Below are 60,948 nucleotides of genomic sequence, written 5' to 3'. Positions count from 1 at the left end.
CCTTGTAAGAGTACTCAAAAAACCGTTAAATTGTGCATTCTCATTTCAAAGAAGGATTTAGTTTATGAAAATTACAAGAGCATGTAGCCATTGAAATATGGACTTTTATAGCTATTATAGTAATTAATCTTATGTGGGAGAAGTATCAGCTTTCAAGTATATTGTTCATATAAGCATGTAATTTTTTGTTGCATGTCGATTTGAGAATCAAAGAGTTAATTGATTGGACCTTCAAAGTCAGTGATAGTCTGAATTTTAGTCGTGAATGAGGATTTATAAGGAAACATCAAACATTCAATATATAATTTATAAGACACTTATTCATTGATGCTGTGAAGGATTGAGGTTTTTATTTAAAAATAAAACAAAAACATGTTTGCGCATTTAAGTTACGCAATATGCTAAATTTATTAGACTTGAATAATTATTAATCATGTTCTAATAAGTGCATCTCACTACTCAATAATGATTTAAGCGTTCATTGAGTGGCTAAGGATATATTGTATGTTTAGAGTTGTAAGTTATAAGCATGTATGTAATAAAAAGAGCGGAGAAAAATATTTTGCTACGACATAGACAGGAATTACTCCAATATTTATTCTCAATACTACTCTAAGTACAGTAAAGTCTTACACCTATAACTCCACAATAATCCTTTCCATCTTTCATATGCACACTCACTATGGATTAATTTATACTTTGATGTACTCTCCTCAATAGTTAAAGTATAATGATAACAGCTTTGGAAAAAAAATACTGGTCAGGTTCCAAAAATCTAACATCCTAACATGTAATGCGCCAGAACCATATGGGCAATCGGTCTCCCCTTTTTTAACTAAGGGTAATATTTATATAATAAAAACCGTAAGGTTGTGTGACTATGATATGCCCATTGTATTATTTCGCCCCTACTTACAAATACATTCTAACGCCGCTGCACGATAGAAAATCCTTAGGATTTACAACTCTTGAAAAATAAATTTTTCATTTACTGGCGTTTTTTGAAGTTGTCAACCTGGAAAGTGTTTTTCTATTTTCTAAAGTTGTTATCACTATTCTTAGATATCTAAGTATAAAGGTACGGTATGATATATTTCTTTGATCTCACAGTTGTTTCTCGCTAATATCATCAAACGTCATGGCAGCTAAGCTGGTCTCCTCCCAAACATTCTTCAAATAGTCAGAGTTACCCTGTCAATATCTTGTTGTTGTTTTTTTCAACATACAAACAGGACGCATTTTTTATAACTCCATATATTACATAAGCTCTTTAAAAAATATCACTTCTCTAATAAATAATTAAGAGAGTATAAACGAGCAAGAATACCTCAAAGCACATGTCAGTTCACACCCTGCATAATTAATATAAAATATTCCCTCATCAAGGTGTTGATATTTTTTTTACACTTCCTAGTAGCAAAAAGAGTATAAGTATGACAGTCCAGACAACCATAGTGTTACGTCAACAGCCAATAACCTGACTTCCATGACGCCCTTATAGTTTTTAATGTCATCGATATATGTTAATTGTTATAAGGAAATAAATAAAACCACTATTTATATCAATTGTTTTTTATATAAATGATATTTTTTTTTTTCATTTTAAAATACCCGAAACTTTTTATAAAAATAATAATTAATTATATCATTAACAAAGACTAACATAATAATAATTAATTAATAATAATAGTAAAATATCCCGCACAGTCAGCAGCATTGAATTCTATTGTGTAGTTACAAAGAATTTACAAAGGCACATCTTGACAATAAAGACCAATTATTTGATCCTTTGTGTAGCTAGGTCGAGATCGATTGGAGAGCTTGGTAAACCATGTGTCGGTGGCCGATGAAGGATTGTTGCTGTTGTTCCCATTTGAGGGATGGTGCTCTTCATTATGATGCATAAGATTGAGATCTTCTTGAATTGATTTCCTATTGCTTTTTTCTAAATCATTGGAAAATGGATGGACTTTAGTGGTGTAACAAAAATACAAGAAGTTGCATTGAATCTCATTTACCTGGATATCGATATTCAGTGACTTCTGATGCGATGGTCACACTTTTACCGGTATCTGAATCAATGGGCGGTGGTGGGACGAGTCCACTCAAATCACAGTCTCCAATGTAGGGCTGTGATTCATCTAGCACCGGAGGAGGAAGATAGGATGCCTCATCATAGGCATCTAAGAACTCAACTGCTCGTTGACCACCACCACTATCTTCTTTGCGCAGAGGAGCTGATTTACTTCTAGAGGAACGTTCCATTGTGCAATAACTAGGAGCCATGGACTTTACTTCTCTCCTTCTTTTGCGGTGAGAGCGATGACTTCCAGAATTACTCGATGGAATGTTCCCATTCGATACCCAATAGTGGGGCCCACTCATGCTGGAGGAACTCGAATCTAGGATTTGTTCTAAGCTTTTTGACTTCTTAAGTCGTGAAGCGACTCTTCGTCGGTGCAAACTTGTAGATGCACTAGCTGAAGACGTTTTGTGGCTCAATTCAACACGTCTTCCACCAAGTTTTCGAGCTTTACCACCACCGGTTGAACGCGGTAAGCTTTGAACATATCGGGGAGGAGGGGGCTGTTTAAGTATTCTTCGACTCACTGGAATAGAGTGATGCGGACGAAGAGGGTCATTCTTTACAGAATACGCCAAACTGAGGGTAGAAGCGCCAATTTCAATGTTCTTTTTTTTCTTCATAGCTCTCATTTGAATAAAGAGCTGATCAACGAATATCCACATAAACATAAGGAATATCCCAACTAACTGGAAGAGAAAAAATAATTAATGCATGGAAAATATATTAGGTTAAATGACTAAATACTTACTAAAGGAATGACAGAGACCACTGCCATGGCTTGTGTCGTTTGTGAGTCGCCGTCAAATGCCTTCTCATACTCTTCCTTTCCATTGGCTCTTTTACTCGGCTCTAATATTGTGTAATGGATAATAATGAATAAACCCAAAGCAAAGCAACCTATAAGATTTTATGGAATCATTAGTGACATTTACGTGATACTAACTCGGTGAAGTTCAATGTTCATTCATTCGTTTAATTAGCCATGGTTATATAGATATAAAAAAATGCACAATCCGAAGCGTGTTAAATTTCTCATTCGTTGATCTACTTTTAATAAAATCTACCTATATAGCTAACTATATAGGCAGCCTATGAATGGTGTCCTTAGAAGGTCATCCTAACTACCTCCTATATTCATATTAGGTATTATGGGTATGTCGGTACTTTAAATGGGACTAAAAGTTTGTCCCGTCCCTTTTTTCGGTCCTTAAAAAACGCTCCAAATCTAAAACACTGCACTCTACAAAGCATCCTCTTCACTAACATTGTAGTAAAGTATACTTAATTAATTTTCTAAAATTTTAAGTAACTTTCAAGCACGAAAATTCTTTGACAATATTCTTAATAAATTGGGGCAAATTGAAGTATGTATTATTCTTATAAAAATTGGTGGATATTAATTGCGGATGTCATTAAGAAAAGAATGTACTTTAGGTAGAGTTGATATAAAAAAGTAAAAAAGAGTACAAGAAAAAGACGTGAGATAACTTATAGTATTACTGAATTAAGACCCTTTTTAATATTAACTGCCTGTTGTATGACGTTGGTAGGAGAAAATGAATTACTGCTATAAATAAGAGATCTTTCTACATTGAAAATAGCATTATTGCAGTGAAAATATTATATTTATATTTAAATTCATATATATTTATTCAACTATGGATTTTTAAAACAATTTACATCAAAGATAGGTAATAATACATACTTCAGAAGGAGAAATTAAGACCACGGGGACCTATTAAATAATGAACAAAAAAGAAGAAAGAACACACGCAACAACCGTTTTTCCTTTTTAAAGGTAGTTTTTTCATTAAAAACATGTCAACTCTATGTTATTAGGATGGGATCTGACGGGAGGTGAACTTTTTCGGACAAACACAGTCCTAGTAGATATTCCTTACGAACCTTTGTTAAAACTAGTATCCTGTCTCTCACATTATTTAGAAAAAGGATAAAATAACATAGACATATGAATTTGACATTTATCAAAAGAGTATCATCTTAAAGAAGAAGATGACAAACGATTTTTTATGTGTACAAAAGTATTGCGTAAATGGTTGTATGTACGAGTAGATTCAAAACAATGCCTACTCAGATGACATATAAATAAATGTATGTGTATTACACAAGATTATATGTACATGATTAGAAGTAATATAACTTCGGACATCGGAAGTCTACCCATTTCTCAAGTCCTCAATTAAAACAAAGACCTTGAGTTAATCATGTAACTGAGACAACTCCATACCCATAATTAAAAATAATTGTAAAACTTATTGAGCAAATAATTATTTTGTCACGAAAAATACACAAATGTATATAAATACATATACTAAAATATGTGGGACGTCAACACAAAAGCAAGCTAGTATTCTTTTTTCTCAAAACGGTGTTTGAATTACATAAAAGTTGTAGTAAAAAGAAATCCATTATTTCAAATGGATTAAAAAAAAAAAATTCTATTAATATTTATCTCTTTTGGGATCAAAAAAGTGCTTACATGACGGTCAGACTCGACAATTTCCAATATTTTATCCACTATTGACTTTTCAGAGCGTGGTGCTCTCTGACATCAAAATCACATGACGTGATTAACAATTTATCTATAGAATCAGTTTAATCTGAACTTTAAACAAGACCAATCCAGATAGAATTTAAGGGAGCGAATAAGTATAGTCCACTAAAAATCATTACATTCTCAGACTGGTCTAAGATTTTTAGACCAAAAGCCAATATTAGTATTTACATATACAATAGGATGTAAAAAAATAAATGGGTAATTTCTTTTCTAATTGATTTTATGTTCATACATCACATATACATTAGGGATGCACGGTATAAATCAAAACTCCTATATCGGCAAGAGCATTTTTGCCCACAGTCTGAAAACCACATTTATTATTGTTATTTAACCCGTAGAACACAAAAATGGCCATTAAAACTTTCAACCTCTACAGGTTTGGCCTTTTAAGCCAGTTTTTTAAATGAAGTTTTTAGGGTATAACTACCATTCAGTGGCACATTTCGACATGAAAGAACAACATAGATGAAAATCAAAGTAAATAACAAATTGATACAAACATTTCAGCTTTTGAAAAATGAATTGTTAATTACTTTATTTTGATTACAGTTAAAAAAATGTGTATAATTACCAAAAAATCTAGTAAAATGAAGGACCTTACTTAGAAGCTAATATATATATATATACATATTATTCTTCAAGTGTTTTATATCATAGCTGAAGAATGCTTCTAAAAAAGGTCGATTTTGATTGATTTTTGGTCAATTTAGATTTTAATATAAGTTAATTAGGTTGCGTTGAATATCCAATATATATATACAACAATATTTCGGTGAAAAAAAAATTCCCAGTTGGACTAATCAATTATTTTGAATATCAAGCATCTATAAGCTTGTTTTAATCCCCTTACATCTAAATTATTAATTATAAAGTTAGTTATAAACTCATAAGCAATTCAATTTCTTTCCTCAGAATAATTATTGATGTCATCAGAGGACTCTTGACGTCATTGAGTGTATTTTTTTTTAACCATTATTCTGTTATGTAATATAATAAATTATAAAAATAAGTTTAAATATAATATGTCCGTATTAAAACCATCAACATTTTACGGAAAAATTCCAAGGAACGGTCCTGACATGGTGGTGGACATAATATAAAAAGACTCACACAACAATGTGACGGTTAGACCAAGGTTAATATAAACACAAGGTTATACCCAAGAAAGGCGATATAACTGGAATAATCACTATTTTTCCTTTTTTCCTCTACTTTAGTGTAGTACGAGTTGAGGAAATATTCCTTCTTCTCTTCTAAAGTTTAGCTCACTTTATCACGTGAGTTCTATTTAAATTCAAGTGGCATCCATTTGGATTCTTTAGTTAATTATTAAGGTGATTTATTAACCATGCCCAACGCTTCTGTTGTACATGGTTGTGTCGTGGGTCAACCGAGAAAGAAAACCCTGCCTCAAGTTTCAACCCACAGGCTCCCGACTAATCCCATTCGAAGACAAAAGTGGATTCATGCCATCAGGATCATCAAGAAGATTAAAAATACTTTTTAGTTGTATGCTTGCTTCATTTTTGCCCCGATGATTTCATTTATGAGTCTTGGGATAGGAATCCCAGTAGAAAGAAAAAGAAAATCCCAGATGGGAAAGCTTAGAAGCCTCACTTAAAAGAACATGATGTTCCTTGCATTTAAACCAACTTACCCAGTTATCTATCCACTCCTTTAACATCAAGAAGATCATCTACGGCCAATTCACCTTCTCACTTTGAGAAAGAATGGATAGATTCAGCGTCTAAAGCTTTTTTCGAAGCTGAAAAAATCAATTTGAAACTGTCAGCTCCTTATTGAAAGGTAATTCATGAATCTGGTTACCATCTCTGTTTTTTGTTAAGAACCACTTGTTGATTCAAGAATAGTCTAGTCGAAAGTCACCTTTTCTTTTTCTTCATTTCAGAAGGGAACATTTATCTACCCACCGGATTTCAAGTTCTTCAAATCAAACCAAAAAATATATATGTTCTCCAATTTTGTGAGGGTGAAAATGGACTGTGGTAGAAAGAAGAATAATTATAAAAGAAAATCTGAGCTTCAAATCTTTTCTCCAAGGTTCTATTGTACCTACTCATTGTCTTAAGCACTTAGTTAAGAAAGATGGAATACTTATAGAGACTTAGCAAATTCCAAACATTTGTCTCTCTTGAAAAGCATAGAACTAGAAAAAGAAGAATTTCTTATTGAAGAAGCATTAAATAACTTAGAAAAAAAAAGTCAAAGTGACCGTTCTTTCGGATGGCAGGGACACACTATTTCAACTCAATTAGACAACTTCTTCAAGCAGAAAAAGCACTTCACTTTAGAGCTTTTTCAAAATATACTAAAGTTCCAATAAACCGAGTTGTACGGAATATTTGATGACACCAATGAATTGGAATGTGAAGGAGACTTAGCTTTGGTGTTTAACATCTGTAACACCGAAATTGGGTTTACCAATGAAGATACTGAACTCAATGTTTCTCTTTACTACATCGGTGATTTCATTGCAAAGTCAGTCGCTAAAAAAAGTCTTGTTTCTGCTCCAAGAATCTTTTAATTAAAGAGAGTTCCTTCGATGTCAATAATATTCAAGCTACCACCGAAGAAGATGCGGATAAAACAGTTTAATTGAGTTGATTAATAGAGGAGGACGTATTACCTCTTCGAATGTGCTCTTTTGTCAATTCGCTACATAAACAACTTCCTAAGTATGTAGTATTTTGAACAGCCGAGATTTAATCAAAAAGTTGTTCATCTGCTACTAATATTTTCAATTGTACGGTGACCCAAAGCATTAATGGCAATGAAAGTGTATTCTAACTGCTAAAAAAAAAAATGTGGATCTGGTTACTAGTACCAGGATTTATTGAGCAAGATTTCCTGCTATGTATTCAATATCAATATCAAGAACTTTGTAAGTTCAAGAAATGATCAGTCTGAAGCGGAAAAAAGAATCAACATCAGATCAACGAAGAAAATCTGCTAAATTATCCTCTGTGTCTTCCGAAAAATAACCTCATTTGAATATTTTATATATTATTTGAATACATTCTATATTTTGATGAAGATTAATATTTGTTATTCATTTTTTTATCATTGCCAATAAAGAATTATAACTTACGTTGTAATAGAAGGTTCAATCTATGGGAATATATATAAAAAAAAACACGGCTCAAATATATAATATTTGGGTATTCATATATTTTTGATGATATTTCAGCACTATTGACTTTATTAATCTTTTTTGTTTTTGGTTCTACACTGGAACAGGTAAAAAATCGGTGGCTATCCTAGTCTATAGCTACCCTTGGTTATACCATAATGCGTGTACGACTGATGTTTTAACTTCCACTAGGTTTTTTAATATTGACGTCATAGTGAATTAGGGCTTGCGTTTTCACAAAGTCTGTATTTCTTGCCCAGCAGTCGGTACGATACCCTAAATTGAAAATTCTAACAATAGTGACGTCATATACTATGAGTGGTGGAGTGTATTTGTGAAAATCTGCCTATCTTGCCCAGCAGTCGGTACGATACATCAAATTGAAAATTTAGCAAGCCCAATTACATGATGTTCTAACATTATATTTCTATTTACCTTGGTTTAGACAAGGTTTGACTGTATCTGAAAAATTTCTACCGTGGAGGATTTTATAATGTGAATTCGGGACATCCATAACACATATATAAAACCCTCAGAGCATGTTAAACGAATATTTTTAGATACAAAACCAACCCATATAAGTCCAATTGCTACGTACAAAGAATGCAGAGTACCTACCAAACAACTACTTCCTTTTCCATATATAAGTATATACATACTTATGGTGGTACATAAATGGAGAGGTATTGTCAAATATAATAACCATTATGCTTGACAAAATTTTAATGTACATAATATTATATTTTTAATATAATTTTTTTGTATTGTCATGAAATTGTTGTTATTTGAGCTACTCATATGTCGTGAGATATTAACAGTGTCTATAACCTAAGGTAATACAAACAATGCATAAAATGTCAACTCATACAAAAAAATAAAAATAACAAGCAAGTATGTACATTAATTCACAAAGAAGGCCCAAGCCATAGTATTCATACCTCGGAATGATCACTTAGGAATGGACTAGAAGAGGAAAAGGGACAAAAAACGAAATAATATGTAAAAAAAAATTGAGGATATTTGTTTATGGAATAGTTTATAGAATAGGGGAGACCGGGAAAAGTTGCAACACTTTTTGCTATAGGCTCAATGGGGAATGAACAAATTTAAAAAACATTAACTTCCACAAGATGGTGCAGATGTCGATATAAACAAATAATATACAACTACCAATGGTCAATAATAACCGAAAGATTGCGCTAACATCTTTTTTTTTGTAAACAAAGTACTAATATGTAAACAAACTCCGGGTTAGTTTGACTTAGACCATAATTTACCAAAACAAACGCTTAATGTGTTTGCTATGGTTTGAATATATTTAGAGATTATACAATTTGGCATTTTTTTGCAAATGTTGCAACAGTACACATTTTTGAATGCATCTTAGGTATGATACTTGATCAAAGTAACAACAATGCAATGGAGTATGTCATATTAAAAAAGAAAAATGAGTATCGGAATTGTATAAAAACTATAAAATCCTAGAATTTTTATTCCCACATGAGGGGAATACAAGACGTTTGTTTGGTTGAAAAAAAAGAGTGGACGTAATTTATTACTACATTCCTTCAATAGGAAAATTGACAATAATAAGCTAAGCTGCATGAGTGATTATTCCATAGTATAAATGAATGAAATCTCACAGATGTTAAAAGTCAACTAACTCATATTTATAAAATATAAGTTGAGTACTCATTTTTAACAACAAGCCTGTTAAAGCTCATAATAAAAAAGAACAGTTAATTATATATAAAAAATAATTAATCTGACTTTAGATGAGGTTTAGCAACGAATGTGTGTACGCTCATTTCTTCATATTAAAAAATAAAATAAAAGGGGAGTACATGTATGTTTGGTAGTAAATCCCAAGCATTTTTTAACGTTCGCGTCTTGCTGTTGTTGGTACACTGAGCAATGTTTTATTTTATTTTCTCAAGCTTTAGTGATTGATATTTACTTCTTGGGGAGAGAACATCTACGTATTGAGTAGCTACATGTGAGTGTGCAACTGTTTTTATACTGAACATTGTAATAGTCAAATTTAACCTGATTAAAAGAGTTTTAAAATTTAATAAACTTATATCAACTGATAGTTAAATAATCAATAATTCAAATATAATTTATAAGAAAAACTGACTTCGATATTACAAATATAATCTTTCTTAAAAAATCTTATTTTAACCCTACCAAACAATTTTTATCCAATATCGTTTTTCACAATATTCTACTTATTTTATACGATTGTTATGTAAATGTAATGGCTGTAGCTGTTTTGAGGTTTGATAAAAAGAGCTTGTTGCAACTGTTCCTAGTCTCCCCCCTACATTAATTGACAAAAAAAGCCCAGGCCATGGTATGGTATTCTTATCTTCATCCCTTAGGAATGGACAAGAAGAGGATAATGACCAAAAAATGAAAAATATGTAAAAAAACTTCAGGATATTTGTTTCCAGAATATTTTTTAGAATATTTATAGAATATGATAAAAACTGTTAAAAACGAGCCAAGGAAGAAAAAGAAAATGGATTATTGAAAAACAATTTATAAATACAACATACTACGAACAAAGGGTTTTCAAATTGTATTTTACTTAAGAGTAAAATAACATGGCAGTGTGCCAATCATTCTTATTTAAAAAAAATTATACACCAATGATTGGTTCCTTAAGAGATCCATCCTATCCCCGTGAAAGATTTTGTATTATCAGGATATGTTAAAAGACATTGAAAAAAAGAAGATGATGTAATATATCTATGTATATAATAAATTTTATAGGTATTAGAAGATAGTAACCAGTTCTTGCACATGCACTCAACATTGCACAATATCTCCAAAAGGAATAATCAGACAGTTATTAAAACAAGTTATGTCTACTTTTTGAAAAGTTTCTCTACATAGTTTGTAGTTCATCAGCACAAAAGCAAGCTAGAATATTATTTCTCAAAATTTAACATTAATGACATATTTTGTATTCTTCGACGAATACTTATCTTCAAGTTCTATCAACAAGGGTTATTCTGATTCATCTTTTGAAGGCAATTGTGGTGTGTCAACATATAAACAATTTTCGAGATAATTAATTCATGAAAAGGAGAAACCCCAAATTTATTTTGGTTACTTCAAATATAAATACAGGCCAATATTTCAGTCAATTGTAGGCATTGTATTCGAATTCGTAAGATGAGTTAAGATACATAATAATTTTAACTTTATTTGATATCAAGAGTCAGATTATCAGATTGTCCACAATATGACATTTCCAACCAAATATATTTATTTATTTTAATAGTCAATTTTGGTTAGTTTAATTACAATTTACAGTGACTATTATTGGTCGAAGAATACAAATGTAAACCACATTCAATTTTAAGAAAAATCCTTCTAGCTTGCTTTTGTCTTGACGGGCCACATTTGCAAATTGAACTTCAAATAGTAAATATTCATTTTTACATTTATAATCTTTTTTTTAAATATAGATTTTATGTATTTAAAAGGCCATATTTGTAACAAACTAAAGTCTCATAGATCAAATGAGGGTGTCCAACTGTTGATATTATTTTTGGGTATCTTCATAGATATCCAAGAAATTTGAATGTAAAGTTTATAATTGACCAATTTATGTTTACGTAATATTGGGCAGAAAATATTTATAGATTTATGTTCAAGATTGAATTTATGATCACTCACAACATATGTAGTATACAAGTTAAAATAAGGATTCGACTTTTGAAACTGTATAGTCATTATTGATAGAATGAGTAAACAAGCCAAAATGAGTCAAATTAATTATTTATCACTAAATTTTATGATATTTCTTGGTAATTTTTAAGTTTTTTCTTCTTCTTCCGCGCAGTATTGTCTAGAAAGGAGATTTCCGAGGAGCCTTACATAAGACAATTTACAGTGTGTCTAGGCACTTGGAATTGGCAAATAACCTTAAACGTTGTCCTTTTTATATAAGCCTAGCTTCTAAACTAATGAATAATGTGCCATGTGCCCCACAGAGCCCAGATCTCAATACAATAGACTTTTTAATATAGGACCACAAAGAGCCCGAGCCATGCCAAGAGCGCAACAATAGCTTGGATCATCCAAAAATCTTGCTAACAAGTTCAATTCAGAGTATATTCAAAAAGTCTGTTAAATCAGAAACCTTTTAATGGTTACATTGACTAAAATATTTTTTTATTAATGCCAAATATAATTCATAATCATTTTTTAAACTTCATTTAGCCTTATTCAAAAATTGGAAAAGTAAATTATGGAACACCCTGTTTGTATATCGTATATGTATAATATGTGATAATCAAAAACATTTGTTCCAGAAATAGGGGAATCCTCCAATTGGAAATCTACATATTAACAAGCAACACATGAATATATTACTTAGTACACATTTATAAAGTACTCCTACATTGAAATGAAATATATTGTTGTCATCATCAGTAGAATAGATATACTTTCTGATAATTATTTCAGGTAGTCTCGAAGTAATTGTCTCCAAAAACTTGTTTACAAGAAGTGCAATGTAATATATACAATATATATTACATGTAGAATATATAGCCCATCATCTCAGAAAGCAAGCTAGAAAGATTTCTCAGAAAATTGAAACTGGATAACCTTTATATCTTTGATATTAAATAATCTTCAATTTCGTTTAATCAATTATTCTGATCAATCCTTTGAAGGTGCCAAAAATGGAGCTTGAAGTAGCAAAAATTAATCGTCACAATAAAGAAATAGTTCGAAATTGAAAATTTTGATGTATTTGAAAGGGGGCATATCGGGACTAAACGAAGTCTCATAAATCAAATAAAGGTTTAAAACTATACTTAAAATTCTTATGTAATTAACCTCAACCCAGAAATTTGAATACTTCAATAAAATATCGATTTATATGTAGTGCATATAAAAAAAGACATATTTTCCCTTTTCTAGATTATGGTTAAAGATTGTTTTTGTGTTTACTCACCACATATATCCTATTGAGTAATAGCAAATAACAATAAACCCCTTCCTATCTAATAGAGAGAGAAATATTAGATACTCCATTTCAAGAAAATACAAGTCCTTCATATACAATGTAAAATAAATTACCAATCAAGTAATGATAATCTTAGAAACTACTAAGATACGGGTGAACCTTGAATCTAATACATTTTTTTTCTTATTTAAAAAAGAAGATCTATAAGATCCAAACTTATCAGCTCCAATCATTACAATATTTGAGTTCTATGGAGGAATGGTGGATTCATTAAATATTAGAGGAGGGTTGATTCTGCGCCTCCGTTGTTTTGTCATAAAAAAAGAGGATTGCTCACTTCCCCTAATTGGGTCAGCCAGGTGTGTGAATCAATAATTATCCCTTAACCACGTACGTACAGCCCCCCAAAAATGAGATGGCAACGGTAAAATAAGAAGAGAAACGAATAACTCCCACACGACACAAATAATGTAAGAGATGTGATAGTCACTTCACTTAGATTAACCAATTTATAATAGCTCGAAATGAATGGAATCCATATTTTATTTAATCTTCGACGAATAATTATCATCCATTTCAATCAAAACGGATTATTCTGATTAATCTTTCAGGAGTATTTGCAAATTATACTTAAAGTATATAAAAAATTATCTTCACAAATAAATAATTAGAAATGTACAATGTGCATACTTTATGTCTTTTAAATGTGTCTTAAAATTCAAATAATGGTCTTAAACTAAAATAATACTTTTGAATATCTCAACGTATCCCAGAAATTTGTATACAAAACCTATAATTGACAAAAAAAATTCTATAAAATATTTGGGACAAAAACAAGCTAGAATTAATTTTCAAAAATGGAGTTTGAACAACATATTTTCTATTATTCAACGAATGATCGGTAATATAAAGCATGTTAACAAATTATTATGGTTAATCATTTTGGAGACGTCCCAAATTGCACTTAAAGTACAGCAAAAGTTCATCGCCACAATAAAATAACTAGAAATTGATAGATTTGATGTTTGGAAGGACGGGTACAAATGAAGTTTCATTTATCAAATGTAGGTTTTAAATTATAGTATGAAATATTGGGCTGTATATACATATGCTGTAAAAAAATAAATTAGATTTTTGAAAGTAACAAATACACAAAATGAATGGACTACATTGGAAGATACAATAATATACTTGATAAGTACTATTAATGATAAAATATTTCCTTACCTAGAATGATCATGAAATGAAAGACGAGCCAGGGTAAGAAAAGAGTTCTCTTATTACAACTAAGTCCGAATAGGAGAAGTAAATTAACAAGTATCCCCAGGAATACAAAAGATAAACCCAGAATAAAAATCACTAATAGGAGCCTGGAATGCTCCGAATTTTCCTCAGTAAAGAGACCATACCAAAGGATCACACCTACTGCCGAGAGAATATATGCAAATATCATTACAAGTCCAAAAATTCGAACAAATGTCGCTAAGGAACAACAACATTCTCGTATACGAAGCTCCATTTTGTTTGTTTGTTGTTTACTGCTGTTAATATATATAATATATTTATTTGTCTTAGTTGGTTTGATGGAGCCGGTTCGGAAATGGATTTTTGTTAATATAACTATTATTATGGTTGTTTCATTTATTATGAGAGAGAAGGAACAATTTTTTAACTTCTAGTTTGAGGAGCACCCCCCCATACGTCATGGCGTTTAAGTTACAACTGAAGGTAATGCTTGAATATTTTTTAAGCCTAACTTGCCTTGTATTACTACGGGCCCTTCATTTGAGCAAAGGGTCAGCGAAGTAAAACTCACTCACTCGCTACATACTTACTCACACAAGGATTACGACGCACGGGCACGCTAATATTAATATAGAACTAAATAATAATATCACAACGATGTGACTAAGGTTGCACGTTGGAAATATTATATTAATAGTGTGTCTATTTCCGTAAATAATATTCCTTTTTCATCAAAGTCATAGTTCTGATGACTCACGTCCAAGAAGGATCAGTTTCTCATATGATTATTTGTTATTCGACTATGACTTATTTTTCAATATTCTTCTTAAGTAATCATGATGAATAACGATATAATATATAAATTGCCAGCCGAAAGGGATTTGTTGATCATATTTTCACATTACTGAAGGGAATATTTGTATTGAAGCATCGTCCCACTCACGGTTTCTTTTTGAGCAACAAATAACCAGATAATAATGATAATACGTAATATAATGGTTTTGAACGAACAAAGAATGACCAATTCTTCTTGTTCTTCTGTCCCACACATCTTTACATAGTATCTAATATGTAAGTAGATATATAAAGTTCATCATCAAACAACCACACCAATTCAGACATTTTTTTTTTCCATTTAATAACAAGAGCGCATGCAGGATTTTATTATTATTATTATTTTAGGGGGAGCTTAACTTTTTAGCAGATACGTTTTTTTTTAATCTTGAGCCTAAATTTTAAGAATAGAAAACTTTAAATTTTTTGGCCGTGCATCACCAATACTTAGGAAACCAATAAACTCAAAGACTCAATTTCCTGTGTAGGAGAAAAGGAGAACAGAAAAACAACAGTATTTTACATACTTTTTAATACAAACATTTGAAGAAATTCCTTTTATTTATCACAGGGCCAAAGCTATAACCAAGTGTCAAAACGAAGACCACGTGATGAATATTCGTACAAATCAATGTTCTTAGTGACACTTTTTTGTTCGCTAGGAGTGTTGGATATTACTTTATAGCTAACTACGAGCCTTCATGAAGTCAGCTTTTTATCGTAATTATTAACAAGGTAAATTCTGCTAAGGGAAGAAAAATGGTATATGACATAGAGTAAAATGTCAAAAAATGATAGAATAACGTCATTTGTATTATGTAAAGATCTTGCATGAAGAAAATATGCTTAACCGTTTTGCTATTTTGTTTTAGAGCTTTACCTATGAACAAGATACAAAACGATGACAACATAATCAATTTTTGTCCACAATATATTGGTTAACATAATATTTTTTTGACCACTAAGGACCTCTGATGTCACCATGAGTTACTATAGAACTCACCAGTGTTGCCAGGTGGGATGAAGCAAAATTACTTATATCTAATTCGGAAATCAGCTAGAAATTTGCTAGTTTAGACAAAAATCGGCTATCTATATTTACAGGCTCAAAATTGAGAGGTTTTTTTTGTTTATTTAATTTATCATTTATCGAAAAAAAAAGTATTAAATTAGAAAATTTGTGAGGCTGTCTACAAAAGAGAAAATTAAACCTAAACCTCTGTTCCTGAAAATGAAGGGATAAAACTTTTAATTTCTATTTCTAAACTCTAAACAAAAACAATTCAACACAAATAAAATAACAAATAAATTTTTCATAAAATATTCAGAATAAATATAACCTCATTTCTTTCGATTAATGGTACTTTTCATTTAATACCACCAAATCAAGTACTTTATTTGGGATGTGATATGTAACAGGGTTTCAGATGTTATATTAAGATCACATATTATATGAAGCAGTGCATAGCATAATTAATTAATTATTTCCTATATTATTTCTTCATTTCGACCATAAAGGGTAAAATAAATTCAAATCCAGCGTGAATTTTGATAATATAAAATCTTATGACATTCATTAAACGATTGAATTCAATTCCCTGTTTCATTTAATAACTATTGGTCAAAAAAATGGATGAAAAAAAAAAAAAAAATTGTGTGTTCCATGTACGTACGTATATATAGAGTAATCCTTGTTCTAGTATGCAGCCTATATTAGCCAGTTATAAGATTGATTCAACCCTGGGTGTGCTCTGAGCTATTACATCGAAACCTAATTTTAATTTTATCAAGTTACAGTCCCAAAATTGGACTTATAATTTTATTTTTATATTTCTGATAATACTAAAAATTGAACAAAAATCTAAACAATTGCTGATAACTTTACCGTTATCAGCTAAATGACATTTTTCCAGCTATACATGTCAAAATGAGATATATCTGGAAGAAATCAGCTAGCTTGGCAACATTGCAACTAACTATGCAACCTCTATGAATTCACAACGGTAATTCTGCTGGGTGAATAAAAAGTTACATAATACGTCACGAGGGAAAATGATAAAGGGATGTCATCTGTGGTACATCACAATGGACCTTTCGTATTGGGACGGAAATTGATCACCTTTTTCTCGTTTCGTTTGGAAAAAATAAGAGGAAATAATTTACAAATGAGGACTTGAACGGATTTTTGTTTTAGAAATGAACGGGTGAACGAATAAACGGAAAAGTGTGAACGGGTCCAAGCCTGAATTCATCATTGTCTAAATCATAAATAGAAGAAGTACCTACAAAATGTATTACACACCTAATAATATGTACATTCATCGCCCCTCAAAGAAGGTAAAATCATTTAAAAGTACTTATTCAAAGAACTACCTACTCCATTGAATAATTATTTGCAAGGTCAAGGCGCAGAAGGAATCAAAGGTTGTTGATAACAATGAAGTTACCCACTCTCGAAAGAATTGAAAATATTAGTATGTTTTTGCAGATTCCGTAATCGTTGAGTTAGGATATTATCATTATCACGTCAAGTTTAATGATCGGAAGAGTGAATGATGATGGTCAAAGACATATTCCTCTTAATGTTTTCTGACATTTAAGCAGGATGGGAATATCCAGGGCAGTTGCAACACTTTTTGTTTTTTTGCTGAATTTCTCAAAAGAAAAAAGTATGCTATTCTATGGATCTATTTAGAAATGATACCAGTCATTTATTATACTCATAATTTGTAAAAATTGTCCAATAGCCAGGGATGGTTGCAATAGTTAACATAATCGGGTTTTCGTAAAAAATTAAGAAAATAAGACTATATATTATTTTGTGAAGAATTTAAGGGTACATTGTGTAAGTTTACCCGCACGTTATACTTTACCTTTCTATCTCGAAATTGTCCAAGTCCACTACTAAGCTTGTAAGGACCCTATAATATGATGACTATAATATTTCTTAACATAGGATTTCCCAAACTTCACTATGTAAAGCTACACTAATAAATTTTAAACTGAGGCTCCCTTTATACGAGTTTTCAGGGCCCCTATTGGAACTTGGAGGTAATACACACTCAGCGTATAAGGTAGCTGCTGCCCTGCTTGTATGGAATATCATTTCCTGGGCCCAAATTTTCTAGCATCGTCCCTTGTTTTAAGTACTTGTTACCAAATTAATCATGTATTAAAAAGAACCGAAACCGAAGACCGGAACTGAGACCAATAAAGCTGAACCGAGACCGAAACCGTTGAAATGAAAGAATCGAGACCGGGACCGACAGAATCGCTGAACCTGAACCGGGCACAACCTTACTAGTACTACGTCAAAACTTATTTGAGCAATTCTGATTATTTAAGTCAACATCCTATTCCTCCTAATTCAATAATATATTCTTCCCTTTGCGAAGTTATTTCCTTATTATTAAATGGTTAGGATAATTGAATTTCAACTATCCACTCTTGTTGTCATTAATTTCGAAATAGGAAGAGATAATATGACGTGTAGGCAAACTTATATAAAATACCTGAATTAAAAACAAGACTTCGAGGCCCTCGCTAACAAATACAGGGTAGTTCTTTTAAACCTTAGCAATTTTCTTCCAATCCCTCTACCAGTCGGATTTAATACAAATAAATACTAATAGAGATTTAATCCAGTAAAAATGTCACTCTACCATGTCAGTTGCTCATTATCTATCCTTACGACAATATACCACCGTCTTCTTTTAATCAGGAACAAAAACGTTCTGCAATTTTTTGTATTTTGTACAATTTAAATGGTAAAATAGACAATACGTTTTTGGCCATAGCGATAGGGTGCACAACTCGATTCGTAAAAAAAATCAGAAAACGTGTCGAGCATAGTAGTGAGGCCCCACTCATAGCAATTTTCAAAAAATATTGTGACCCGTAAGCGGCCAAAATCGTTCAAAGCTCTGCTTTATTGAAGAAAATAAAACCCGTCAAAACAGTAGAAAAGGGTCTACTAAGCCAAGACTTTGATCAAGCTAAAACAGAAGCCTCCCGTGAAAATTTAGTCTGGTTCTTCTCAGATGAGAAAAAAAATTCTGTCAAACCCAGAATCAAAATTCGAGGAAGAATAGATGGTTGGCTAAAAGTCCTTATAACGTCCCTAAGATCATAAAGTACAGGAAGTAATGGTTATTAGCGCTGTTAGCAGCGAAGGTCACGTTATGCCGTCCTTCATCTTCAAGCAGGGTCTGAAGGTCAACTTCAAGACTTACATCCGTGTTATGTGAACCAAAGTCTTTCCTTGGATCTGTAGTATCATGAAAGACCAACCTTAAATCTGGTAGCAAGATGGGCCACCCTTTCACACCAACGAAAGAATACTCTTTTTTTAATACTGAGAATGCGATGTAGGTCCTACCGAGTTCTTGGTCTCCCAACTAGCCGGAATTGAACCCTTTAGACTATTTTTTCTTAGGGCAATGTTGAATGGGTTTCCAATGAAGGTTCCAGCAAACACAAGATCCCTGAGAGCTGAGATAAGGAGAACATTCTGGACTTTACCCGGTGAGGCTTTTCCGGGGACTTAGTGAACGTGTGTTCCAAGCTAATGGTGATTTTATTGATTGAATGCTAAATTTATGTTATAAAGTTGATTTTTGTGAAATTTTTAATAAAATCAGTTCAGAAATAAAGTCACAGCAGCGCTTTTTTATTTTGCCTTGCGAACGTTTAGATGAACCAGCCTTCAAATCATACTCTTAAAAGAATCCTTTGCATCAAACAAAAAAGATATTATAGGTATTTCAGATATTTTTTGTTTTAAAAGTGTGCCTGATCTTATTTATGACCTCACACAAAAAGAGGTGTACAAAATGTATCTCCAAAGTGTATTTATGTATGCATATTTATGTAAACATCTCATGGTTTGTATGTAATTGCTATTTTGAAATGCAGAGAGCAATGAAACCACCACTCACTACCCACATCACATGAATACACTCGAGCATATTCATTATTATTATTATTACCAATACCCAAAGACTTTGTTTCATGCATATGTATTGTTATCAATTCATGACAAGGATTAAACATGCTAGTAGGTACTATATATAATTTTAAGAGATATGATTCAATAGAGATATTAATTCAGAATAATAATATAGTTAATAATAGAGTGTTCTGTTTTCGTCTGAATATTACCTTTTCTGTTGACCAATATCGAAAAATGACTTTGGAAAAGTTTAAGGTCGTTCAAAGGGGTACTATACAAACTGCTCGAGGAGGAACACATATACTTTTATTCGATGAGGGCATTGGAAAAAAATAACTATTGAGGTACAGGTGTATTCAGCCTAGTTTATTTTTATTCTAGGCATTTTTTTAAATCCGAAATATAATGGTGAAATTTGTCCCCTTTATGAATTTGTAAATAAAAATAATAAAGATGAGACTGTTTCTATCAAAGGTTAAAGATAAATATGAATTTGAAACCTCCTTCTATATTTTCAATCAAACGCTTTAAAAAAAAAAAAAAAAAAAAAAAAAAAAAAAATTGGAGCTTATTTTTGTAAATCAAGCCTTTCAATGGTAAAAGTTAATGAGACAAATATATTTCCAAACAACTAAATTGTCTTTAAAACAAAACTTCGATGATTTCAATCAATTTCAAGAGTTATTGGTTTAGTAATAAGTAACTTCATATTTTCTAAGTTAAATAAAAATAAGAATTTTTGGTGACAATATTCCGCCTCGGCCAATTTTCCTTCGTGCAATTTTACTAGCACCCTTTCAAAGGATTTTTAGCGTAGTATAAGGCATTTTAATTTAAAAAAGAGGATTTTTGTGTCCATTGGCCATTTTTAAGTTTAATTTTTATGATACAAACATGGCGTTATGATTCAAAAATTGTTCTCTTTATATAAACTATATAGTTGTTGGTTTATCAGTAAAAACCATTCTGGATCTTGTTTTTAATAATTTAATGTGTTCAAGGATTTGCAATTTACATGTTGTATCAAACATAAAATAGCAAAACTTAACTCAAGTTGATGTTATAGTTATTGAATAAAAAGTAGAAGCACTATGTTTGATAGTACGAGAAACCATAAAATGACCAATTTCTAAGTAAAAATCCCATTAAAAAGAAAATAATTGACCTTTACCACGCTAAAAAATGGTATCACAGGTCCTCAGCTTTATCAAAGTTAGTTTTTTGATTGTTCCTAGGAGAAGATCATTTCTGTAAGGTTTAAAAAAATATTAACCCAATATTATGTATGATGTATGTAATTCAATAATCCGTCTCCCACTCTTACGTTAATATGTTGATTACATACTAGATGAGAAAAAGTCACATGACAAATTGAAAATTACCTGACTATAATTATTGATACACCTTCACAAAAAAAGAAAGAAAAAAAATCAACTCTTTGTCCTTAAAAAATCCAGTTCCAATTTATGATCGGGGTAATATTTTAATTTATTGATACACAATAGGTATGGAAAATGGAGTAACTTAAAATTCGGGGTTTCTATGAAAGATTTACCGACTCCCCTATTAATTTTTTTTTTTCAAATGTTGGGGTCTCCCTAATTGATGAGTGTCCTGTAGCGTTCTAATCAGGCTTGAAGACAAGTTTGTTCCTAGTGTTGTGTCAGTTCTTATTGATTGGGTCTAGTCTAATCTATTTTGAGGATTGGTCCTTAGGACTGTTGGTTGTTGGAGTTTTTCTTAAAAGTGTCGATATCTTATTAAGCCAAGTAAGATATATGAGATATGTATTAAGAGTATTGAATATATCTTGCAAAAAATATTCATATTTACATTATAATGCAATACATATAATAGGAATATTATTTTACTTTAATTTAATGATATAATTTATTCTACCATATAAGGGAATAATAAAAAAGAAAAACACCCTTTATGAATACGCACCAAATGGCATAGTCTAGGGGGGAACAGTCTGGGGAGGAGGGTGGACAGAGTGACCATTATATTTTAACCAAGTAAACCATTTCTGGCCTCTCTTGACCCAATTGGCCTTAGTTGTTGTTAAACGCAGTTGCCGATGTCGTCGTACACAAGAAGTGTAGAAAGTGGGGAAGGCCCCCAAATACTTCAGATATCTCATAACCTTCCAATTACTGGCATTGAGAGCCTTGGCATACTGCCTTATAGACTTGGCTGGATTTCTAGTGATCACAATGTCCACGTCCTCCATGATCCCGATTTTGATGAAGTCTCATCCAGCCAGGGGACCTATCAGGACTAGGAAATATGCTTTAAAGCTTGTACACAAGACTTGGGGGGGGGTACTCTACGGCTTTAATAATCTCCTCGATACTCACTTGGGCGTGGAGAAAATCCCTCTGCTTTTTCACCTCCATGGTGACAACTCCTGATTTTTGAAAGTTTTTTTATTTTTTATTAACCGGAATAATCCTTACTTTTAATAATACTACCTAGTATTTTGAAATATTCACCCTAAAGTATTCCAGATCGATTTAAAGGCAAGTCAACGATTTTACCTCGCACACTACCAACACATCTATTACAATTACAAATAACAGCATTTACTTGTTTCTCACTTTGAACTCATTTTGATCGCTATGGATGAGTATTGCATACACTATATATGTACCTACAAACATTCTTTGACTTTGAAATTTGTAGTCTAATTAGATGGTATCCAACCACTTGTTCATCAGTGTATGTACTTTTGATCCAAGATATTCATATTAATTAACCTCTTATTTTATATACATGTAGGTATCTACATGTATATTAATATATATAATTAAATACACGTTTATGAATGGGTATAACTTTTTTTCTTAAAAATATCTTACAAATTCATTTAACTCAACATTCCATTCATGGATAGGGGGTAAGAAAAAACAAAATTCCTATGTAGTAAAAAGAATAAAGGCCTCTATATGTATATATACACACAAAAAACAGGCATATGCTGTATCTAGTCGTCTTTACATACCATATTTAATCTATTTTTTAAAGAAAATATTTAATTTCCTGTATGTATATTGTTGCACCCAAACTATCGCAAAATAACTGTACTTACAAAAAAAAACCTCAATAAAACTAATAGTCTTTAACATTACAAAGAAACTCTCATTTAGACCCTTGACACGTATTTTTTTAATTGACTCCCTCAAACTGCATTGAAGTGCTAGATGTAATGTATTTTATTGCAATTTATAAATACATAATGGATTTGCAGGGCTTGAAAAGATCGAATCCAATTTTTGCACATCTCATACATATCAACGATTTCGACGAAGAAGTGATAAAGATATTGTATTTAATTAGTTTTATTGGTAATTAATTATTTAATTTTGCCAAGGTTAACCAAGGTTCGTGCCTTGAATTTTTTTATAGTTCGTATGTATTTAATGTAAAGACTACAAAAGAGGTTATTTTAAAAAAGAGGAGTTCCTAAGTCAATCCTGTTGTTGTTATTTTGTTTGGTTTTTGCAAAATGATAATAATAAGATGATATGAAATACCAAGACCAAAAAGAGCAAAGGTGACTAAAGTTGCACTTCATTACTGTTTATTCCATATTGAAGTATATCATATTTGCATACAGAAAATATCAATTAAAAGTCCAATCAAACTGTTGTTTCTGACGAGGCTCTGGACCAGAGACGTAGTATTTGAGTCCAGACTTGGACCCAAACTCGGAATCATATTGACTTGCAATCAGAAACTTATAATAATAATTGTGATCATTTGTTCTTGAATAGCTCTTATTTCAAGATGGATATTTTATGATTAATTAACACTAGCCTGGGTTACATAATTAGATATGTGAATATTATCGAAATACTTGAGCGTTAATGAAAAAATAGAGTATGTTGGTAACCCTGAGAGACGATATAGACATCTGCTGGTTAAGGATGGGTTACTCCAGGGATGGCAAGACTTTTCAGTTGGTGCGTCATTTTTTTTGTCGGTGCGTGTCACTTCTAAATCATAAATAATTTTAGGTATGTAAACTTTTCTAACATTACACAACCTAGGTTCTATTTTTAAGTCCTAGTTAGGACTGTATGGCCAACTAATTGGTTTTAGACTGTTGAATGGAAAAAAAGATTGGGCCAATTCGAAAACAAAACAAAAACTTTAGAGGAGGGGTGAGAAAAGACTGATCATAAAAGCATTCCTAGGACCGATTCAATATTGCTACCGACGTGCTTCTTGTTTGAATACGTTTGAATTTTCAAAATATGGACTATTAGTTAATAAGAAAACTTATATCATAGACATATACTTTTTTTTAAATTTCAACAATTTTCACATATTTATATCTAATATATAAATATATATATTTGATATTTTATTTTGATAGGCACCAAGCTGTAAATAAAACATCATGCATCCTTGATGTTTTATTTACAGCTTGGTGCCTATCAAAAATAAAATATCAAATATATATATTTATATTATATATAATGAGTATATTTATATACTCAGAGCTGTAGTATTTGAGTCTGGACTCGGACGCTATTGACACAGAAAATGTGGCCTCTAGTACTGCTCTGTTAAGAATACTTCATTCAAACCAAGGATTAAGAGAGATTGACAGACATGGAAGATCAAAGATATTTATTAAATTACTGGTAGCTACCTTTAGACATCTGACATGATTCATTAATAGTAATAAATAAGCTAAAAATAATTGAACCAAAATGTAGGAGATCCTATTGATTAAATGCATAATGATACAAACCATCACATAGATACATAATCTAAAGTACAATGAGTTTCAAAGAAAATATTGATTTGAAACTTTGGTATGCACATCTTATATATTTGATCATGAAGATGGTTATCTAAGACGCAGCTGATGAAAACAATCCCAACAGTTGTGAATTAATGAACTACTTTGATGACTCACCTGACACTGAATCATGCTATACATATAGGTACAGTATTTTACTAGTGTTGTGTTCAAGCCCTCCTTACTCTAGACAAAGAATTGGGGGAAGTCAATGTTTTAGAATACATATGTAGAGCTTTTAACTAGTAATGTGTGGTAATAAACCAAAATGAAATGAAGGTAGTTTGTGTTTGTCATCACATATGCAAGCTCGATTGATTTTTCTCAAAATTGAGCCCGGATTACAATTGTATTCTTCAAACAATTATAGTCAATTTCGATCAAAAAGTTATTCTCATAAATTTGTTGGAGGAGCCGAAATTTGCACTTCAAGTAGCCAAAATTGATTGTTACAATAAAAAATGATTAGTTGATAGATTTTATTTGGAATGTCAAATCGAGATTACTATAAATGGTTTTAATCAAACAAAGGTTCTTACCTAAATTAATTATTCCAGACTATCTTAATTGACCCCACAGATTTGAATACAAAGCATGTAATTGACTCAAATATCTTTATGAAATATTACGCTGTATATATAAATGTGTATAAATATGTAGTTGAAAAAATAAATTAGGATTTTCTCCTTTTCTTGATTTTAATAAATAAATATTGAGTAATATAATATGTACTAGCGGGACTTTTTAAGGGTCAACAAAAAAACAAACCTTGTTTTAATAATATAGATATGTGCTCTTTTTTTTCTTTATTAATATGCCACGCAGGGCGTTACACGCTTGTTGTTACATTGTTATTTCTTAGATCAAGTAGTTACGTAGTTCTAAGATATTAAGTGTACGATCAAAAATGAGGGCTTGATAGACAATCTTTACTTTATTAAGATAGATTTTAAGAAGAAATAATAATTTGAAGCTAATCGTGAAATATTTCTAAAATTAGTACATGTTTCCGATGTTAGAAGGTGAAAGTTTATTTACGTAAATATCCATTTCGGTTTGAAATAGATTTTAAATTACAAAAATCCCTTATCCAAACTTTTAATGTGACTTCAACATAGTTGATGTGGGCCATTTTTTTGGGCTAAACATCCCAGTTTATAACAATGACAACCTTTTTATTCAATAATAAGAAGGAAAATAGTGAACTCTTGGATGTCAAAATGGGACCAACCATAACTTTTGGATTTTTAATAGAAATTACTTTGATTTAATTTAAATATCACTGTTTATTAATAGTATTAAGTGGTATTCAATGCAAGTGTTCAGTTATTTATTCATAAAGCTATTTGATGGATTTTGATTTTGTACATTTTACTACAAAATTGAAAATTTTCAATAAATTTTAAGGAAGTTTATAAAATGACTTTAAAATATAATAAAACTGTCAAATACTGATATTTGAATTAAATAAAAGTAATATATCAATTATAATCCACCAAAATGTATCTTTCAATTAGGATGCAATGAATAACGTCAGTGAAAACGCTCTAATAGACATTGTTTCTATTATTTAAGGGGTATTGCAATCAAGAATAATATTTATAGAGACAACCTAGTTAAAATTATAAAACTTACGTGTGTAGGAACACTCTAACAGATTTTTTTTGTAGGTTGGAGTCAATCCTTAAGACGGTCTACCGCATCAACATATTTGTTGAAGATGAAAAATCACTAGAAAGAAGGCTTGCATCAAGTCCAGTTGGATGAAAATTGACTTAATTACCTCAACCTCCCACTAAAGACTAACTTCCCTGACAATAACGTGGTCCTATAGAAGAATAGTGAGCTAACCCACACCTCCAATGTGATCTCACGTTTTCTACACTACCTCAATTCTTTCGGAGGGGGTAAGGCATATAAATTGTATCATAGTTGAAGATGAAGCCATCTTGGTGGCTTATAGTCGATTTTTTTACTACAAAAAATGGACATATTTCCAAAAACTTAAAAAAAACTTTAAAAATATAAAAAACCTAATATAAACTGATATTTTGATTAAATTAAAATAATATATATACTAAAAATATTCTTAATTTATATATTAAAAAAAATGGAATCGATTAGGGACGAAAACATTTGGATAATTTAAAAAAAAAACTTGTTTCTTTCTATTGTAATAGTTAATTTTTATCTGCAATATGGAAGTAAGATTTACAATAACGATTTAATAACACATTTTAAAGTCATAAAATATAATAATACTAGACAATAGATGGCCGTATTTTTGATGGATAGTAAAGTTTAAGACCTTTATTTGTTGGTCCCATTTTGACATTTATTTATATTAACAATGGAAAGGATTTCCATTGTTATGAAACTTGGTAGTTTAGGACAGCGTTGGTCACACTTTTTTCAGTCAAGACACTTTTCAAAAGTGCATAAATTCTCAAGGCACCCCAGTAAAAAAAATATAATTTAAAATGACACTGCATAGCCTAAATGCCATTTTTTTGTTTATTTAGATGAGACAATAAGGAATAGAGAATAATAAAAACTGAAAATAATAAAGTTTAAGTTTGCTCGAAAATATGCCTTGGTTTGCTTGAGGCCCCATTTCACAGTCAATCATGTCCAGTTCTCGTTGGGCTTTTCTTCTTAGATACCGATCTATGATGCTGTTCCTTGCTATTTGTGAAATCAAATGATTATAGGATAAAACAATATGCTGCGCATTGCAGTCAAACTGAACCCGGTGGGCTATTAACATGACACGTTATTAATAATAGGTTCTTGATGAATATTTTACGATTAATGATATCAAATTATGTAATGTGTACTGAAAATCTGTAGGGAATCTCTAAATTTGTACCATTTTTTATCGATTGCAGACAAAAAGGTAGAACAATTAGAGAAAAATAATTTATTCTTTCTATTGTTATAGTCAATTTATTGCCTCCACAATATAACAAATATTAACAATAAATACAATTTAGGATGGGATATATAATTTTGATAGACAGTAAGGTTGAAGTCCTTTTATTTGTTGGTTCCATTTCCCTATTCATTATTTTTCTTAATATTAATGAAGAAAGGGCTTTCATTGTTATAAAACATGATTATTTAGGCCCAGGAAATGACTGACATAAACAATTCTGACGTCACATGAAATATGGATGAATGAGATTCAAAGAAGTTGGTTATTTAGTGGAATGTGTGTGTTTGTGAGTCAGTCACAGGTATGCAACCCTTTTTTCTTTCTTTCTTCTTTATCTAATAGAAAATGACTCTTCATAAAGCTATAAATTTTGATCAACTCCTCCCATTTTGAATATTTAGACATTGCAACATACATAATAGTAACACTAAGTAATGACTAAGCCATCATTGTGTCTATGTTACTTAGTACCTATAATCATGTGCATTACCATGTATGTAAAATCTTCGCGTATGTATACCTAAATTTTCTCTTTGGTTTTACAGTTATTGATTAAAAAACAAGAAAAAATAATAAGCACGAAAATAGAGCAATCAAATACACACTGATGATGGTAATATTATAAATAACATATGTACATGAAGTTTAATATATATACGTAGGGGAGACCGAGGACAGTTGCAAAACTTTTCCCTTTTGGTATAATAACTCATAAATGCTTTGACAAAAAAGAGCATTAAAACCAAGTAGCGAAACACACTTATTAGTTTGAAGACATGCATAGTCGTATTGTCCCCAAGCAAGATGTCGCTTTCTATCACACCTCTGATGAAGCGACTATATCTTTTGCCCTTATACCGCATACAACTTTTTTCCCCTTTTGTAGAATTTCTCTTGTTAATCATTCTAATAAAATGGGGAATTCATAAAGGCAGTGAGTGTAGTTAGTTATTGTAATAGAGAGGGAATGTGTTTAAAAAGCAACATTTAAGTAGAGTGATTAGGAAAGGAAAAACGGTTGATACGTGTACTCTTTCTTCTTTTTTGTTTATTATTTAATATATCGTCTATGTGTTATCATCTTCCTCTAAAATAGGAATTATCGCCCATTTTTGCTGTAAATTGATTTAAAAATGCATAATAAAATAAATATTTACGAATTTAAATATAATTATAATATTTTCCCTGCACTTATGCTATTGTAAATATAGAAGGTTCTCCTATTTATAGCAATAGTTTCTCCCTCCAACATTATAAAACAGGCAGCTCATATAAACGAGGGTCTTAATTCAGGTGTACCATATGTATCACTCCTGTCTTTTTCTTACGTTCTTACAAAAACCCTATGGAGTAATATTCAAGGCTCTAGCAGACAAAATAAAAGGGTCGCTACAACAGCTCAAATCCTTTTCAAATCTTACAACTGTTATTTTTATCTACGTTTTGCACGACCTCAACGATAATGCTAACAATAATAATTTAGAATATAGGAGTAGCTTAAACTTGATCTTTCTTCTTAAAATATAAATACAAGAACTTAATTTTCATTGTATTTAATATTTACTAACAGAATCCCACTCTAAGGCAATTTTTCAAGAAATTAGATATTCTTTTTGGCTACTAATTTTGTAGTCAATTAAGAAATTATACCAGTCAGTAGCAGAGGTAAGAAAAAGTCCTTATACTGATAGTCAATGTTGAGTCTCAAGTCTTGAGGTCCCTGTCACAACTAGTGATGTGTTGCAAATTGAATTTTGCTACTGAATTATTTTCGCGTTTAAAAACACATTCGAGAAATTACGAACTATACTCGTTACTCGCATTAACAATTTTTGTTCCCTTACTAAGTAATTTATGTTACGCAGATTAACCTAAAAATGTGGTTAACTTACTTGAATCGTGGTCATAAGCGTAATTCAAAATTATATATAAAACCATGCAACAGCAGTTTGGCCCGCAGGCAGAAATCCACATGTATTATTATTGATATTTAAGCCATAGAACACGAATATGACGATTAAAACTTTCAACTTCAAAAGATTTGGCCTTTAAAGCCTTTTTTTTTAATTTCACGTTTTTAGAGTATACCTACGATTCAGTGCCACATTTTGACATGAAATAACTATATAGATGAAAATCCAAGTACATACTTAAATTGATACAAACACTTCCGCATTTGAAAAATGACTTATTTTTTACTTTATCGTGATTACAATTAAAAATCGAAAGATCGACGGTCTTAAGGTCCAGTCCCAAGACTGGACTGGACCGAATCAATAAGGACTAACAGAATACTAATAATTTGTATTATATTGTAAATTTTGTGACTGTAGTGTTTTTGAGTTCGAGATGGGAATTCAGTCTCTTGCAACCTTTTCATGTCTCCCCTACAGAATAATATGTAATATCTATGTAGTGGACTTTTGATAGAACACATGAAGCAAAAAAGTATTGATTAAGTCTCTTTTTGGGATTTACGCTCATTCGTAAGTTTCTTAAAGGGGCTTTTATAGTCATCAATATTATTACTATTGATTTATTTGTATACAATCATGTTGTAGAGTAGAAAACCTATGTGATTGTATAAATATTTACTTCTTTTTTAGTGATAATTGATTCAAATAAATAATTTCAGCTATAATCATTATATACATTATGAATTAATGGGTAAGAAGATGTTAATATTTCATATATATCATAATATTCAATTACCCCAAAGGGAGTTATTATATAATAAATGTCAAATCTACATTCTACAGTGTTGTACATAATTCAAATGACAAAGAGGAAAATAAAGATTTGCTTTAAATATTTTCTAGAATATAATAATACTATTCAAATAATAAAATATTTTAACAAAAAAATAAACTCCGTGGCTAAAAATCCTTGATCGAAGATCTTACATTTGTTGTACACAACAACTATGTGGCAATGTAAAAAAGAAGGAGTCATTTTTACGTATCATGCTTGGTTCAGGTTCAGCGGTTCTATCGGTCCCGGTCTCAGTTCTTTCATTTAAACGGTTTCGATTCTTTTTTATTATGGCTCTGTTTGTTAACAAGGGACTTAAAACAAGGGGCCTCTCTAGAAAGTTTGTGCCCAGGAAATGATATGCCGGGAGGTGTTGAGGACATAATCCTCAGATAAGTTGCCCCACATAGACTGCCTTGGGTGAGTCAAAATTGGTTGTGGAGGATTCTTTGTTTCCCTCTCTGGATTTAAATCTGGAGAGGATAAGGACGCCTTTGCCTCTCTAGCCTCTTGGCCATATTGGCCTCTGTCAGAAGGTGGAGTGGGTTACCTGTGTATTAGAAAATTCCCAAGTCGCCCTTCACAGCCCTCCTGATGGTCCTAGCAGCCATAAGGATGTATTTTGCAAAAAGATTCATCAATTTGTGGGGTCCTTGTTGATCTTCTTCTAGAAGCTGGGCCGGACCTCCGGATCCCTCTTTAAATTGTTCCCTACCCTGCTTGCTTTCCTCGAGAGGTCTTCTCCCTGATTTTTCCTCCTCCCCACTTAGAAAACCCGGCTCATGGAGCACTTCACTATGTCTTCACCTCAAATTCAGCCTCTAGGAGATCTGAAATGCGCTGCCTTATGGCTTTTTACTCACTGTTATCAGCAACAGATAATAACATTATAATATCTATTTCACAATATGACACCTCTGTTTCGGAGATGTGGCAGGAGGCGAAAACTCCATCGCCCTTCACCCTCCTCAGAGTGCATCTGTGTTCTGCCTATCAAAATGTAATAGGCTTGAAATCTTCTGTAGTTGACTACATGGTGTTTTTTTTTTTTTGGCTACTAAGTGAAACGTTTATATGTATATTTTTACTACAAAAAAAACCAAAAAAAACATTGAGTAATTTTGTCATCATATATTTCAGAAAAATCCGGAAATCTGATGCGCTGGATCTCGTAGTTACACCATATATATGTTCACAAAATCAAATGGTGTTGTTCCTTGTAAGTAGTTTTTTTATATAGCAGATGATAGTTACATAAGCTTACCTGTATCATTGTTTAATAGTAGTAAATTGAGATATTTTTTTATTACTACACCTTAGTAAATCAGCACCATTTTTGCAGATATTGATGTTTTTTAAAGTTTCATGTCCTTTAATGGGTAATATTTATATAAAGTATAACATAAATCATACGTGAAGTAGTTGATTAAAGGAGTTCAAATCCGATGAACGTATTTAATTACATAGGCTTGCTCTAAGCAAAATTAAGATCTAAAAAAAGTTAAACCTTGCACATGTACATTAGGGTAGCTCTAATTGTGTACTAAAGAAATAAATACTTTTATTTTCATTCTCTTAACTTTTCAATCGGTTTCAATAGTGAAAAAATATTTATGTGCCATAAGTTTTAAGATTAGCATCATTCAAGGTGTTGCTTAAATTTGCGACTAAAATTGTAAATTTCTCAGCATTTCCTGAAGTTTGATTCATTTGTAAAACTCAAATGAAACGTTTAATAAATTATAAAATGTCCACTACCGAGTAGAGAAATGTGCGCCATCAAATAGTTGTTCGTTTCTTAGATAAAGTACTTTATTATACAATAAACTAGCGTTAGTACCCGGCATTAACGGCAGTAATCAGGCATAAACTAAAAGACAAATTTATCTCTAATAAAACTCCCCAAAAAATCATCAGTGTTACACTTCTGTGTTATTGTTATTATACAAGTATTATACACCATGGTGTACTACATACATTGCACCCTGTATAAAAGCTCGATACTACATGCAAAACAGTTTTAATTAATATGAATTAATTGTTATTTCTCATATACAAAATATGAATATAATAACGTAATATAATATACAATGCACCCTATATGCACGCTCGATGCTACATGGTCAACAAATTCAATATCTACATTGATTATACATTGTTATATCTTAGATAAAAAAATGCTTCGTTTTGTTCAAGGATTCATTCACAAGTAGAGATAAACTTTGCTATATTAATAAAGATATTAAATAATCTAATTAATTTGAAAAAGTTAATATTGAATAAAAAAAATACTGAAGTAAAGACATAACGCTTATTTATGCCTACAGACAACGTTGATATTTCAACTTTATGGGATTAGAAAAAAGAGGGCATAACAATTTTTTTCGGTTTATCTACATATATTGTATGTCTCAAAGGTCCTTGTACACTATTTATACAGATAATAACGTTTAAATTTCGCGCTTTTCATAAAAAGGGAGAGATAAATAACACCGGTTTCCTTTTAGGTATTTATTGAAGAAATAAAATCAGTCATAGGTCTTTCCCGAGTTCCAAAAAACTTCGTCAAAAAATCGTATCGCACATCAAAGCCGGTGACAATCCCTCCGTGATAGCACATAATTACGGGATCAGCCGTTTCGTGAACGCTGAATTCCTTGTATATTTAACGGATGTTGTCACGATGGTTCGCGTCTATCTTCGCCTTCACACTCTTTATGAGAACTTCTTTCACAGTTTTGTGATTGTTTGAGCGCATCAAAAATGGACACCAGCTAAGAAAAATACGCCATATTTTATAGTTTTTCTTCGATCAAGAGTGAACTACAAGACTGGTGGCTGAAAAGGTGAATATATTATTTATGGTCCTAATACTGTAACAGCAAGTCATACACAATTTTGGTTTCGTCGATTCCATTTCGGTAATTTTTGTATGTCAAAAATGCACCACTCTCTGGTTGGCCAATTGTCGAAAGTTTCGAAAATGGAAAGCGTCCAGTTGGACCATCATGTAAGCACTGTTTTGATTGTCAAGGAGATAAACATGAATGAGAACAGAATAAAAAGAAAATCTATTATAAATAGTTGATTTCTTTTTACCTCACCTAATATCATGAAAGGGTGAGACAAAGTAAAAGTAAAACGTTGTTTTTAAGGACCACCCTAATATAGATAATTTATAAAAGTAACTTGATTATAATCTTTGAATTAAGACACTCTTAATTCTTGCTTTTAATAACTGCATAGTTGTAGTTACATACATTATTTAATTTTTATTTAATATTTTCAACTCATGCAAATTATCTTTGCCTAATAAAAAATACCATGTGAAGAAGAGCAAATATTATATTATTATGAACATAACTTATATGTTTAAAAGTTTAATATTCATTGCATAACTTTTTCTTATGTATTTAATAATAAGCACATTCATATATTTGTAACAATGCTATGAGTATACTCGTAATAACAAAATGATACCGAGTGTTACAGAACTATTACCCGATTTCTTGTGAATCATTTAAACAAAATTGCAAGTAATTAAATGGGTGATGCAATCAAGAATACCATTTATTAGGGATAACCCAGGCGTTTTCCAGTTATGGACATGAGACCAATAGAATATTCCTGAAATCTACTTCATTTTATCACCATTTAAATTAAAGAGTTTGAACTTTTATGTTTGAAAAAATCGAATAAAAATCTGGTCTACGAAAAAAAAGTATGTTACTTGACAGATATTCTCAAAAACAATGAGTTTAAGTTGGGAAGATTTCTTTATTTTCGACTTCAAAAATTCCTTAAATATTAATTGATTTCTTAACTTATTCTTCTAAGAGTTCTTGGTTGCAATCCAGTAAAAGTTGCAGAGATTCTCTGTGTAATTTTTTTTTATAAACACGTTGAAGTCCATCTTAATGATGTAATCTGTATCAAAAAGCGCGTGGAAGCTGAGGAATCACTTGAGAGAAGGCCTGAGCAAATTTTAGGACGATAATCCTTGGAGCTACTATAAATTTAAACTGCGCTCAATACTTACTTCCTTGGCAATAAAGTGGTCCTCTATCATGTTGGTAAGCCAGTACATAACTACAATGTGACATATCACTTCCTCCATGACTATATTTCTTTATTGGGGGGACCTCCAACCCTGGATTCAAAACCCATTGACATTACCTTTTGGGCACACATACAGGGTGGGGATTTTTAATCTGGAAAATTTAAGGACAATCTATATTAAAATTATTTCCAAAAATTAATTCAGCAATTTACAAATATTTTGTTCTTACACATAGAGGTCCATAGTGAAGCCAATCACTGAAACCAACGACCTTCTGCTTCAATCATAGCTTCCAAACTGGCAAAGGCCTTGATCGGACCTCTTTCTCCGTTATTGCCACTACCTCTAGAATAGAAGCCTACAAGGAGTCAACACGCTAATTGGATTCTCTTCCCAAAAGCTCCACACATAGTAGTCCCAGAGGTTGAGATGTAGGAGACCACATTTTCTTTTCCCAAAACATTAAGGTCTTAAAAATGTTGGTTTTTGGATCGAAAGAAATCCGATTCCAATTACCCGATTTGGATAAACTGCACCAATTTAAAATTCTAGGATGACACCAGATCTGTTAATATCAATTTAAGCTTTCGAACATCATTATCTATGAAGTTATTTACGTCTTTGGACGTTCACAGGTACGGAGGCACAAAATAATGGCCAGACGGCGTTGGTATTGAGAGGATATCTCATGGGCTTTTGTGTTTTGCTTATACAATGTTCTGAGCTAAATACGATGAGAACCCATTTATAAACATAGAATTCAAGGTCGCCAAGAATTTGAGTTCTAACCTGAGTCTGGATATAAAACTTCCATTCTGTAGAAGCCCAGCCACAAATGCCACTCTAACACCGAAACTCGTTAGGCTTCCATCGATTAAAAGTAGAATATATTTTATAAAAACTTTATTAGAATGTCATGAGCTGCATTCAGGCCCAGGTTAAAGGCCATAATTGAGGTCAAGGGATGCTACATTATAGTTTAAAATACATCATGTACACACACTTAAAATAGGCAAAATCGAGCGTATATTCTACTTATCAGATTTCAAAAAAATAATCTTGATAAAGTTTAAGGTTCTTCATTGTGTAATAACTATGTAACACCCGGTCTTTATATATGAAACACTGCGATATTTACATATAGTTCTTGAAGTTGAATGCCCTTCTTTCAAGTGTATGTCATTTTACAACATAGATGTATTGTATATATGAATATAAAGTTCATTTTTACATTGTGTGCAATGCAGAATTATCTAACCAAGCTGATAAAATAGAAAGAACAGAAAAAACACTCCTTCTTTAAAAAAATAAAAATAAAAAATAAAGTCTAATTAACATAACATGTGGATTAATTTATGTTTGGGATATGACAAAGTATTACGTAGTACATACATAATATGGAAATATTTAAAACATTAAGTAGACCAAATATAGCCAAAAATGCTATGTGTTGTGCCTGTCTAAAGTTAAGTGATCCCGTCCAGTTTAAGAACCGTTGCTTTAATTTTTTCCAAGAATATTCGAATATTCATAGCGCACTGAGCCAAACAAGAATATAAATACTTGGCAAAAATATTCCTGTTTTTATTATAATACAATAAATATTCAGGGCATTTAGATCAAATCGGTGCTTACGTGTGCTGGCAATTTCGTTAGGATATAGCTGTCTGATGGCGTCTTTTTTTCTCTGAAGTAACGTTGTTGTATCAATAAACATTAGTAAAGCATTGAACATCATGGCGACAGCTGCTCCAGAAGATTGGATTCATATACGAGGAATCGTGGCGATGATTTATGTCCACAAGAACATTAAAATTTCAAATTGGGATGTCTCAATTGTGACTGGCGTCTCAATCCTTGGGTCTAGCAACAAGACTCAGAACTTTGTCAGGTCTGAGTGAGCTCTCCTATGACTTCATTGGAAAGGAAATATGGCTCAGAAGCAGTCTGAATCTTAATCTGATGGATTATATTTAATGTCTATGATAAATTTTTGATTCAGCTTTAATTTGATATTAATTTAATTAATATTGGATGATTAGTTAAGGAGAAAATGCATTTTTTGAAAAATAGTGTTGGTTGAAAATAGAGGTTGCACTCAGTACATCCGTAATATACGGTAATAGTTTGTGTCTATTCTAAATTAAAGTATTTATAATTTTGATAAGGATTGGATGTTAGTAATAACATAAATTCAGCCAAGGTAGATTGATGATGATATAGCTGACTCATGTTTTTATATCTATGATGACATCACTACAAAGATTGTTACATGGGATATATGGTGTCGGATTCAGGTATGTTCTTAAGATTTCGGACATGAGTAGATGAGAGTTCAAACTCTTGGCACCGAGCAGTCCTAAATAAATACCTTACAGCTAGACATTTTCATTTTTATAGCACTTATTATAAATTTCCTTTGGATTTTTGGAAATAAATAAAATTTTGTTTAATAGTTATATAAACAACTTAAATATGGCTTCCCTTTAGGTATATTTTTAAATCAGTGATGCCAGTGAAACTTCTATATATTTAAGGACAATAACAGAATTGGTTAAATACAGAGGTGAAATAAATTTCCTATACTACAAGTTCAAGAAGAAAAAGTCCATGAAATCTAATCTCTAGTCGAGTATCAAGACTTTGCTTACATGTACAAGTCCTTGAATGTTTTTATTGAGTCAAGTTTTAGGTCTCAGATCCCTATCAAGTTCATTTCAAGTCCATATTTATATAACATTTTCTTCAAAATTATTGAAACCCCTGTTAGTTTTTTGATTTTTGTGGTGAAACTAATGCATTTTTGTCAAGTTTGTTTATGAATTATATGTATCAACAAGCGAAAGGATGACATCAATACAAAATTCAAGGAACTTTTCATTTCGTTGGTATTTTATTGATGGATAACCAAAAAATGCAATGCTCAAAATTATTCATACCCGTTACAATAATTTCATTGAAAATATGTAAATGTGTTAACCTTTGTTTTAAGGTTATTTCGAGGTATCTTAATAGAATAAATACCTCTTCTGATGACCAAATTTTAAACAAGATAAGAAATAGTATTTTTCCAGAAGAGTATATATAGTGTAACAGTTGTCTCGTCACACTCAATTTTTGGTCATCATGTTCAAGATGAAGGAGCTCAGTGGATACCTGCGTAAGAGTCTTGTGAATGCCTACAGGAAAGGAAAAGGTTACAAGGCCAATTCAATGTAGAATGATGTCTCTGTGGTGTCCGTCCTGATCATAATTAAAAAGCACAAGATATCAACAATATTAAAACTTCAGCAGAAATGGCAGAAAGTGAAAAGTTTCCACCAAAGTTCCCAGAAAATTATACCTAGAGGTCAACAAGAACCCCTGTACAACGACTAAGACTAATGGAAACGCTTAACCAGGCAGGGACGAAGGTATCACGGTCCACCGTCGAGTGAGTCTTGCACAGAGGAGGTCACCATGGAGGTATGCTGCGGAAGACACCGCTGCTCAGAAAAAAAGCAACAACATTGCCTTTGCTAGAGTTTATCTGAAGCAAGATCCCAGCTTTTGGTAACCAACTTGTTGTCTGATGAGACGAAGTTAGAGCTATTTATCCATATGGATGTATATGAAGCATGGCAGTGGTAGCATAATGCTATGTGGATCCTTCTCTTCCAGTGGCAAAGGGAACTTCGTTTTTAGATCATTTGAGTTTTTACTAATTGATTTAATAAAGGGCGCCCTAGAGGTGATTCTCGTACATCAAACAGTCACAATTAAAATATTTTTTATTTTGTAGTAAGGATAAGTTCACTGCTCAACAGATATAGAATTTGACCTCAACTAATCAAGGCCACTAATAAAAGCAAATCGACAACTCAGAAGCTGTAAATTTTCATGTATTTCTGGGAACTTGAATACCGTGTATAATACTTTTGTACATATTTATTTAAAAAAAATGCCAATTGGTATTTCCCTAAAAAAAAATATGCTTATTTATTCAACATACTATAATACTATATATACGCACAATGGAGCCTGTTTCATCATTTAAATCATATAAAGAATCCTCTTTCCATCATTTTGTGGTCATTACTTATTATTTCGTTCACATATTATATATATGCATAGGTTAGAACATGAATTTTGGAAAGTATATTAATGACAGGAGAGAGTTTTTGAGACTGAATGGTGACTATATGTGGTGATTAGACAGAAAAATAATTTTAAATACAAATCCAGAAAATGAAAAAAATAATCAGTAAATACATTCATTCAAATAACCATAGACATGTTTCATTCCATTATAGGCTATGTAATCAAATTTATGGATTTTTGATATACGCAAGAACGTTAACAATACTGTAAATTTTCATTTAGTTTAATCCACAAAATTAGCCCCTGATATTTCTTTAATTGTGAAGATGAATTTTTGCTACATTTGGTGCAATTTGGAATGTCTTCAATTAATAAAATAGAATGATTTGTATATGGAAATTGACATATGTCAAAAAATACTCAATTTTGAGAAAACTAATTCTAGCTTGCTTTTATGTTGACTGCCCAAATGTATGGCAAGTCAAATTAGATTTTCATACTATAACTTGAATTTCCATTTTGTTTAATTATTGTACCATGTATGTATATACATACATAATATTATTTAATCAAAGTATTGCCCTTATTCTGGACCTGATAAATAATTAATAAACATTAAAGAACATTTTAATATGTATGTTCCACCTGATGTTTCTCAACACAACTCATTTTCTTTTTTTGTATATACATATATGGGCAAATGAAGATGAGCCTGTCGTGACATTTTGAAATATTTTCTATTACAATATAATAGGTACCTACTTATTTATTTAAAATGTCAAAACTCTACGTGAAATGACCCCTTGTCTGTTACTCGCAGAATAACTTCTTTCTTACTACTTAAAAGTCATCTTAAGGCCACAGTAAATTTTCGACTGCTTGGTTATTATATATTAACCATACTTAGTACGTGGTGTGCAGTACTTGAGTAATTTTTTCATGGATTCGATACCATGAAACTTGGACTAGTCTACGACTCGAAACCATATGTGTAGTGTATTTACTGGTCATGTGTTGCAAGCTAAATTTTGCTACATGAGTATTATTGTGTATTTAAAAAAACAAAACAATTGAAGAATAACGAAATATACTCGCTACTCCTCTGAATACTCATTACTCTTCCCAACACTTTTTGCTCAATAACAAACTCGTCAGTCAAAAAATCCTATTTTCTAAAGAATTATTAGAAGCATGTTATTGAATTAATAAACCTACTTAATTTATGTTCTACAGAGTAACTTAGAATTTAGCATAACTTATTTGAATCTTGGTCATTAGCTTAATTCAAAAGTTTATATAATCAACACATTAATATTTTACTAGGTATATTATCAATATATTTTAGTGGGCCTGATGCTGATTAATATGTAGAAAAATAAACCATTTTAAACGGCTAACATTTAATTTTTACATATTCATTCTTAAAGGGAAGAAATCAAATTAAAAAAACACTTTTCTATTAAGTAATAATAAGATTCTCATTACGTATATCAATATTCTTAATCAAGTCAGATTAAGCAAATTTCTTAAACTTTTAGAATCATCTGAATAAAATATATACTGCATCGTTTTGAAATGTTGCTGTGTGGGCGATGCCTAAGACTACACATTGTACATTATTGGTTCAAATGATGAAAGCTAGCAAAACGCCTGTTGCAAAACAGCCAGCATACTTCTACCATGTGTTGCCTGTGGGGAAAAAATGCTTCAACTTTTCTGATTCAATTATGAAATCACATTTTTTCCAGTTATTACATACATAATCCAAATTTTCCAACTCTAATAATACATGGTATTGTTTATTTTAAGTTTCTATCTTATATTTGAGTATTGAACTTCCAAAAAACTTAAATTTATTGTGGCGAAATGCTTTCAAAGCCACATACATATTTTGTCCTACTTGAAATATGAATAAGTACATAATTATAAAGACGCCATTCCCTTTATAACTTTTTTTAAGCTACTAATTTGCTGCATCTATTGAGTAATTTCGAAATATGTACTATTCCTTTTGGGATTATGAGTCCTAAAATGCGATGGGAAATAAGTTTTCTGAAAATTCCTCCCATTTATTTACAATATATCTTAGCACTTTTAAATATGTAAAAATGTCTGACCCGTCTATCACATGTTTTTATCTTTCTTGTACCACGCAATCTTTTTTCAAAAAAGAATCAGATAAAAGCCTCAAAATCAGCTTAAAAGGAGCTGATTTTTATTTAACCATTCAACGTTCAGAACGCAGATTAGGGAAAAAGAAGCATAAACCTTATAGCTGACAATAATACAATTTATATTTTTGAATAATATATAATTTCGATAGTCCTGTCCTTGATGACGTCAATCAAACTTTTTTTTTTTTTTCACTATAATTTTTCTTGTAATGACAGTCTTAAGGGCCCGTATTAAGACTGGACTGAACTGGACCAAATAAATAATGACTGAGACAACACTCACAACAAGTATACTTTTTTATCCTTATATCAGTTAAGACCGAACCGAACAACTTGTACCGAGACTCAACACTGGACTAGTTATTAAATTGAAACCAAAGAAAAACAAAGTCACTATTTTTAAAGGTTAAGCTGCACCTAGAAGAAAATGTTCAATTATTTTCTTATTAAATTTATGCGAAAATACAGAAACAAAAAGAAGATTACAATTCGAAGAGGGGGGTTATATGCATAGTTGGATACTAGTTCCTTTTTATTTCCAAATTAGAAAATGGGAGAGTCAAAAGGAGTAGAACTTGTCCTTGATTATCTCGTGTATTATTCAATCTTTTCTTGGCGCAATCTCCTGGTTCTTCTCAAAGGAAGAGAAATTAAAACAGAGCATATTACACGGCTGAGTATTTTCAGAGGAAAAAAATAATAATCATACTTATATATACGAGTTTATAAAAATATAATTATGACAGTTGGATCATAGTGTTGCTTGGTAAACCAGAATTATAATGATACCATTTAAAACGGTACTAAACTAAAGTGATATTATAGCCGGTACATGTTGCTCCACTATGCTAGAAATAATTGGCCCTCCAATGACGTAAACCCTTCAATTTGTGACCCCGATCCCAAACAAAACTGTCCTTAATAATAAAAGGCAATAATAAATATTTCATCAAATTTCTGAGACAGCCCCCCACCTCAACATCCATGTAAGTGCATTTCAATTGCCCTTAACAATACTTTTGTTTGATATTTTGAGTCAAAAACGTACCAAGATACTGATATTTTAAAACTGGAACTAGTTCAAAAATATTCTTATTGTTACAGTGTTAGTAGGCTCAAAGTTTTAAATCAATATATATTTTGTTCCGGAATTACGATTTTGATAGCCATGAACACCTCTCACGCGGCATTCAGCGGGCGAGTGATGAAGTTAGAGAATGAAGAGGACCTCTCCAGGGAGTTGGAGAACTATTGCCAAAACTTTATCCGAGCCGGAGGAGACTATGTGGCATGATTGAGTACTTTTTTAAAACTTTTGAATGTAATTTCTTGTCTCATTGGGCAGTCTCAATCATTTCGGAGTAATGTAATATATAAATTTAAATATAATTATAATATTTTTCCTACACTAATACTATTTCAAATATAGAAGGCTCTCTATTTTATGGCTTTTCTCCCCCTAAGATTATATAAGATGAACTTGATATTAACTTGGGTCTTTATTCATTAATACGATATGTCTCGCTCCCACCTTTTCCTCGCGCTCTTATAGAAATTTCATCTCAATCCATAAGTAACTTACTACGCAGTCTCTTTAAATTCACCCTTTTAATAGAATTGACAACGTAAATTCTGCGTATACAAGAAAAAAAATGCATACGTCACAAAAGAAAAACGATACAGTAACGACATTTGTGTCACAAAAAGTGGCAGTTTGTGGGGAAAGGGATACTTATCAGCTAATGAATCTACTCAAACTAACACACACGTTCTGACACTTGATTTATAGTTTTACATAGGCATCCTAAGCTCAATTAGAACCTCAAAGAGTGAATTAAGGCACCTCTAATCTATTCCCTAATGCCTTTGATAAATATAGAGTTTTCTTTATTTGAAAACAAGATGAAGAAATGAGAAAACCATGATTACTGAGTTACTCCACGTCACTTTGTCCGTCCAATTTGAAAAAGCAAATTGTGGTTGTGAGCCTTAAAATTGTACAACACATCGAGGATCAAATCAATGAAGTGTGAAATTTTATAAAGAAAGTCGTGGAGTGAAAATAAAGGAAGATTTAGTCGAAATGGTGGATGAGCCATAAGTGAACTCCGACTTCCTCGCCTCCTAGAAAAGTAAAAAATATATATTTTAAGAACTTTGAAAAATTATGGACAGTATATATTTGACTGTCCTCACTCCGGGTATTAATAGCATTGATTATTATTTTTCTAGTGTAATCGAGAGGAAGGCATGTTAAGTCCACCACCCCAAAAAGGCGTCTATTGAGCATCAGTTTGGGTTAACTAATGGGGAAGAAATTCGTCTGGCTTGTTGTAGCTTCTTCTCCAGGCTAGAGAAATGTGTTGTGACTCGAGGCTAAAACTTCATATTCATATGTATACACCTTATTAGCAAATTGGCCTCATATTAAGAATATTAAATATCCTAATTATAAAGACCTTTTCTTTAAAAAAGAAGAAAATTTTAAAGTATCACCCTGTAGATAAATAATAGCTACAAAATATATCTGGTTTTTAAGTCCTGCATGTGTGTTTTTTTTTTAAAGTGTGTGAATTAAGAAGGGCTATATATGTATATTACTAAGGTATCAGATATCACGGAAGGCAACGAATCTCAAAAAATTACAGTTTGTGTTTTTTCTTTTTTTTTTTGAGAAACAAATAAATATTTGTTTGACGTATAAAAATTTATACATATATTTTGGTGTGTGAAAAATTTAATTGCATGTCACAAAGCAAATACTATGGATTATAAAGACCAATGAGGTTAATTTACTAAAAAAAATATATATACTCACAAATGCAATATTTCCTTTGTATTCGAAAGTCCTTGTAATTTTATTGTTTGCACCTTTTAAGAATATAAATATTTTTTCTTTGTAAAAATCATCGATTTCAAGTGGAATCACATGCTAATTGTAGATAATTAAATAATATCTTAAGGAATGAAGTAATTACTTTTTTTTTGCCCTGTTTCTAGAGTGTATTATTTTATTCCTTAAATATGTAAACAGATTTGAAGTTCCTTCAAACTTTTCCAACCTGAGAATTCAACTAGTTTAATTTATCTCTAGTTTTTTCTCTCTCTTACAGATTGTCATTTAGAGGGGAAAACTGGTTTGAATACATCATTCGTATGCATGCTTAACATAAAAAGTGTGTTTGTATGTCTTTATAATTTCATGAAGGAAGTTCACTTATATTCAGGTAAGATAATTCTCAAATAAAATTGCGCAAATTTTATTTTTCTAAGAAAGAGCTTTTTTAGGAATATAGTCATAGGCGTAAGAAATGAAGAGAAATCCTCTCTCCAACAAATTTTGTGATTTGGAAGCGATTGTAGTTAGTGATGGATCGGTCTAAAAAAACTATAAATACAACAGTCCTGTCGAACCAGTCCTGATAAATTTTGTCAGAGCTAAGAGTGATTTTTATCGATCTTTTAGTACTACATCATTTCCGTTCTTGAAGTTTCACAAATAGCTGCGATCATAAAGCATCATTTAAAACAAGGATATTGACTTATCATAAGGTCTATGATTAATTTTGCCTCTAGCTGGCCATCTAACTATAATTAATTATTTTTTCTTCTTTAACTAAGACTGTATAATCGAAGGATCAACTAATTTGTCCTAGGACTGCTGTATGGGAGAAAAACAATGGACCAATAAGAAAAAAGATTGAAAAGGAGTAAGATAGAAAAAGCTTAAGAATTCAGTCCTATGAACGATCAAACAAGAGTTGTATCATTTTTTTATTGTACCGTTTTAATTACGCCAATATCCAGGTATCATTCAAGTACCAATACATCGAATAACACAATTTTATCAAATAGCAACTTCCGATTCTTGTTGGCAGATTCAGATATAAATAAGAATACTCAAAGGCTTGAGACTTAGAAACATCTATATTATTTCAAATTAGAATGGTTATTTAGTGACCATATTTGTATTTTCAAAAAAGAGAATATGACCTTATCAGTTTGGGTTTTAGATAGGGGTGGTGTAGTGTTTTGACTTTGAATTATTGCGTTTTTTTAGAAACCAATAATTTGTATTTTGTGATAAATATCTTCCTTTATTAATAATTCTACTTAAATTTTAAATCGATTTTCAAATGTTTATCTCACATGAAAACGGACTTTTCATGAATTTTATAAATAAAGTATCCAAATTCTCTGGAGAAGATGAAAAATAAAAAGATTTTTCCTTCATTCTATATTCGTTTATCAATATTACATTACAAAGCATCTCTCACCTTCATGAATGACAATTATTGATTAGACGCAATTTATAGCTTAAATTTGTCTTTTATTTCGTATTTATATATGTACATCAATTAGTCAGTTTGAACATTATATCGTTCACTCTACGTGATATTATTTTGCTAATGACGTGTATAAATTGTAGGAAATGTATGTATTGTTTCTATATATATATACTGTTGACTAACGTAGTTATAACGCTATTCTGCGTTGCATAACCTAACCACATCTCCTTTTAGTAATAATAAAATGAAAATAATAACATATAAAGAAAAAAATTATGGTTTCAACCTCTCAATATAAATTCTTCATTACAAACATGGAGAGACAACTATGAATACATAAATTGATAGGAGTAAATACTGTTACTTTCTTGTGATACAATGGCTTTATACCTAGCTATAGTCGCTCAAGTGTATCACGATAGAGACACTCATGAGTCATGACTATTCAATATTTTTTCCATTTCCATATATTTTGTCAATTAAATTCAATTTGAAGATATTTATAATGGATGTTATGCAAATTATTAGTAGTGATGTAAATCGTGTGCCTTTTTAGCTGACCCGGTATTTTTTTTTTTTTTTTTTTTTGAACTATTAAACTAAAGGATTAATTTTCTTTTCCTTGGTTACTGTAATTATCATTTAACTCCTGAGTAATGAACTTCCTATTCTAATATACTCAACACCTGATTGAACAACCATGATGATTTGTTGCAGAGCTTTAATCCTCATTACTTTTGGATTCAGAGTATAATTGAAGATCGACATTGGAGTAATTCTTGCCAACGTGATTTTTTATTTATTTCTCCCCATCTCCCTTGTTACAGATTATTGTAGCTGATCTAATGAAACGTATTGACAGATATTACTTCTTTCCTCCAAAAGATTATTCAAATTGTCAGGGTTGCCATGTTGAATTTTGGTTTCTTTTTTTAACGTGTACAAAGTACACACAATTTTAATCACTAATTATTAGAGTGATTACTACTTTTGAATCGAAGTAGATAGTTAAAGTTGCTCATTTAACCTATGAGTAGGGCATTGCTAAGGGTTTATTCACAAATCTAATATTATAAATAATATTTTTATGATTTTCTATAAGTTTTCCCAAAATTTCATCTACTTTGTGCTGCAATGAACCAATGAAATTGCACAGAGTAGGTGCTTATTAGTGTATTAGCTTCAATCTAATATACATAAACAAAGTGGAGACCCAAACTTGCAATAGCATGCCAAAATTACTAAAAACGTCGTTTCCTTGGAATCAAGTAAAAATGACTCAAAACCAATTGGTGATGTGTTAAAATACTATATTTAGGTATATTTTTAATTCAATATGCCCTCTTTCCACCAACGATACGCTGGCGAACAGATTGCCAACTTTTGACAATGCAGTTCGTGTCAATGGTGTACCACTCTGTCATTATGTCAGTTCGGAGTGAATCCAAATCTGACTGAAATTATTTTCTAAGACACCCCAAACTGCAATGTCTAGAGGGTTGAGGTCAGTGCTGGAGGAGAGCTACATGGAGGGATGCCTGAAATCAGCCATAATGTTGCCGCAGAGGGTTAGGTTATTATTGACTTTATGGGGATGTAATAGAGTTTTTGATGTTGTAGGGTGTCCGAATGGAGATGCCAACATTCTTTGCAGCCTTCTCGACATAGACACAAGTGCGGAGGAGATCACATACGCGTTGCCTTTTTTGTTGTTGCTCCGACATTTATACACTTGAAGAGATAGGATAAAAACAAAACTTGTTAATTTTTGTTTCAGCTGTCGTTTGGTTGCGTCATGAAATCTTGTAATTAAAAATAACGGCGATAAAATCGTAACTAAATGTTACTGCAAGTTTTGGATCCCCACTCTCTTTGTAGATATCAAAAAACTTTAAAAAAATTAATATCTTGGTTTTGATGATATTTCATTAGATTAAATTATATTTTATAAATTAATAAATAAAAATTACATTTTATTTGAAATAGACTAATCGTAATAACACCACACCCTCAATTTGGCGTTCCACAAGATCTATGATAAAAACCTACTTCGGTCAATTGCAAAGTTTCACCACGAGTCCATAGATCCACGAGTTTACTGTATCACAAACAATGTAATATTATTTATACATATATGTCTTAAATATTACGTTTTCATAGATGGTCTAAAGATCCCTCCATATCTTGGATATTTCTAATGGACTGTTATTTAGCTAACTGAATCCATGATGTAGGTCATTTAATTTTTTTTGTGGAATTGTAAATACTTTTTATATATTATTTCGATATACATACAAATTTAAAAGTGATATGCAATGTAGATAGTTAAAGTGAGTCATGATCTCGTCAAGGTCTTTTGTAGCTTGTGTAATTTTTGCCTAAGAATATACTTATGCGTATATTTAAGACTATTCTCCAATTTAAATGCTTCAGGGCGGCATAAAAGACCTGAGTGCATTTTCCTTGCAAATATATACTAGATAATGAAAAAAACTATAATTATGTTTTAAATCCCATTCTACTCTGTAAATTTCATTTAGAAATGAGGGACTTCCTGTAAGCCTTGCCCATATTTTTATTAAAATACTTCTTTGAGTTAAATACTTTAAATAATAACTTTGTTTTGGAGGAAGTTTACGGATTAAGAATTATTACCATCTGATCTTTATTGTATCTTTCAACATTTTTCTCCTAGAAGATGAAGAAAAAATGACAAATTTTTAAGGTTGTGACCCCAAAAAAAAATATTTTTCAAATTTTCCCGTTTTTTTTAAAAAGTTAAAATTTTATTGGTCAAAAAGAATAATTCTAGTAACGTAACAATAAGCGTCATAAAGCAAAGTGATGCTGCATTGGGAACACTTGAAAAAAAAAACCAACATAACATAATCTAAAGTTTAATAGTTGTACAACTATTGGTGTTGGAGATATAATTTGGGCTCCAATTAATAAAAAGCCTCTAAAATAATTGATAATAAAAACAAAGTATTGACCCTCCACCCTCCCCAATTAAGAAATGAGATTTTGCCCGCAGTTTTAATTATAACAACTAATTAAAAAAATCATAATAAAGCTGATTCAAAATGGTTGAATTCCAAAATCACGTCACACAAAAACGATCTGCATCTAGGGCCGGTTTTACCATGTGCAGGGTCTGAAACAAAGATACATTTGCATAGGTTCTTAAAAAAGTTCAATTTTTTTAGAATTACCTTCTTTAGAAAAGGCCAATCCCTCTTTTATAATTTATGTAAATATTTTATTGTAGATTGGATTCGAGTTAAAATTGTCGAGTTTGGTCGAGTTCGAGATTTTGATGATTAGAGTCAAGATCGAGTATGGCGATGATGATCATATTTTTGATCAAACTTTTAATATATTTTCTAAAATCAGGTTCGAGTTTCCTATCAAGAAATAACTCGAAGGTACAATGGCCACGAAATATTTATATGTTATTATATTAAAAATAACGTTTATTACAAAAAAATATTAAGTTACCATTACATAGGTTGCTCAGTTAAAACTATCATTTATAAACCGTAGTGGGCCTTAGAACTAGTTATATATTATATAATTATAACAATTTGTAGTTTTTTTTTGTAATAATTTTAATGTTCATTAAAATTGGTTAGATGGAGTTGCACTGATTAAGTATAAGTAAACATTATAGTATTAGAGTTTACTACAACTAACCTAGGAATCTTGGGTGTAGTCCATATACATAAAGTATATTTCTTTCTCTATAAATCACCTGGGCAAACTGAGTTCAAGATAATAATTTCTCTCGAGCGCGTTGTCCGTAAGCTAAGGTGACTCCATAGAATCTGTAGGTTATGGTACATTTCCTATCCTTTGTTATGAATATTTGTTATAAAAAAATGTAAATTACGCGGTATCATTATCCTTTATTTTGAATAGTAATTTATAAATTTGTATTTTCCAGGAATAACTAAATAATGGATTGGTTATCCTTTAGTTATGTCGATAATTTTTTGAGTTCGAGTATTACTCGAATCCAACTTTAGTGGATGATTTTTTTTCTATTTTTAAACAACATTTTTTATAAAAAGGTCTATCTTTTTTTGATGATCGTTTTTAATTTATTCTTCGTGTTTATATTTAGAAACTATTTCCTGCTCAGGGCTCAATCCAGAACCGGGCATGAGGCAAGCTTTTATCTTTTACTTATATTTTTTCTAATAAAAAAATTTAAGAATAAAAACTCGCTCCTTGAAGGTGCAAATTCCTACTTAAACTACATACAAAAAAAAAACAATAATGACGCCAAGTTATAAGAATCTTTGAAGTCCAAACACAAAATTGTTTTATGGTCAAAACGTGATAGATCATAAATAAATAGTTTTTATTTCTACTCTTTCCAAAAATAATTATCATAAAAATTATGTTATCAAATTTGATTAGAACTTATTTCATATCTTTTTTCAACCCTTCCTCATTGAAGCACTGACATATGCATGTATGCATGGATATTAATAAATCATGGGTATATGTAATATGCAAGCATATAATATATACTTAGATACATACATATATATTATTGTATAGGCATGAGTTAGAAATTAAAGCTTAAGGGGTTTTGGAAGACAATACCTACCTAAATAGGAGTGGGCAAATTTTTCAATGAAAGGGTCACATTCATCTTACGATTCAAAGGTATTTAATACATGAGTTTTGGAATTCTCTATTTGATACAAATTTCTTATTTATCTATATTAATAAAATCTCTGTATATATGATCTATATTAAAATTAAGTCATTTTTGAGTGTATATACTTGATCTAAGAAATAACAATACCATCGAGCGTGCTCGGCATACAAAAAAAAATAAAAAATAGAGCATTTGTAAAAAATGATAAGTAAAAATGAATAAAATTTCACAGACTATATCATCTACTATATTTATAAAGTAGAGTTTGTAGGTTTGTCTTTCAGCGTGTATAAATATATGAAAACGAGTCACCGGGTGCAGAGTATGTAGTAATCCATGATTTATATCATAAACATATTTTGATCTAAGAAATGACAATGTAGTTGTATGAATGAACTATTGCAGACGTGTTCGAATGTATATATAGGGTGCACTTTATATAGTATACCCATATTCTCCTACAGTTGGGGAGTATTGGCTAACTACTATTAACTAAGGAGAGGTCGGATCCACATTTTCTGGGATCCGGTTCAGTTCGGATCTTTAGACGTAAATATTCGAGTAAAGTTGTAGTACCCAAACATTCAGATCCAAGACCGAAACCAAAATGAGACAGATACTGGCCTCATTATTATTATTTTTTGCCTATTAGAATATAATTATTAAAATAACATTGGACCTCTCTTCCGAAAAGAAACAGAAGAAGGCCGAAAATCAATTGGTAGTTAGCCAATTCTTTCTAATATGGAATTATTACCAAATAGTGGTTGATCATTGTTCAAAGCTTAATAAGAAATCGTTTGTATCCAACCAATGAAAGTTAATTTAGAGGAAGAGAAGAAGAAACATAGCTGAAAGCCAAATACATGAATATTTTTGTGTTTGTCACCTAGATGAAATAACCACACAATGCAACTGTGAGTATAGATGTCGCTCCAATCACTAATCAAGATAAATATAGTAAACGTTCGATATATGATATATTTTTAATATAGCTATGATTATGTATTAAGTAATACTATAAACTTTTTAAGATCTGGAAATCCCTCTATTTTTTTTTATAATCCGTGAAAGTTCATTTACTCAAATCCAGTTCGGGTCTAGGATCTTTTTGAATAATACAAGTTTACTTATACCTTACCTTCGGATCCAGGTCCACAAACCGTCCTATCTCTACTAAAAACTGATTCTAACCTCTTTTCTTTTTTTCTTTACAAAAAGAAAAGGTTGAGAGATCTGGTTTTATTAATTTATCCTAATAAAACTGTTTAAAAGTAGAAACTTCATATGAATCTCATTTTTAACTCTTCATAGAATCTCTTTGCAATTCATAGAAAAGTACTTGTCGGGTTACACACGGTCTGGATGCCGTAGTTTGCTCAATGATGTTCTAGAAGTTGCATATGAATAATCAAAATATTCGAAAAATGATAATTCAATTCCATAGTTTGAATTTTCATTATTAAAGGTAGGATATTGTATGAACATATACCAATTCGTGCTTTTCATTTATCATTTACAACTATTGACAAATTGATTTTCAACGTGATTTCAATTTCAATATATATACATCCATGCATATACCTATACCTCAAATAATCAAACATATTTGTTTTTTCTTCCTTATGTGTCAATTTCAAACAGAAGATTAATTTTTCGAATATACAATGCATGTGTACTAGACTGCCCAGTTATTTTTTTCCCCCCTGTACAAAAACTTTTCCTGCTGCAGACAATAAAAACTGACTTTGCCAAATCTTAAAATTTCTCAGACCATTTTTGTAATAGTATAAATCATTTTAATATGCCAATTCGAATATATGCACTAGGTAGATTCCTAATTTCTCACCATGTTCATTATTTGCTAAATGAAATATCCATATCTTTAATCTTGACCTTGTATTGTTTGCAAGCTTGAACATTGAACAGAAAAACGGACGGCGCTCACTCTTTCCGTTCATTTTTTGACCGAATGAACGAAGAACAAAAAAAAAAAAAAAAAAAAGAATGATGAATGGAAAAATATATGAACAGCGTTCATTTTGACGTTCATTTTCTTTTTGTCCATAAGAGGTAGTTTTTTGACTATTTTTTTCCAAAGATTACTGCATCTTTTTTCTTGATTGTTGGTATTATTATATTATTTTTTTTTGATGGTGGCTAAAATATTGCTTATTTCGTCTAATTTTTTTTCCTCAATCCGTTGCTTCGTTTATTTGCATCATTCACCGATACTAGAGAAATAAAGGTTTTTATGTCCATTATAACTAATATTTCCTCCATTATAACCCATTTTTAATTTTGAAGGCTATCTTGAGATGACTTATTTTCCAGAAAATGGTGCATTAAATGAAGCATTGAATTGAAAAAAATGTTAAACTGGCTGAAATATTAAAAAATTATCTACATTAAATATAAATAACATGAATTTGATTTCCCCCATTCAAGTAATGAAACTCCAGTATTTCTATAGAGCTCCCTTCTATACTTTTGTGCACGCCTCCTGCAAGTTTTTTTCTCTCCGTAAATCGGCATTTTGTAACATACATAATTTATTTGGTCTATTTTTGGGGAATATATTATATATAATTTACACTTATATATAGGTTTTCATCGTGAACTCAAATCCAAGGTAATTAATTTACCGAAGCTCGAAAACACTATGAAATAAAACCGTCATATATTTGGGAGGTTGCCCAACAATAAGTATTTAATAAACTGAAGGAGAGAGACGTATTTTTTAAGGCGTAGTAGTATATACAACTTGATAAATGACCCTAGCAAACCGTGGAGGATTTATTATTGCAATATTAAATTCAAATCATTTGTTTTAAACTTTAAATAATTCTAGTTGATTTTATAGCGTTATCTTTGAGTAACATAAATTTAGTTCCTCATTTCTGGGCCTCAGGCAAAGCCAGTAGAAAAATCGAAAAAAACAAATGAATGACATTTGACTCATCTCCTTACTCTTGCTTATTGTATTAAAATTTCATTTATATGGTATTGTGATCAATCATGCAATCGAACAGGGCCAATCCGATTCAATTTGGCGCCATATCCAAAATATTAGCACATAATATGTAGATTCAATATTATACTGTTACATAAAGCTGAATATATTAATTGCCTTAGACATTTATTATATTCTGAGAAAATATAAATATTTCAAATAATTTAATAAATAATTAAAAAATGTAACATATATAGCAAGTGCAAATTATAAAATTAAACTATGTATAAAAAGAAAACTCTGGACAACTGTTACAAAATAAAAATATTACAGCTGCACAAATAGATGTATAGTGTATACCGTTGATATGCACTTATTATTTTCATACTAAGACATGCATTTATTAACTGGTCGGAGGAGTTCATTCAGTTGGGGTTATAGCTGAATATATTCGGGACTAATTTTATCCTCTCATACGGCAAGCAACCCCTCCCCGCCTACCGCCCCAAAGTCTTGCATTAATGTCTCTAACAGTAAATAATAAAAATAGAACCCACCTGTTTGGAGAGGTTAACACTATAGGCAAACCTGTGGGTATATCAGAGGTGAACACACAAGAAGAATTTACAACTTTTTGAAAAAATCAGCAAAACAATTAAAAACCAATCAAAGGCCTATCCAAAAAGAAATTAGTCAGAAAATTAAAAAAAATGTTACCCGATTGAGCTTGACAATTAAAGACCGACAAGATCCTAATTTTATGTGCCCAACTTGGCCAATGTTGGAAAAAATAAAGTAGTGTTAGGTTTACGGTTACCTTTTTTCCCCGCACCCATAATGGCAACCCTAAAGGAACGACACACTTAGCATTTGCCTATATTGTCTGTGCCACGGGTCAACCTTTCCAGAAAAATCTCAGAAAAAATTCGTCGGTTCAGTTATTTTTTAAAGGAGGGAGGCTGTTGAAAATAATTGGAGGTTGCCTTGAATAAAAGTACTACCTCTATTTTGAGGCTATTAAAAAAACAATGTATGTTCGAATATAGTGTATGTTCACTCTTTGTCTTTCTTCCCACTGCTTATACAAGTTTATATATGTATATTGTAGACTTATATATACATTGGTTAGGACAAAAAGGATTTTGAATCTTTCATTACAAATTTATAGCTTTTAAACATATATAAATATATATGTATCCATATAAAAGCATTGATTTTCTTTTTAAATGCGATTAACTGTCTGACAAATGTTATTCACAATAAATTGATCTTTGTTTTAACAGATCTATAATATACCTTTAATGTGTTAATGACGACCACAGGTATTAATAGATGTTGTTTTATTAAGTTTTGATGGAGTTTTTAGGGAGTTATCTTCAATGTATACTAATAAAGCAAATCTATATATTTTTTATTAAAGCAAAGTGTATCTGTACGTTGACACATAAGAACTTTTTTTTAAGCAGTATGAGATGTGGTATCTCAGATGTCTCATATTTCTATCAAAAGAATTACATGGATTCGCATGGATGCGCAAGTTGACTTTTATTCCTGTGGGGTTGATTGTGTATTTTATAATTATCCGAAATTAGTTCGTTCATCACTTACTATTGAAGTTTTTATCTGATACAGTCAGATGGCAGAATAAAAAACAACAGGATCCAAAGACAAAAATAAATAAATATTAATGATGATCAAAATGAGAATTGAGAGTATACAGGTAAGGTTTCTTTAAAATTTATACTTTCTGCTTAAAATATAGGAATACTTAGATTTCATAGGATTTATTATTTACTGACGAGATCCCCTGATTTAAAAATTAGTTTTCTTGGATCCTGCTCCCAAACAATTCCCGAGGAAACGAGAACCCCTTGTACTAATACTTATACTTTATTTTATATTTCAAGTCAATTTTTTCAGACTATAGCGAAGAAATATTAATTTGAAAATTATAATAAGTTTTTATTAATTATAGATATACATAGATGTAACTATCCAATTGTCTTATGTCACATATCTATGTACATTTTTGTTAGATAACTTGTTGCGATTTTAAAAATCATTTCGTTATTCCTCTTTCAGAAAAAAAACCCTCTCTTTAATAACAAAAAAATGAGACAGTCGATATTCATGAGCTTCTATTGAGTCTAATTTGTCACCTACAAAATAATTCCACATAGACATGAGCATATAGTAATCACTGAATGTCAATTACGGACATTGTGGTAGAGGCATACGAACCTCCCAACCAAGCATCTGGAGATTTTGATGAGCCCATAAAGATGTCTGTTGCTGGGTGTTGTCTACATGAAACAAAATTGGCATCCCACTAGCCAAAGCTATGTCCAATTTCTATACAGTACATAATTAATAGTTTGGCCGAAGAGGGGAAGCTCATAATGGATGATGCTTATATTTGTTTGGGCTAGATTGTGCGTGATTTATTGTTGCAATACTAGGAATTTATACAGGTTACGTAAGCACTCATTACAAAAATCTATCTATCTATATATATCCTAATCGGCGCATTAAAAAAAAATCTTAAATATTTTACTTCATAAATTAAAAATAATTATATTGATAGTTAAAATTTTACTTCTTTTTCATGTAGTATGAACTCTCTCCATAGTGATAAAAGCCATATACAAGGGTGGAAACAACTAAAGACCTTCTTGAGACTTCCACAAGAACCTTTTTCTAAGAAAAAGTAATGTCTTCTTTGGGATATTCCAATTTTTGGTGTAACTGGACAATCTATAAATAACACTCCACCTAAAATAGGTAAGCACGCTCAGTTCAGGGGATAAGGGATACTATAATTCAAAGAACAAGATTCTCCGGCATATTTAATTCCTTTTCCTTATTGCTGATGCTGTTATAAGGTTTTGGAGGATTATAACAAAGCTATTGAGGCCAACACGATCATTCACAGACTTCCTGCTTGTCCCCTCCCTGACCTTCATTCATTTAGCTAGGTATCGCATAAAGATCGTCCGTTCATATTTTATATTAATCTTCAAACTAGGACTGAAGTTGGCATCTCTCTTTTTTCCCCCTCCCTACTTCAACTTGACTCAGAAAACAGTTCAAAGTTTTGATGACCTTATCAAAATTGTAAAAAGTGTTTAGACAAACGGTTTACAATGTGGTCAATTGTTAAGAAAATAAAAATTTGGTGGCTGACGATATTTTAATGGGGGTATGTATATTTAGATAGGTCATGAAATTATACAAAATGATATTAGAATAATAAATTAATATTCTGCATATTTAAAAATAAATACTGGAAATGTTAATAAAATCATTTAAATACCCATTTTATTTGTCAAGTGCTCCGTGGCATCCTTTTCTTGGTAAAATTTATTTGATAAAGCAAAAAATGTAAAGGTGAGAATTTTCTCAGTTTCCCAACTTTTCACCGACAAATGTGCAGGATGAGGGTTTTGGTCTACATCCAACATTAAAATGTCCTTCATTAAGATTTTAAAATCAGGTTTGGTGTTGTTTTGAGTATAGTTGTACTTTCATGGATGATCAACCTGTTCAATGAAATTGGATTTTTCTTACAAAAAACAAAATCAATTACACATTATTGAATGTTGGGACTAGATATTAAACCTGACTAATTTGAAGCCAAATTTTGACAAATTGTTTTCTGAAACATCAAACTCACCCTGCCCATTAATGATGAAATAATTATTTTTGTAATTTTATGTCATCAAAATATATTTGATTCGACCTAAAACAATCAATATTCAAATTATCTAAAAAATTTATAAAAATTATATGAGAACGATGTTTTCCTTTTCTAAAACCATATATCCTAACTTGGTTGCCCTTATATATATATTTTTTTTTTGTATAATAATGGTCATTATTTTTTATAATTGTAATGTTAACCTTGTGGCCTGAAATTTTTGGATGTTCAACAAAATGTTACAACCAGCTGCAGTTTTCTCTACCTAGGATTTTTTTAAAATTTATAATTAATTAATATCTGTTAATAACCCTTCCTATTCAACACTTCCTTTATCTTAATGACAAAAAATATCATCATAAGAAGTCATTTATATATTTTTTGAACATTCTTTTACACGTCAATATATTTATTTAAACTTATCTTTTAAACATTATCCATTGTCTTTATGAGACTGAGTTATTTTTTTAAAAACCTTAAGGAATTCGTGTCAAATGGTAATAAAATCTTTAAAAAGAGATACGCCTATCGAATATTGTGATAATTATTATTCACCGACATTGTAGTTACATATTATGGAAATAAGTGATTAATTAAAACGTGCGTTACTTCGGTAACTTTTGATTAATATTAACTAAGCATAAAGATTTGATGTGTTTATAAGTATAGAACATAGATTAAAGGCGTTATTACAATAATACATTCCACATTCAATCATATCGTATTATTTGATTATTCTAAATCTTAAAAAATGAAGATATCTTGAAATTCTTACATATACATTACATAGACTGTCCCATTTTTGGGTTAAATTTTTTTCTCTCTGCACCTAGATCTTTTTTGTTGTACGCAATTAAAAAACTAACATTGGTTAAGTTTGAGGCCTTTCATGCCATTTTTGTCGTGGAACAAGACATATTAATTTGAAAAAAGGGATTTTTGGGTCAATGACTTGCTGTTTCAATTTGTTATCAAAAACTAGTGGTAGTTTATGGCATTACCCGCACTTACTAGGCGTCAACGAACAAACAGATTTTTCTTTCTTAAATAAATAACTCCCCAAGAAATGCTCTGGGTTAATCTACATTTGTCATCTTAACATTGATATGTAATTACTCGATACGTAGATGTTGTCTCCTCAAGAATGAAATAATATGATAACAGCTTTGAGAAAAAAAATCAGATTACCAACAACAACAATACATCAAAACTCGTAACTCAAAAGTGCTTAGGATTTACAACCAAATATTTATCTTTTTCTTTTGGTTTTTAATATGGAGAGATTCGTTACTAAGCCTCGTCTAAAGTCAAATTCATTATTTTATACTATATATGTAATCCCTTTTCCTTTATTTTTATAAGCGTTAGCTAGACACACTCGTTGTTAAAAATAAATAATGATGAAAATCCTGTATATAATGGGCATTTTAAAAAAAGAAACCGAAAATCAATAAGATAACCCTGACAATTTGACGAATGTTTTTGAAGAAATCAGATATAATTAGTTGTGACAAGGGACGAGGAAGAAGTAAATAAAGAACGACTTACTCCGATGTCGATCCCCAATTCTACTCAGAGTCCAACAAGGATTTGCAATTTTTAACTTTGCAATAAATCTTTATGGTTATGCTCCGTCTTTTATGAGCACACACGAATGTTCAATTAGGTATAGAATATAATTGAATCTATTTAGGAAAGGAAGTTCAATACTCAGGAATTCAATAACTATGGCAACCACTAAGGAAAAGAAAATGCATTCTTCAGATTACCAATTCCAAAAACGGGGCCGCTACAAAATTCAAAGGATTTACATAATTAAAAATAAGACATTAACTCATATTTAATACCCCTTTATTCATTATAGAGTTGCACGTAATATGAAAGTTGACCTAAACACCTGAGAGGTTTCATTCATTTGTATATAATGTATCATAGGCTTTTTTTTTCTTTTTTAATATGATGCCTGCGTTTGATTACATTTTTATTTGTTCGACCAAATATCTACGCAGCCCTAAAATACACTCAAAAATAACCCTACATAATCTATCCATACATACATATCCAAACATCCACATAGACAAACTTTGCTTTATTAAATAATATTAATAGAGAAGTAATCATACTAATAGAAGAGATAGTTATTGAACAAAAAGAAGGAACCTGATTAATTTGAAAATATGAGCAATTTCTTCACCAAAAATCATATTTTTTAAATATATATTACCTGTACCATGCCATAAATGGCTTGAGAGTCCCAACAATTGCCAAAGCCAGTTTTTAAATTGTCCCCAGTAGAAAAAATCTATGTGAAATGCCTATTTGGCGATAAACGGGACAGTCTAATATACACACATAAGTATCTCCTTACTCAGGAAAACAAAACACAAAATAACATTTGATACCAGGAGTAGATAACAATCATGACTATGAAACATCTTTCAACCATTTTTATAAAGAATGTCCAATCTGATAGTAAATAAATAAACATCTATAACTAATTTATCTTGACCAGAAAAGACTTATTAGTTATAAGTTTAATTTATAATATTTTATTTCTCTTTAGAAGATATTTTGTTATGTCTATATACCATCTACTTAAATATATTATTTACCTTCATATGTACGTATATAAAAATCGGTCTATGAATCAAGGTCAGTGTATAACCCCTTCTCGAGGATGTACTTTCGTAAAAAAACTTGAAAATATATGTACAGGGTGATGCTATGAAATTTTCCCTTTGCGCTATTTTTGAACCCGTATATAATATCACAGACATAATTGAAAAATATGTCATTGAATAACTAAAACTATGTGCTACCTGTAAAGATGGAGTTTGATTTATTCTAAATTGAGATGAATAAGTAAGAATAGCATCGGTAAAGGAAATTATTGATTAAATCTACGGTCCTTAATCCATTTTGTGAAAGTATATTGTGGTTGTAAGACTCAAAACGATACAAAACAACTTGGTGATTAAGTCAAGAAGGACAATTAAAGCGAGGTAATGGGTAAAAAAAAAAGGGTAGATATCTCACAGACGATATAATTTGAATTAAGTAATTGCCAAGACGGTGCATGGGCTAATTGTTCACTTAGACTTCTAGATAGGGGTACTCCAGGCAGTCGTCTTACTCTAGATCGAATATAATCATGTGTAGCAGCGGTGACCCCTTGATATCATTTACCGAGTTGCGATGACCCCAAGGAAACAAAATTAGTTGAGTTGATCGTCCTTCACTGAAGTTAAGGAGCTAAGTAGTAACGTTAGACAAATATATTTTATTCAATTTGTTAGCATATTCTGCTCCAGTCATAACTCGAATCATGTCTTTGTATGTTGGCAGTAGCAACTCCTCGGGAATGGAGTGATGTTTCTTGCGTTTGGCGATTCTTCTGAGAGTCATCAAATATGAAGAGTGAATGACTGCCATATTTCGCTGTTGGTATTTGCCACCAAAATCAAGTCTGTTTTTTTTTACTCCATCAGGTTTGTTCTTAAAATACAAAGTTAGAATATTCAGTGCATCCATTTTGTTAGGCTTAATCTATTTGCATGACATAACTTCTCAGTAAATGACACATTGTGACTTTTGATTTCTTCTTTAACTATAAAAGTAAATCCATAAATGGAAATTCCTTACTTTTTTAACCTTCATAATACTTGTCTCTCAATTCATCATTCATCATCAGTTGGGATCACAGCCCACACTCTAGGAACCACTGATATAGAGTATTTTTAGTAGTAAAATGGTGCTCGATCTTTTCCTCCAGACTAGATAAATGTGTTGTAACCAGAGGCTCAAGCTTTGAATACCTAATCTTCATTAATTCGTCATTTTGACATAATTTTTTGAAATACCTGAATTATTTTGACTTATTTTAAATGGAAGGGGGAAATCTCAAAGCATCACCCTGTATGTTTTTAAGAAAAGTTTTTTTATACAAAAAGGAGTTCCTTACGGAGCTTTTTTTTCTTCTTTTTTTTTTGCAAATAATATTAATGAATTAAGTATGTTCCACTTACATACTAAAAAATAATTTGAATTTGTAACAATCTTTTTTGTTTGCGATAAGATACAAAATGTGGTTATTGTATAATTATTATTTTGGTGTTATGGAAAAAAAAAATTAAAATATTGTTATACAAGGACGTATGTACAGGAAAGTGGTTCAATCATATTGCGTCTATCTATCTATGTACGTTGTACTATTGTTTCCTTTTCAACTCTTTTTTTTGTGATGGGTCATACATCGAAAAATTTTGGAAAAAGGTTTGGCATGAATCACTTTTGATGCATTTCCCTCTTTCCCTGTCATTTCCGCATACACTGCCGTTGAACTTGAAGCACATCTTCTATAAAATATATGAAATGATTCGTTCTTATTGGGATGTAATGACAAAAAAACAAAAAAACCTGACGTTTTCATGTTTTAGCTTTGAACCATTTAACATTTTGATGTTCATACGAACAAATTAGTAGATAATACATTTTTTTAACTCAACCATTAATTAAATAGCGGAAATTGTAGAATAAAGAATCAATTATAATTTATCTATAAAATGTTTGTTTTGTGTTTTTATGAATACACAAATTTTATTGAAAACAGTTGCTCAGATGATTTCAACTAACTATTCATGAAAACAATTTGAAACATTTGTCGTCATGTCTCAAGATATTGGTTATACATAG

General features: G+C 30.9%; 1 protein-coding gene and 2 long non-coding RNA genes across 3 annotated transcripts; 2 read left to right on the top strand and 1 right to left on the bottom strand.

Annotated features, from left to right (window-relative positions):
- Positions 1–1,556: 1,556 nt before the first annotated feature.
- On the bottom strand, positions 1,557–16,530 carry LOC121129096 (uncharacterized). Its single transcript, XM_040724769.2, has 4 exons — positions 14,033–16,530; positions 2,835–2,983; positions 2,019–2,772; positions 1,557–1,945 (listed from the first exon to the last, which is right to left on the bottom strand). Exons 1-4 carry the CDS (start codon positions 14,322–14,324, stop codon positions 1,746–1,748), a joined length of 1,395 nt encoding a protein of 464 aa, XP_040580703.1. The 5' UTR covers positions 14,325–16,530; the 3' UTR covers positions 1,557–1,745.
- LOC139907147 (uncharacterized) lies at positions 4,952–12,540 on the top strand. Its single transcript, XR_011783550.1, has 2 exons — positions 4,952–6,473; positions 6,577–12,540. It is a non-coding gene; the product is annotated as an uncharacterized lncRNA (long non-coding RNA).
- Positions 16,531–43,759: 27,229 nt separating the features above from the next.
- On the top strand, positions 43,760–44,655 carry LOC139907291 (uncharacterized). Its single transcript, XR_011783776.1, has 3 exons — positions 43,760–43,875; positions 43,937–44,200; positions 44,270–44,655. It is a non-coding gene; the product is annotated as an uncharacterized lncRNA (long non-coding RNA).
- Positions 44,656–60,948: the final 16,293 nt, after the last annotated feature.

The sequence above is a fragment of the Lepeophtheirus salmonis genome, chromosome 14 (assembly GCF_016086655.4).
Source record: "Lepeophtheirus salmonis chromosome 14, UVic_Lsal_1.4, whole genome shotgun sequence".
NCBI classification, from domain to species: Eukaryota; Metazoa; Arthropoda; class Copepoda; order Siphonostomatoida; family Caligidae; genus Lepeophtheirus; species Lepeophtheirus salmonis.
This window is presented reverse-complemented; position numbering and strand designations above follow the sequence as displayed.

Bases quoted from the DNA above. Each gene is read 5' to 3' on its own strand.
- LOC121129096 (XM_040724769.2), bottom strand. From the start codon at position 14,324: ATGGAGCTTCGTATACGAGAATGTTGTTGTTCCTTAGCGACATTTGTT. The intron at 2,773-2,834 runs GTAAGTATTTAG...TTTCTCTTCCAG, and splicing joins TGGTCTCTGTCATTCCTTTA to TTAGTTGGGATATTCCTTAT. The intron at 1,946-2,018 runs GTAAATGAGATT...CCAATGATTTAG, and splicing joins CACTGAATATCGATATCCAG to AAAAAAGCAATAGGAAATCA.